This window comes from Nicotiana tomentosiformis, chromosome 10 (assembly GCF_000390325.3).
Source record: "Nicotiana tomentosiformis chromosome 10, ASM39032v3, whole genome shotgun sequence".
NCBI classification, from domain to species: Eukaryota; Viridiplantae; Streptophyta; class Magnoliopsida; order Solanales; family Solanaceae; genus Nicotiana; species Nicotiana tomentosiformis.
This window is the reverse complement of record NC_090821.1, coordinates 6,880,989-6,953,077: the sequence shown is the minus strand read 5'-3', so window position 1 is coordinate 6,953,077 and position 72,089 is coordinate 6,880,989. Positions and strand designations below refer to the sequence as shown.

The 72,089-nt window shown below is 39.8% G+C and overlaps 3 protein-coding genes across 7 annotated transcripts in view; all 3 read left to right on the top strand.

Annotated features, from left to right (window-relative positions):
• The first annotated feature begins 29,017 nt into the window (after positions 1-29,017).
• Positions 29,018-30,236, top strand: LOC104113436 (uncharacterized). The gene has a single exon (XM_070187490.1). It carries the CDS (start codon positions 29,155-29,157, stop codon positions 30,028-30,030), a length of 876 nt encoding a protein of 291 aa, XP_070043591.1. The 5' UTR covers positions 29,018-29,154; the 3' UTR covers positions 30,031-30,236.
• Positions 30,237-43,418: 13,182 nt separating this feature from the next.
• Positions 43,419-46,887, top strand: LOC104088076 (uncharacterized). 2 transcript variants are annotated; one of them, XM_009592696.4, is made up of 5 exons: positions 43,420-43,736; positions 44,226-44,263; positions 44,474-44,770; positions 46,229-46,336; positions 46,420-46,887. In XM_009592696.4, the coding sequence occupies exons 3-5, from the start codon at positions 44,474-44,476 to the stop codon at positions 46,726-46,728; spliced, it is 714 nt and encodes a 237-aa protein (XP_009590991.1). In that variant the 5' UTR covers positions 43,420-43,736; positions 44,226-44,263; the 3' UTR covers positions 46,729-46,887. The 2 variants fall into 2 exon arrangements, with proteins under 2 accessions (XP_009590990.1, XP_009590991.1); XM_009592695.4 differs by lacking the exon at positions 44,226-44,263 and having other exon boundaries at positions 43,419-43,736.
• Positions 46,888-69,682: 22,795 nt separating this feature from the next.
• LOC104091245 (pollen-specific leucine-rich repeat extensin-like protein 3) overlaps positions 69,683-72,089 on the top strand; it is a 2,609-nt gene continuing 202 nt past the window's right edge. The window contains exons 1-2 of one of the 4 annotated variants that reach the window (XM_070187775.1): positions 69,683-71,134; positions 71,375-72,089. The exon at positions 71,375-72,089 is cut by the window's right edge and continues 202 nt beyond it. In XM_070187775.1, coding sequence (XP_070043876.1) covers positions 69,735-71,134; positions 71,375-72,089 — 2,115 coding nt within the window. In that variant the 5' untranslated portion in view covers positions 69,683-69,734. The other 3 variants (XM_070187773.1, XM_070187774.1, XM_009596529.3) reach the window with 3 other exon arrangements.

The following is a 72,089-nucleotide window of genomic DNA, read 5'->3' as shown; positions in this document are numbered from 1 at the left end:
GCTTATGTGAACTAGTTGATACGTGGCGCAATAAGTGCATTGATCTCGTACCAAAAGTCCAATCCCAGTATGATGTCAAAGACGTCCATGGGAGCAACGGTGAAGTCCTGAACCTTACATTGGGGAGCAACGTATGGGGCGTCACGGGCCCAAATCCTTACATTGGGTAGCGGCACCTGCTCGCCCGTGCGGCGCCTGCAGTTCCCCTCGCTGCAGGCCAGCCTCTTTCCTTTCCCAGGATTCCCACGCACATCCTGTGCCTGTTGGTGGGGCTCGCCCCAACTTGTGCCGCCCGTAAGATGTCTAGGCCCTTGGTCATCGATATGTCGTGGCGCTTCATCTTAGTATCACAGTCCATGCGTGCCCTGGGGGTGATTGGCTTAGGACATGTTTTGTCCCTAGCCCAAGATTGAGCATCGCTCCCGCGTGCACAGCCCAATCCTCAAGCCTGACACTCGCCTAGTGCATCTGCGACTAGCTCGTGCCTCGCCCGAGTAAGGCAACCTTTAGCCCTTGGCCATTGTCATGCGCGTCTTTCGTTCCATGCCCATACATTGCCCTCGCGACACGCTTCCATCCCGAATAGTGCAGTGTCACCCCACAACTACACATTTAGGCCAACGGACCCTTGCTTGCATGGTTGAACCCAACCCATGCTCACAAGTCAACACATGATGCCCCTATGACAGGTGCATCAAGTATCCAATAGGTACGGAGGTCTCGTTCCAACATTCGGCAACCCGCGGGGCTGGCCGTCCCACACATCGAGCCTCCAGCACCACTTTGATGCCCAACGCTAGCCCGAAGGTGTTGCGCCATCCATAGAGTTCCCAAACTCGTATGGATACCTTTGACACTCCTTTGAGTCACCTAGGCAGGCCCTTGAGGTTGCCCTCAAGGTAGCTCGTTCGATACGGCTTGGTGGCAGCACGTATGGGGGAGGCAGGTCGGAGCTTTCATCACCTTTACCCCCCTTATATATACTTAAAATTAAAAAGCCCAAGTTGCCCGAGTAAACAGACCTACGTCAGACAATCAGAAGAGCCTTTTCTCACCAGTTCTTGGCCGAAATCACAACTCCAAAGTGCGAGTTGTGACATCCTCCCACACTCATAATGTCATCATCCCCGATGATACATCATGGCCTAAGACATCACGGATTCTGCCCCCTCAAGTATGCCCATTTCGGCTCCCTTTGTCCTGTGGGTTGGACTTCCTCGAAGTCCTTTATCAAAAGGAGTCGTGCCCCATGCACTTCTCCCCCAAGTATCTTCCAAGCGTGCCTCTGCACTTCACCTCCTTTCGGTATTCACTTGGAAAGTGCCTCCGCACTTGCACCCTCTGGTGTCTCACTTTGTAGTTGACCCACACTAGTCAACTACACCATGACCCTCACGGCCTTCATGTCCGTCTGAAGCTTTCCTTCACAGGTTAGCACATCAATGTGCTCTTTTGACGCCGCTCTCATAGCCTTTTGCTCCTGTAGTCTTAAGATGCCCTTGGCATAGCTCCAGTAGCCTTTCGCTCCCGTAGCATTAAGATGCCCTCTTGTCATAGCTCCCGTAGCGTTTAATTGCCCTCACTACCTTGAAAATGTGTTCGCTTCCAGACCCACGACTTCGCCCATATGCCTCTTGCATAGGAGGGATCCTCCCATACTCAATGTGGAGGATACATCTTAGCTCTGTCGTCCCACTCGGCATTTGGCCAGCTCTTGGGACGACCTTTGGTGAGTACTATATTCCCAAAGTTATAGCGTCGCCGCATTCCCGAACAAAGCTCTTTGTTTCCAACTGTCACTTCCTCTGCAAGTAGCCAATGCTCCCGGTAGTACTTTAATACTCTCCCTATAGACAGGTACCCTCTTGGTCCTGCTAGCACGGCTTCCCGGTTCGGTGTGCCTCGCACCTGGACTCTCAACGGTCCCCGATCATTCGACGTACTTCTTTCCAGAATGACACCTTCTAACTTCAAAATTCGCCTAACTCTGAAGCTTCGCTATACCCTCGAATCTATTTCCTCACCTTGTCAATGCCCTCAGGCAGCACACAAGTCTATCCCTAAGGAAAGACACTCAACGGATGCATCGCACGCATCCTTGGCAAGATCTCCGCTACGATCATGCCCAAGTTTATAGTCCATGGCTCCCACTCTTCGCAATATAGTTGCACGACCTGGCAAACATGGCCTTTTCTTGACCATCCGACTCACTGGCATATCACCTCATTCAGTAGCACCTTAGACTCTCGAAAGACAATGGAATCACCCATTTCTTTCTTCGACCATCAGTATCGGGTTCTCGATCTCTGGTGGCATCTGAACATCAATCTCTGCTTTAACGTGATCTCTGCACTAACATCCAAAATGCGCTCGCCATATCCACCCTTTGCCTTGACATTGTGCCATGGCATAGTATGGCCTTAATCAGCTCTGATACCAAGTGTCACGGGCCCAAATCCTTACATTGGATAGCGGCACCTGCTCGCCTGTGCGGTGCCTGTAGTTTCCTTCGCTGCAAGCCAGCCTGTTTCCTTTCCCAGGATTCTCAAGCACGATCCTGTGCCTGTTGGTGGGGCTTGCCCCAACTTGTGCCGCCCGTAAGATGTCTAGGCCCTTGGCCCTAGACATGTCGTGGCGCTTCATCTTAAGATCACAATCCATGCGCGCCCTGGGGGGATTGGCTTAGGACATGATGTGTCATCGGGGACGATGACATTATGAGTGTGGGAGGATGTCACAACTCGCACTTTGGAGTTGTGATTTCGGCCAAGAACTGGTGAGAAAAGGCTCTTCTGATTGTCTGACATAGGTCTGTCTACTCGGGCAACTTGGGCTTTTTAATTTTAAGCATATATAAGGGGAGTATAGGTGATGAAAGCTCCGACCTGCCTCCCCCATACGTGTTGCCACCAAGCCGTATCGAACGAGCTACCTTGGGGGCAACCTCAAGGGCCCGCCTAGATGACTCAAAGGAGTGTCAAAGGTATCCATACAAGTTTGGGAACTCTATGGACGACGCAATGCCTTCAGGCTAGCGTTGGGCATCAAAGTGGTGCTGGAGGCTCGATATGTGGGACGGCCAGCCCCGCGGGCTGCCGAATGTTGAAACGAGACCTCCGTGCCGATTGGATACTTGATGCACCTGTCATAGGGGCATCATGTGTCGACTTGTGAGCATGGGTTGGGTTCAACCATGCAAGCAAGGGTCAGTTAGCCTAAAGGTGCAGTTGTGGGGCGACACTGCACTATTCGGGATGGAAGCGTGTCGCGAGGGCAATGTATGGGCATGGCACGAAAGACGCGGATGACAATGGCAAATTTTTTAAGAAGTATTATCCTTGAAGTTGCAACGCTCCTTGATGCATGAGCTTAAACTGCACGTTCCTACACTCCTGGATGCACGAGCCTAAACTGTATGTCATGAAGCTCTTCAAATTTAAGCAAAATCTTCAGGTTTCAAAGCTCCTCCAAATACGAGCTTAAATTGCAAATCGCTATGCTCCTTGATGCACGAGCCTAAACTGCATGTTCCTACACTCCTGACCCGCATGAGTCTAAACCGTGTATGGACCACCATAAAAAAATTAATAAATAAAAAAAAGAGCCTGCTAGGTTGAAAACCTCCAAAGAGGCGACCTAGGCAAAAGTTAGGACACATATAAAAAAATAAAAATAAAATAATAAAAAAAGTCCGCTAGGTTGAAAACCTCGAAAGAGGCGACCTAGGCAAAAGTTAGGACATAAAAAATAAAAAATAAAAAATAAATTAAAATAAAAAAATAAAAAAATCACCCATTTTGAACTACGGTATGACTTGATCCTCTTTACCGAGGTACGTAGGCAACTTAGAGTTTCATTCTGAGTTCAATTGCATGATTTCAAAAGATACATAGTGCCCTAATCGTTGTTCGAATGAAATACGATGGAATGTAATTCATTCGACCAGCACTTGAAAATCGAGCTGAGATACCATTATTCTGTTAAACTTTGGATCCCATTTGATTTAAAGGGGCAAGCCGCTATGGTAAATTGGTATCTTCAATTAAACGATGACAGACTTTTAGGAGGCTACAAAGTACTTGCATTGAATTCTGGGGATTCGCTATATTGGTATACTTGCATTTTTTGGCCTTCATATCCGCTCATTACCCTAAAAAAAAGTAAGAGTGACAATCGTGATCTTGAAAGAGAGCATGGATAAGTAAAAATTTCGCCTTAGACGTAAAAAAAAAAAAAGGGGGGGGGGGGGGATGTCTGTGTCAGACTTTTTTTTAAAGGTTTTCGTTGCGAACTTTTAAAGGTGTTCGTCTCGAACTTATAAAGGAATTCGAATATGTAAAGGTTTTCGTTGTAAACTTTTAAAGATGTTCGTCTCGAACTTTTAAAGGTGCTTGTCTTGAACTTTTGAAGGTACTCGTGGCGAACTTTAAGAAGTCCTCACTGCCGACTTTTAAATATTTCTACCACGAACTTTTATGGATCTTCGCCGCAAATTTTAAAAGTCTTCACTGCGAACTTTTAAGGGTCTTCGCCACGAATTTTTAAAAGTCTTCATCGCGTGCTTTTAAAAGTCCTCACCGCGAACTTTTAAAGGTCTTCACTGTGAACTTTTAACGATAATGACTGCGAACTTTTAAGGGTCTTCGCCACAAATTTTTAAAAGTCTTCATCGCGGGCTTTTAAAAGTCTTTACTGCGAACTTTTAAAGGCCTTCACTATGAACTTTTAACGATAATGACTGCGAACTTTTAAGGGTATTCGCCATGAACTTTTAAAGGTCTTCATCGTGTGCTTTCAATGGTCTTCGCCACGAACTTTTAAAGGTCTTCATCGCATGCTTTCAATGGTCTTCGCCACGAACTTTTAAAGGTCTTCATCGCGTGCTTTTAAAGGTCTTCACCGCGAACTTTTAAAGGTCTTCACTGTGAACTTTTAAAGATCTTGACCACGAGTTTTTAAGGATCTTTGCGCGATCTGTTATGGGTCTTTCCCGCAAATTTTAAAGGTATTCGTCGCGAATTTTTTAAGGTTTTCACCGTGAACTTTTAAAGGTCTTCACTGTAAACTTTTAAAGATCTTGACCACGAGCTTTTAAGGATTTTCGCGCGAACTTTTATGGGTCTTTCTTGCAAATTTTAAAGGTATTCGTTGCGAACTTTTAAAGGTGTTCGTCTCAAACTTTTAAAGTACTTCATAGTTGGATGAAGTTACTTCTAAAAAGGAAAAAGAGATAATAAATAAAACAAAGAAGAAAGCACAAGAAAATAAAGAAGAAAAAAGAGACAACAAATAAAACAAAGAAGAAAGCACAAGAAAAAAAAGAAGAAATTATCTTCCCGTTAATGCTTCGAGTCCGCAAAACTAGACTCAATATGGCTTGTAAATGCTACGAATTGATGCTCAATAAATACGAGCACGAGGTTTATATAGATTGTGGAAATGAGGCGTTAATAATACGTGATTCGATGTGGGATCAACTGTGCAGTGATTTAACTCTTTTGTTCCCAAGTTGAAGCAGGAGACGTAAATCGATTCCTGAATGGATTCTAAGTACTAGTTGGAGACGGCGTAAATTTGTCGAAGTAGTACAGATATGTGGCTATTCATAAGGAATTATCTAACTAGATGTGATCAAGTTGCTATCAAAGTTCCATGTTTACTTAAGTAATATATATGTCAGCCACATGGAATTGGCACGATTCACGACAAAATTTTAAATACAAAGTAATGATTCCATAAAGAATATGACGTAAACTCACTACTAGAAACTCGGTAAAAATCGATCAAGGTCGACCGACCAACTTTGGTCGGTCAAAAAATCGACCAAAGTTGGTCGATTTTTTAAAATTATTTTTTAATTTTTTTTTTTTACGAAACCGACCAACTTTAGTCGATTTTCTTTGGTGCAAAAATGCGGAAAACTATTTTTGAGTCCCGCAAAATTTATTTTTCAAGAAACCGATCAACTTTGGTCGTTTTTTTAATTAAAATAAATAAAAATTAATATTAAAAAAACATACCAAAATTAGTCAGTTGATTCGGCCGGTCATTTAAAAAATCCGACTAACTTTGGTCTGTAATTTTACTTTTTAATAAAACCGACTAACTTTGGTCGGTTATTTTCGTGCGAAAATACAATTAAAGTATCCTGCCACAGTGCAGACCCCGGTTCGATTCCGAGGTGTTGAATCTTTTGATTACATAATTAAAATACCGACTAACTTTGGTCAGAAAAAACCGACCAACTTTGGTCGGTAACTTTTTGCAATTTTGTTTTTGAATTTAATTGACCGACCAAAGTTGGTCGGTAATTTCCGACCAACTTTGGTCGGTATGCCTTTCCGACCCTTAAAATACCGTCCACACGTAAATGATCGTGTTTTGGTCGGTTATTGGCCATTATCGACCAACGTTGGTCGATATTTTTGATCGTTTTTTATCGAATTTCTAGTAGTGACTTCAAAGTTATAAATGAGGTCGTTTGTTCTTTTAGAAATAAGTTTGTTCATGAAATAAAATGACATTTCAGAAACAATGTTCAACAAACTACATAATCATGAGTCCGTAATCTCCAAAATAGTTCGATTTTTCAACGATTAATGTCTCTTACGCTATCATTAGGAGAAAGTATGTCAAAATAAATTCATACTTCAAGCATAGTCTTCAAAAGTTTTAGAAATTTGATTAGTCTTGAAGTAGGGGCATTTGTAGGCATACAAAATTTATTGAATTTAAATTCAGTAAAATAATTTGGACTATATATTAAATATGTTAGTCCAGCTAAGTATCATGGACTAATATAATTATATTAATTATATAAGTCCAAATATATATGGATTAAATAAATAAGTCTTAATCCATTGGGCTAGCCCATTTAGTTGGGCTACAGATGATGAGCCCATTTCGTTAAGCCCAAGATGCCATCTTCCTAGAGGTCCAGCTTGGTGCCACGTGTCAAATGACGTAGCACGCCAAGTTAAACGGAAGAGCCAATAGGATCATGCCACGTATCAAAATGACAAGGCATGCCAAGTCAAATTTAAAGGCCAATGAAAATATGCCACATGTGCAAGTGACATGTTCAGGCCAATCAAATACGGCCTTGTCACTCTTCAATCTGATTGGTCGGAAAGAGTTTGTTCTCATCACAGCTCTTCCCTCCTACAACTATAAATAAGGGTCTTCATAACCGAGAAAAGAGACCAGAAGTGATAACAAGAAGCAAGAGGGAGCTCGTGGATCAAACGCTGCAGATTTCTCCAAAAATTTCAAGCATTCAAGTGTTCTAAGGATTAAAAGATCAAGACGAAGATTCAAGAACAAGTTGCAAGCCATTGGATTTAAAATACGTCAAGATTAAGATCAGGCCCCAAGCACTTGGATTAAAATAAAATAAAATTCAAGATTAAGCTCAAAGGCTCTTTTATTTACTGTTGAAAAGAAGAATCAGATGATTCATAGAGATTGTATACTCAAATATTTGAAATCAAATACTACGATTGTTGTAATATTTTTCGGTCTTGAATTTATTTTTTCGACGTAATTTATTATCTACAATGTAGGCATACAAAATTTATTTAATTTAAATTCAATAAAATTATTTGGGCTATATATTAAATATGTTAGTCCAGCTAAGTATCATGGACTAATATAATTATATTAATTATATAAGTCCAAATATATATAGATTAAATAAATAAGTCTTAATCCATTGGGCTAGCCCATTTAGTTGGGCTACAGATGATGAGCCCATTTCGTTAAGCCCAAGATGCCATCTTCCTAGAGGCCCAGCTTGGTGCCACGTGTCAAATGACGTGGCACGCCAAGTCAAACGGAAGAGCCAATAGGATCATGCCACGTATCAAAATGACAAGGCATGCCAAGTCAAGTTGAAAGGCCAATGAAAATGTGCCACATGTGCAAGTGACATGTTCAGGCCTATCAAATACGGCCTTGTCACTCTTTAATCTGATTGGTCGGAAAGAGTTTGTTCTCATCACAACTCTTCCCTCCTACAACTATAAATAAGGGTCTTCATAACCCAGAAAAGAGACCAGAAGTGATAGCAAGAAGCAAGAGGAAGCTCGTGGATCAAACGCTGTAGATTTCTCTAAAAGCTACAAGCATTCAAGTGTTCTAAGGATTAAAAGATCAAGACGAAGATTCAAGAACAAGCTGCAAGCCCTTGGATTTAAAATACGTCAAGATCAAGATCAGGCCCCAAGCACTTGGATTAAAATAAAATAAAATTCAAGATTAGGCTCAAAGGCTCTTTTATTTACTGTTGAAAAGAAGAATAAGAGGATTCATAGAGATTGTACACTCAAATATTTAAAATCAAATACTACGATTGTTGCAATATTGTTCGGTCTTGAATTTATTTTCTCGACGTAACTTATTGTCTACAGTGTGATCGACGTAATTTTCGGGAAATTGGAAGACATTTTTTGGTATTTAGTTGATAGAATTAAATGGGAAAAAATAATTTCCCTTATAATTATCTTCACTTTAAACTTTGTATTACTTACTTCAACTAATACTTTAGATATTATTATTTAATTTTGGTACTCAAAAAATTATGAAGACATGCTCCAATTAGCTTATTTTAGTATTAATTTTTAATAAATATTTTATTCGAAAAATATTTTTCATTCACCAATCGAACTATAGAAAATATTTTGGTGTGTGATCACGCCCAACTATGCCTCCTAAGAGGTCTAGTGGTCGTTGCAAATATAATCTGATTTACAAGTCCGGAGTCGAATCCAGAGGGAGTTAACCTATTAATCACAACCACTAGTTTCGCAAGAATTCAAGTAATCAACCTTCAGTAATACTAAATATCGATTTGAGTGTTTACTGACTAAGAGAAGAGTAATTAAAATATAGTAATTTATAACTAACAGAGCAAATGTTGTAGACAAGATTTGAAAAAGTCTAGAATTATGATTTTTCCTATTGTCGGATTCTCCCCCGCTACGTTTTTTATAAATTCGCCTAAGTATTCTCTACCGATCGTGAGCACTTTGAGTCTCGTAGCTCTCTCTCTAGCAACTACCACAATTTACTAGACATATTCTCTTGAACTACGCTAGCTGGCACTAATTCACCGCTTACTACGATCGCACCAAGGTTTCGTTATCTCTATTCCCGCCTTTAAACCCTCTGTATTGATCTCTCAAATACGTTAGGAGTGGTGTTGTTCAATAACTATCTAAATGTGTACTCTCTCTCGAGTAATACACACTAAATAGGCTCAGTTAATTGAGAGATCTTCAATTAACAACAACGAAAATATAGTTAAACAATTAGAGAAAAATCAACGACAAATTTATATTAAACGTAGTGAACAAATCATCCTCCAATATATTCCATCAAACCCTAGATGGGAAGGTTTAACTACTCATAACCATACTAACAATCATGATAATAATTGAAAGCATAAAAATACATATTAAGGAAGAATGGAAGAGAAAAACTCTCACGATTTGTTGCTTCTAAGTGTTCTCGTAGCCTTTTTCCTCTCCAATAATGTCTAACCCCCTAACAAATAGGTTTAGAACCCCTTTTATACATGTTGGGGATGTATAGGGTCGAAACTACCAAGTCCTAGCCGAATTAGGACGAAATCCATCCTTAGCCGTCTCACTTGACGCCTGGCACCAACCTGAACACTGAAATATTTCCACTTCTGTGCTATTCTGTCATTGGCGTTTTGGTTGGTGCCTGGCACGAACCTGGGCACCAAAATCATACTCCCTCCAAATTCTTCTGTTTTTACTTCACTTTGCATGCAAGCTTGCCAAATCACTTCAGATTGACTCTTACACATATAAACACCATTATTAAGCTCGAGTCACAAATATTTATACCAAATTTAACGAGTATTTTCCTTCATTTTGGCACTGCTGGTAGCTGCTGATTTCTGGTATTTTAAACCTTTTTCGCGATCACGTTGGCTTAGTTGAGGCAGTGTTAATTTTGTTCTTCGCGATCGCGTGAGGTCAACCACGATCGCATAGGTTTGGCAAGCTGTGCATCGCGATCGCATGGCATTGTTTGCGATCGCGTAAGGTTAATTGAGGGATGCTAAGTTTTGTGCTTCGCGATCGCATGAAGCGGGGTGCGATCGCGTAGCTTTGAGACCTTGTGACTCGCGAACGCGTGAAGAGGACTGCGATCGCGTAGAGCTAGGAATTCTGTGCACTGCGACTGCGTGAGGATAAACGCGATCGCGTAGATTTAATTTGGGCAGTGGTAATTTTTGCTTTGTGATCGCGTGTGGATGTTCGCGATCGCGTAAAAGCCTGGGCAGAATGTTTAAGTTCTCCCATTTTCCATTTTTAACGAATTGGAGCTCGGATTGAGGCGATTGTTGAGAGATTTTCAGAGAAAACGTTGGGGTAAGTGTTCTTAACTCAATATTTGTTAGATTACCCGAATCTATCACTGTTTTTAATATTTAATTGATGATTTAAGTTGGAAAAATTTGAAAACCCTCTTGGATAGATTTGAGGATTTGAGGGTCGAACTGTTATAGGAATTAAGTCATTTTGGTATGGTTAGACTCGTGATTGAATGGAGTTCATATTTCGTAACTTTCGCTAGATTGCGAGACGTGGGCCCCACGTGCCATTTTTGAGTTAATTTCGGATTTTTATTGAAAAATATAGTATTTTCGTACAGAATTAATTCTATAATTTTTGTTGACTGTATCAAATTAATTATGACTAGATATGAGTCGACCGGAATCAGAAAATCGAGAAAAAAACATATTACTTGGTTAAATTGGAGCAAGTCGAGATAAGTGACTTGTCTATCTTATGTGGGGGAAATTTTCCCTAGGATTGGTATTAATTGTAATGTGATGAAAGTCGTGTACACGAGGCGACGAGTTTGTACACGGACTAAATGTGAAGGATTATGTTTTTAAATTATGAAGATCATTGTTGCATATTAATTAATTTATTAAATCTTGTTATATTTTCCATCATTGATTTGATTTGTATACTTTAAATTTGCTTGACCTTTTCTTGCTAATTATTTTACTTGTTTAGTTGAAACTTGGTTCCTTTTATTCTGTGCATTATTTAAAATTGATTTTCTTAAATTTAAATATTATTAATATGAAATATTTGACATTTTAAATTTGACATTTTAAATTTGGTAAAATTTGAAATATTATTATTTATTCCTGAATATTTGTGTAAGATTTTTGTACTCATTGTGATGGAGTCGTGAGCTCTTTATTGTGGAAAAATATTATTGATGACTTATTTTGGCATGAGCCGTGAGCTTTTTATTTTGGAAAATATTGTTGTTGAATTATGTTGGCACGTCAAATTATTTGAGCACTTGAGGTGCAAATTGTGATATATTGTGATATTGATACGCGTGCAGTGGTATAAGGTTTGGGTATTAAAACTCATGCGGTGAGATAAGGGTGGCTTGATACGTGTGGCTAGTAGGGGGAACTACTAGAAGTCATGCGGTATGATAAGGATAGCTAAAACGCGGGATGCTATTTCGGGAAAAATATTTTCTTTAAAATAAATTGTGAAGGCTCCCGCGGTGAGATAAGAAAATGAGATATTGTGAATTTAATTATAATTTGGGACTACGAGGCGGTACCTCGGTAGTACCCTTGTTGATATTGATTTATGGTCGTAGTTGCCTTTGATTTTTATTGTGATTTTTCTTAAAGTTGAAAAGAAATTTCGTTTTGTTTCCACGAGGTATTTATTTGCCATTATTTAGTGTAATTAAATGTGACATACTACTTGATTCATTTTCATTATCATTTTATCTTATTAAATTGTTTAAACATTTTTTCATGTCATTATCTATTCTTCAGTAGGGCCTGACCTCGTCACTACTCTACCGAGGTTAGGCTTGGCACTTACTGGGTACCGCTGTGGTGTACTCATACTACGCTTATGCACATCCTTTTGTGTAGATCCAGGTACATCTTACCAATCTAGACGTCAGTGAGTTACCTGCACACGGAGACTTCGAGGTATATCTGCCAGCATCCTCAGACTCCGCAGTCCCCTTCTATCATTTTTATGTTGTTTCCTTATTTTTCTTTAGACCTTGATACATAGAGACATTGAGAATAAATTTTTAGAAGTTTGTGACTTATTTCTACCGGGTCTTGGGAGTTGTAATTATTTGAATTGTGGTTTATTTATTTCAGAAATTTATGATTATTCCGCATTAATAGACTTACCTAGTCTTAGAGATTAGGTGCCATCACGACCTCATACAGAGGGAATTTGGGGTTGTGACAAGTTGGTATCAGAGCACTAGGTTCATAGGTGTTATGAGTCACAAGCAGGTTTAGTAGAGTCTTGCGGATCGGTACGGAGACGTCTGTACTTATTTTCGAGAGGCTATGGAACTGTTAGGAAATATTCACTTCTTTGATTCCTTATCGTGCGCCTTTGTAGATTTCAAAGTTTTAAATAATTGCCTTTCTATTCTCTCACAAATGGTGAGGATACGCACAACTGGATCTGATGATCAGACACTTGCGCCCCCTGTTAGAGCCGTAAGAGCCCGGGGACGGGGCAGAGACCGAGGAAGACCACGTGGTGCAGCCAGAGCACCTACATGAGCTGCTGCACCAGAGCCACCAGTAGCTCCAGTTGGAGAGCAGGTAGCTGAGACGCATGTTACTACTCTTGCACTTTAGGAGACTCTTGCCCTGTTTTTGAGCATGTTTGGCACTTTAGCTCAAGCAGGATTAATTCCACTTGCTCCTGCCACATCTCAGGCTGGGGGAGGAGGGCAGACTCCCGTCGCCCGTACTCCAGAGCCACGGGCCCGAGTTGACCATGCCCCAGAGGTTATACCAGTGCAGCTAGTTGTCCCAGTTCGGCCTGAGATTAGGACAGCAGTTTCAGAGGGGGAGCAGCTCAGGCTCGAGAGGTATAAGAAGTACCACTCTCCCATTTTCAGCGGTTTAGCTTCAGAGAATGCTTAGGGTTTTCTAGAGGAATGTCAATGTATCCTTCGTACTATGGGTATTGTGGATTCCAGTGGGGTTTCTTTCACAACATTCCAGTTTAGAGGAGCAACCTACCAGTGATGGCGGGCATATGAGTTGGATAGTCCGGCTGAGGCAGCTTCACTTACTTAGACTCAATTTTCAGATATATTCGTAAGGGAGTATGTTACTCAGAGTCTTAGAGATGCATGGCGCGCAGAGTATGAGCAGCTGCGCCAGGGTTCTATGACCGTGTCAGAATATGTGGTCCGATTAAGTGATTTGGCTAGGCATACACCAGCCTTAGTGGCTACTGTTCAAGAGCGGGTTCGCAGATTTATTGAGGGTCTTCACCCTAGTATCAGATACAGTATGGCCCGAGAGCTAGAGATCGACATCATATACCAACATGTGGTGTCAATTTTTAGGAGATTGGAAGGTATGCGGACTCGGGAGAGGGAAGAGAGGGAAGCTAAGAGACCTCGAGATTCTGACACATATAATAATTCTCGTGCCCTAGTTGTAGCCCGTCATGGTAGATGTTATGTGAGCCGTCCTATTAATTCAGCACTTCCAGCTTCCAGTGGTATTCCAACTACTCCCAGACCTCAGGTTCCATATTATGCACCACCAGTGTCTTCTGTACCTCCTGTACAGTGTGCTTTCAGCAGGCAGTCTAGTCGATGCCCGAGCCAGTCCCAGCAGCCACGTCCTTCGAGGGCTTGTTTTGAGTGTGGTGACACTCGTCATATTATGAGATATTGCCCCAGATTTAGGAGGGGTGTACCTCCACAGATTTCTCAGGCCCCACCTATTCCACAGGGTCCTCAGGCTTTTCAGGCCATGATTACTGCACCAGTTGCCACTCCACCCGCACAACCAGCTAGAGGTGGAGGTTGGGCAGGTAGAGGTCACCCTAGAGAGGGAGGCCAGGCCAGATATTATGCCCTTCCTGCTAGGACAGATGCCGTTGCATCCGATTCTGTTATCACAGGTATTATTCCGGTCTGTCATAGAGATGCATTAGTCTTATTTGATCCAGGCTCCACTTACTCTTATGTGTCATCTTATTTTGCCCCGTATTTGGGCGTATCACGTGATTCCTTGAGTTCTTCTGTTTATGTATCTACACCCGAGGGTGAATCTATTATTATGGACCGTGTGTATCGGTCGTGTTTAATTGTTATCAGTGGTTTTGAGACTAGAGCTGATTTATTATTGCTCAGTATGGTGGATTTCGATATTATTTTGGGCATGGACTGGTTGTCGCCTTATCACGTTATTCTTGATTGTTACGCCAAGACGGTGACGTTGGCTATGCCAGGTCTTCCGCGGCTAGAGTGGAGAGGTACCTCGAATCATGTTCCTAGCAGGGTTGTTTCATTTCTTAAAGCTCGATGAATGGTTGAGAAGGGGTGTGATGTGTATCTGGCCTATGTAAGAGATGTTAATATTGATACTCCTACCGTGGAGTCAGTTCTTATAGTAAAGGATTTTCCCGATGTATTTCCAGCGGATCTTTCGGGTATGCCACCCGACAGGGATATTGATTTTGGCATTGATTTGTTACCGGACCTTCAGCCCATTTCTATTCCACCATACCGTATGGCCCCAACAGAGTTGAAAGAATTAAAAGAACAGTTACATGAATTGCTTGATAAGGGTTTCATTCGGCCTAGTGTATCGTCTTGGGGTGCTCCTGTCTTATTTGTGAAGAATACCGATGGTTCTATGCGGATGTGTATTGATTACCGCCAGCTGAACAAGGTTACCGTAAAGAACATGTATCCATTGCCACGTATTGATGGCCTATTTGATCAGCTTCAGGGTGCCAGAGTATTCTCTAAGATCGACTTACATTCAGGCTATCATCAATTGAAGATTCGGGAGCCAGATATCCCGAAGACTGCTTTCAGGACTCGGTATGGTCATTACGAGTTCCTTGTGATGTCTTTTGGGCTGACCAATGCCCCTGCAGCATTTATGCACTTAATGAATAGTGTATTTCAGCCCTATCTTGATTCTTTCACCATTGTGTTTATTGATGACATTCTGGTGTATTCCCGGAGTCGGGAAGATCATGAACAACACATGAGGATTGTGCTTCATATTTTGAGAGAAAAGAAGTTATATGCAAAATTCTCAAAGTGTGAATTCTGGCTTGATTCGGTGGGATTTTTGGGTCATATAGTTTCATGCGAGGGGATCAAGGTAGATCCGAAGAAGATTGAAGCGGTGCAGAATTGGTCCAGACCGTCCTCAGTTACGGAAATCTAGAGTTTTCTTGGTTTGGCAGGGTATTATTGCCGATTTGTAAAGGGTTTCTCTTCTATTGCTGCATCTATGACCAAATTAACCCAGAAGGGTGCCCCGTTCAAGTGGACCGAGCAATATGAGGTGAGCTTTCAAAAGCTCAAGACAACTTTGACTACATCCCGTATTACCTACAGGTACAGGGTCTTATACTGTGTATTGTGACGCATTACGTATTGGTCTCGACACAGTGTTGATGCAAGATAGTAGGGTGATTGCCTACGCGTCCAGGCAGTTAAAGGTGCATGAGAAGAATTATCCTGTACATGACCTGGAGTTAGCAACTATTATTCATGCCTTAAAAATTTGGCAGCATTATTTGTACGGTGTCCATTGTGAGGTCTACACCTATCACCGGAGTCTACAATATCTGTTTAAACAGAAGGATCTTAATTTGCGGTAGCGGAGATGGTTGGAGTTGCTTAAGGATTATGATATCACCATTCTCTATCATCTTGGGAAGGCCAATGTAATGGCCGATGCCTTGAGTCATAAGGCGGAGAGTTTGGACAGCTTAGCATATTTACCGGTAGCAGAAAGGTCTTTAGCCTTGGATGTTCAGGCCTTAGCCAACTAGTTTGTCAGGTTGGATATTTTCGAGCCGAGCCGAGTTTTGGCTTGTGTGGTTTCTTAGTCTTCTCTTTATGATCGTATCAGGGAGCGTCAATATGATGACCCTTATTTGCTTGTCCTTAAGGATATAGTTCAGCACGGTGATGCCAAGGAAGTCACTATTAGAGATGACGCTCTACTACGGGTGCAGGGCAGGCTATGTGTACCCAATGTAGATGGCTTGCATGAGTTGATTCTCTAGAAGGCTCACAGTTCGCGGTACTCCATTCATCCGGGTGCTGCAAAGATGTATCAGGACTTGAGACAACACTATTGGTGGAGGCAGATGAAGAAAGACACAATGAGGTATGTATCTTGGTGTCTAAATTGTCAACAAGTGAAATATGAGCATCAGCGACCGGGTGGATTACTTCAGAAGTTAGAGATTCCAGAATGGAAATGGGAGCGGATCACTATGGATTTCATTGTTGGGCTCCCACGGACTCAGCGGAAGTTTGATGCAGTTTGGGTAATTGTGGATAGGCTGACCAAATCAGCTCATTTCGTTCCTATGATTACTACTTACTCTTCAGAGCAGCTGGCTTAGGTATATATTCGCGAGATTGTAAGACTTCACGGTGTACCGGTATCTATCCTCTCTGACCAGGGTACACAGTTTACCTCACGATTTTGGAGGTTAGTACTGCGTGAGTTGGGTACTCGGGTAGAGTTGAGTACAAAATTTCACCCTCAGACGGACGGGCAGTCCGAACGCACTATTTAGATACTGGAGGATATGCTTCGTGCGTGTGCGATAGATTTTGGAGGTGCTTGGGATCAGTTCTTACCACTTGCGGAGTTTGCTTACAACAACAGTTACCAGTCAAGCATTCAGATGGCTCCGTATGAGGCCTTGTATGGTAGGCAGTGCCGGTCTCCAGTGGGTTGGTTCGAACCGGGCGAGGCTAGACTATTGGGTACAGACTTGGTTCAGGATGCCTTGGAAAAGGTTAAGTTGATTCAGGATCGACTTCGTACAGCCCAATCTAGACAGAAGAGTTATGCGGATTGGAAGGTTTGTGATGTTGCATTCATGGTTGGTGAGCGGGTATTGCTCCGGGTTTCGCCTATAAAGGGTGTGATGAGGTTCGGGAAGAAGGGCAAGTTGAGCCCTAGGTATATTGGGCCTTTTGAGATTCTTGAGAGAGTTGGAGAGGTGGCTTACAAACATGCACTACCACCTAGTCTCTCTGCAGTTCATCCGGTATTCCATGTTTCCATGCTTCGGAAATATCACGGCGATCCGTCTCATGTGTTAGACTTCAATTCGGTTCAGTTGGACAAGGATCTATCTTATGTTGAGGAACCAATAGTCATTTTGGATAGGCAGGTTCGAAAGCTGAGGTCAAAGAATATTACTTCTGTGAAGGTTCAGTGGAGGGGTTATCTAGTCGAAGAGGCAACTTGGGAGACCGAGCATGATATGCACTGTTGTTATCCACACTTATTCACTAGCTCAGGTACTTTTTCTAACTCTATTCGAGGACGAACGTTTGTTTTAGAGATGGAGAATGTGATGACCCAAAATATCATCTTTAAATTTAATAATTAATTCTATGTTCTAATACCTCGTAAAGCACTATTTATCATTCTTCGACTTGTGTGCGTAGTCCGTAAAATTTTCCGAAAAGTTTTTATGTGAAAAATGGAAACAAAATAAAATTGAGCTTTAAAACTCAACTGAGTTGACTTTGGTCAACGTTTTGAGCAAAAGGACTCGGATCAGTGTTTTGACAGTTCCGGTAGGTCCGTATTGTGATTTGGGACTTGGGCGTATGCCCGGAATCAAATTCCGAAGTCCTTATCCCGAGATATGGAATTTTGATGAAAAATAAAAAGTTTAAGTTCAAATAGTGATCGGATATTGAATTATGTGCAAACGACCCAGGAATAGAATTTTGATGATTCCAACAACTCCGTATGGTGATTTTGGACTTAGGAGCGTGATCAGAATTTTAATTGGAAGTCCGTAGTGAAATTAGGCTTGAAATGGCTAAAATAGGAATTTAAGTTTGGAAGTTTGACCGGGGAGTTGACTTTTTGATATCGGAGTCGGAATCCATTTCTGAAAATGTTCATAGCCTCGTTAAGTCATTTATAACTTGCGTACAAAATTTGAGGTCAATCGGACTTGATTTGATTGGTTCTGGTGTTGTTTGTAGAAATTGAAAGTTTCAAAGTTCATTAGGCTTGAATCTATGAGTGATTCGTGTTTTTAGTGTTGTTGGATGTGATTTTAAGACCCGACTAAGTCCTTATGGTGTTTTAGGACTTATTGGTATATTTGGTTGAGGTCCGGAGGGACTTGGGCGTGTTTCGGATGGTATTTAGAGTATTTTCCTTCATTTTGGCACTGCTAGTAGCTGCTGATTACTGGTATTTTAAACCTTCTTCACGATCCCGAAGATTAGGACGCGATCGCGTAGGCTTAGTTGAGGCAGTGTTAATTTTGTTCTTTGCAATCGCGTGAGATCAACCGCGATCGCATAGGTTTGGCAAGTTATGCATCGCGATCGCGTGGCATTGTTTGCGATCGCGTAAGGTTAATTGAGGGCTGCTAAGTTTTGTGCTTCGCGATCGCGTGAAGCGGGGTGCGATCGCGTAGCTTTGAGACCTTGTGACTCGCGAACGCGTGAAGAGGACTACGATCGCGTATAGCTGGGAATTCTGTGCTCTGCGACCGCGTGAGGATATACGCGATCGCGCAGAGTTAATTTGGGCAGTGGTAATGTTTGCTTCGCGATCGCGTGTGGATGTTTGCGATCGCAATGAGTAAAAGCCTGGGCAGAATGTTTAAGTTTTGTTCGTCCCATTTTTCATTTTTAACGAATTGGATCTCGGATTGAGGCGATGTTTGAGTGATTTTCAGAGAAAATATTGGGATAAGTGTTCTTAACTCAATCTTTGTTAGATTACCCGAATCTATCACTGTTTTTAACATTTAATTGATGATTTAAGTTGAAAAAATTTAAAAACTCTCTTGGATAGATTTGAGGATTTGAAGGTCGAACTATTATTGGAATTTAGTCATTTTGGTATGGTTAGACTCGTGGTTGAATGGGCATTCATATTTCGTAACTTTCGCCAGATTTCGAGATGATTTTTGAGTTAATTTCAGATTTTTATTAAAAAAATATAGTATTTTCTTACAGAATTAATTCTATTATTTTTGTTGACTATATCAAATTAATTATGACTAGATACGAGTCGATCGGAATCGGAAAATCGAGAAAAAAGCATACTACTTGGTTAAATTGGAGCAAGTCGAGGTAAGTGACTTGTCTAACCTTATGTGGGAGAAATTTTCCCTAGGATTGGTATTAATTATAATGTAATGAAAGTCGTGTACACGAGGTGACGAGTGTGTATACGGACTAAATGTGAAGGATTATGTTTTTAAATTATGAAGATCACTATTGCATAATAATTAATTTATTAAATCTTGTTATATTTTCCATCATTGATTTGATTTGTATAGTTTAAATTTGCTTGACCTTTTCGTGCTAATTATTATACCTGTTTAGTTAAAATTTGGTTCCTTTTATTCTGTGCATTATTTGAAATTGATTTTCTTAAATTTAAATATTATTAATATGAAATATTTGACATTTTCAATTTGGTATTGTAGCAACATATTAAAGATTTTGAAATATTATTTTACTGAATTATTTATTCCTGAATATTTGTGTAAGATTTTTGTACTCATTGTGATGGAGCCGTGAGCTCTTTATTGTGGAAAAATATTATTGATGACTTATTTTGTCATGAGCCATGAGCTCTTTATTTTGGAAAATATTGTTGTTGAATTATGTTGGCACGTTAAATTATTTGAGCACTTGAGGTGCAAATTATGACATAGATACGCATGTGGTGGTATAAGGTTTGGGTATTAAAATGCATGTGGTGAGATAAGGGTTGCTTAATACGCGTGGCTAGTAGGAGGAACTACTAGAAGTCATGCGGTGTGATAAGGATGGCTAAAACGCGGGATGCTATTTCGGGAAAACTGTTTTCTTTAAAATAAATTGTGAAGGCTCCCGCGGTGAGATAAGGAAATGAGATATTGTGAATTTAATTATGATTTGGGACTACGAGGCGATACCTCGGTAGTGCCCTTGTTGATATTGATTTATGGCCGTAGTTGCCTTTGATTTTTATTGTGATTTTTCTTAAAGTTGAAAAGAAATTCTGTTTTGTTTCCACGAGGTATTTATTTGCCATTATTTGGTGTAAATAAATGTGATATACTACTTGATTCATTTCCATTATTATTTTATCTTATTAAATTATTTAAATATTTTTCCATGTCATTATCTATTCTCCAGTTGGGCCTGACCAGACCTCATCACTACTCTACCGACGTTAGGCTTGGCACTTACTGGGTACCGATGTGGTGTACTCATACTACACTTCTGCACATATTTTTATGCAGATCCAGGTACATCTTACCAGTCTAGACATCAGTGAGTTACCTGTGCACGGAAACTTCGAGGTATATCTGCCAGCATCCGCAGACTCCGGAGTCCCATTCTATCATTTTTATATTGTTTCCTTATTTTTCTTTAGACCTTGATATATAGAGACATTGAGAATAAATTTTTAGAAGCTTGTGACTTATTTCTACCGGGTTTTCGGAGTTGTAATTATTTAAATTGTGGTTTGTTTTTTTCAGATATTTATGATTATTCCGCATTGATAGGCTTACCTAGTCTTAGAGACTAGGTGCCATCACGACCTCCTACGGAGGGAATTTGGGGTCGTGACACAAGACATCATACAATGGAGGAACCTTTGGTAATTCAACACACTACACTTATGACCATGGTTGATACCAACAATTAAGTCATTGCATACGCATTTATACCTTTCCCAACTTTCACATGACGGTATATTAGTGACCAATTAATAACACTCAAACAACCTTCCCATAACCACCCAACCTCAAAGATCGACTGTCGCTAATAAACACTCTCAACTCGTGCACTCACCCAACAAGAGATGTTTAATAACGTCACCTATCCATCATGGAATCATGTGCCTCACCAAAGAATAAAAGGGTATTTCGTCCACACATTCAAATATGCATTCAAATATAATTTAAGGACATCACATGTATGAACAAAGAACCACTCACTCTCACAAAGAAATTTATGTGCATTCTATGGTTGTACCATAGGCTTGCCCGTAGTGTATATCTCCACTAATCTAAGCTCGCAAAGTTTAATATCAATTAGGTCTTTACGGGTTGTAATGTAGGCTAAGGGACGGATAGGATATATTTTGGGTATAGTGACTAACCCTCATAAGCACTTTAATACACTACACTTAACTTTCAAATACACACTTTTCATGACCAATTCAAGCAATGCCACGAAACCATATACAACTTGGCCCTTCTTCTTTAAGCACAACTATGCATTCACTAGCCCGGATCACAGTGAATAGGAGGTGTATTTTCTATATACTTTTTTTTTCTCCTTTTTGTATTTTCTTTGCTTTTTTTTCTTTTTCTTTTTTTCTTTACTCTCCACAAACTTAGGTTGCCCCGTTAATGATCTTTCAAAACATACATGCACCTTTTGGTCTTTCTATGGTTCAACTCAAAAGCTACTCTAACTCCCACCTTACTCTTCTAGCGACTTAAGTTATTTCGGAGGTAAAGGTTCAAAAATTTTTAATTAAGAACAAAATGGGAATCGACTTATAATGTAGGTGCCAAAGAAAAAATTTATAGGCTCAAATGGGCTATCTAAGGATAATTTTATTTATGGTGGCATAATAGTTCAATGGACAATCAAAGGAACGCCTACATCATCTCCTAGACTCACAAAGCTTACTTATTTTGCTTCGACTAACACACAGGACAAGTTCTAAACAAACACAAGATAACACAGAATGTAATCAACATCTTAGATCAAACAATGCACATGACCCCAATCGGTATGGTTCCATTCCAACTCTCAAGTTTAGGCAAGTAATAAAAAAGTCAAAGAGTATTAAGCAATAAAGAACTACACGAACAATGAGCCAGGTAACTGAGAGAAAGCGTCACTGACATGCGATTCAATCTTTCACGACATCAATTTTCATTAAAACGGGTTAGGAAGGTAATTTGCATGATATGGCCTAAAAATGCTAGTATCAAACAGGTCAAAAGGCCTATAGGACACTCAATTTGTTTTTTGTGTTTCCTAAAAAATCAAAAATATATATAAAAAATAAAATTTACCTGGTTCAAGTTATATCCCTTGAAAAAGAACCGATGCCAAAAGAAAAACCAAGGGGGATTATTATCTACCTACGACTAACTAATATATAAAAATATTTTTGGAATTTTTTATTGGACCTTAATCCCTCAAAAAAGTTATCCAAGAGATCCATCATCGGGAAAAGTCCAAACTTAATTTTTTTCTGAACTAAACTACTATACTACATTACTAATTCTATTAACTAAGCAATTAAAATCAAGGATCTAGAATCTAAAAATAAGAAGTTACATTACTACTAGGTACTAACATACTACTACTACTACTATTACTACTACTACTCATCAAAGAAAATTCTCCACCCCACACTTAAAAAGTGCAGCGTCTCCAATGCACATACAATAATAATATAAAGCAGTAGGGTGGATAGAAGGAACTCCCTAGCTAAGCAGACCCATTCGGGTCGTAGTCGGAGCCCTCTCTGTCTGACTGCTAATCTACCAATCTATGCGCTTGCCCCAATCTACGAGACCTCGAAGCACTCACTGTGCCACCCTTCGCAGCGCTCACAATGGCTAAAGGCCCATCAACCTCCTCACCAGACTCGCCCCTATCAGGAGATGGTGGAATAGTGTTGCGATCCTCAGAAGAGTGGAGCGGGCTACCCGGTGACAATCCCAAAAGCTTCTTGGTTGACCCCAATAATGAACAATCTCGGTTCAGCTTCTGCTTCTCTACCTCTGTCACCCCCACCTTTTGCAAAAGCAGGCTCATCATACAATACATGTGACACTGCAGGTTGTCATCCCATTCTTGCCTGGTAGTAGTGCTCATCTTTGGACCATTCTCCGGCGGTATCGCCGAGATATCTAGAAACTCGGTCAGTGCTGGCACAATCTCATCAGCTCCCTCATAAACTGGCACTTCCCGCTGCAATAACAACTGTGTCAACAGGTTCCCGTAGAAGAACCTCATGGAGTCATTCAGAAATCTGGTGCGAGTCATCTCATCGAGCATTAACTGACCAATATTGACAGGTTTGCCCGTCATAATAAAATAGATCAAACAACGCTCTTGTGCAATCTGAAGAATGCTCACCTGGCATAATACGAGCAAGAACAAAGTTATGCCAGACCTTAGATGTTCTGTTAAAGTCAGTCCGGCACATGTCCCTGTGGGTGTCATTTCGTTGTGAACGAATCTACTTCGCCATCGAGTTCATCCCACATAATGTCTGACGGATGGCCGAGTAATCTGGACTGCGCATGAACTTTTGAAAAATTTGCGGATCATGGATTGGAGCCCCCAAAAACTCACAAAGCGCTTGAGCTTGCAAGTTGATCCACACACCTCGCACAACGGCTTCATTTTTTTGACAATGCCAATTAGCATATAATTCTTTCACCATGCTCAAATTAGCTGGCCTGGGGCATTATAACAAACAATGCAACTTTAACTCTTTTATCCGGTCCAGAACGGTAGGAAAATGCTGCTCCAAAGTTGTGGTGTTAATGCCTATCTCTGAGATATACCGCTCGTATGGTACAAAGGAGCGGTACCAACTTCTTGCATCCTCTCTATCTACCTGGAGGGTTGGACGAGGCATACGAGGCTGTCTTGCTGAAGGCTCTGCCACTTGCTTTTCTTTTCCCAATTTGCATGAAGCAACGTCACTTTGTTTTGCGCTTCTTTGTGGATGGGGCAGCCGTAGAAGGCTTTGCCGTTGCCATTACCATTGCCTTTTGCGAACCTTCACGAGCCATTAACACTGATACCTAGTGCTTGAGAGAAAGAATAAGCAGCGAGTGAGGGGGGGAGGGATTCAGAGAGAGAGAGAGAACTGGGCGGGGATTAGGGTGTGATGGGTCGGGTTTGTTAATGTTTTAGGTGGGGATGTTTTATTAATATTAGGTGGGGAGAGGGGGTTTGGGTCGGATTGAGGATAAACGGGTAGGGGACTTACCTAGTGTTTTTGTCCGCGCCTAGCGTTGAAGAGGGCATCTATGATTTTGTTGCTGCCCTTGGTGTTTTTGTCCGCCCCTGGCGCCCAACTGGGCACTGAACTATTTTTTTTAACTAAATGACAACTAGACGAAAACAAGAAAATTGGGTTGCCTCCTAACAAGCGTTTGATTTAACGTCGCGGCACGACATAATCAATCGAACTCAGTGTTCACTCAACAGTTGAGGCTCTTTCAATTGAATTACCGATACAACCTTTTCCTCATCCATGCCAAAGTAATGCTTCAACCTTTTCCCATTGACTCTAAACATGTTCGTTCCATCCTCAGATTCAATTTCTATAGCTCCATTTGAGGATACTTGCACAACTCTAAATGGTCCCGACTATCTAGACTTCATCTTGCTTGGAAATAATTTCAATCTTAAGTTGTACAACAACACGATATCTCCGGGTTTGAAAATTCTTTCTTGAATATGTTTATCGTGCATCATCTTCATCCTTTATTTGTATAGCCTAGTGCTTTCAAAATCATGGTAACAGAACTCATCATGTTCATGCAGCTCTGTGACTCTACTCGTACCAGCGGCCTCCAAGTCAAGATTTAATTGCCTTAACGCCCAAAAATCTCTATGCTCTAACTCCACCAGTAAGTGACACGCTTTTTCAAATACCAATTTGTACGGTGACATACCAATCAGAGTTTTGAATGAAGTACGGTAGGCCCATAGTGCATTATCCAATTTTTTCGCTCAATCAGTCAGAGTAGCATTTACAGTTTTGGTCAAAACACTCTTGATTTCTCTGTTTGACACCTCCACTTGCCCACTTGTTTGTGGGTGATACGGAGAGGCCACCTTATGGCGAACGCCATATTTCTCCAATAACTTTGCAAAGGATCGGTTGCAGAAGTGGGTGCCTCTATCACTAATGATCGCTCTTGGAGTGCTAAATCGGGTGAAGATATTTTTTCTTAGAAAACCAATAACTCCCTTTGCATCACTTATTGGGAGTTCCACGACTTCTACCAATTTTGAAACATAGCACACAGCTACCAGTATGTACTTGTTGCCATATGAGCTGATAAATGGTCCCATAAAATCGATTCCCCATACATCAAATACTTATACCTCTTGAATTGGTTTCATGGGCATCTCATGTCGACAAAAAATATTCCCCATTCGTTGGTACTCAACACAACTCTTTACCCAAAAGTGTGCATCTTTAAACAACATCGGCCAATCAAAGCCCGACTCCAACACTTTAGCAGTTGTCCCGACTTCTCCAAAATGGCCTCCATAAGGCGAAGCATGACATGCCTGCAAAACAAAAGCTTGGTCTATCTCGAGAATACATCTACAGATCATGTTATCAGTACAAATCCTAAACAAATATGGTTTATCCTAGAAATACATGCGACAATCATGAAAGAACTTTTTCTTCTGCACATAGGACAAGTCATAAGGAACAATACCGCTCGCCAGGTAGTTTGCAATATCTGCATACCATGGCGCTACCTCAAGGCTAGTGGCCGACAATTATTCATCCTGGAAAGTTTTCACGATCTTTTCTACCTCAACCTACTTCTCCACTCCTTCCAACCCGGACAAGTGATCCGCCACTTAGTTCTTCGTTCCCTTTCGGTCATAGATTTCCATGTCAAATTCTTGTAGTAGCAGCACCCATCGAATCAGGCGTGGCTTTGAATCCTTCTTTTCAATTAGGTACATGAGAGTAGCATGGTCAGTATAAATAATTATGTTCGATCCTATCAGGTATGACCTGAATTTGTCAAATGCGAACATCATTGCTAGCATCTCCTTCTCAGTCACTGTGTAGTTTAGTTGGGCACCACTCAGGGTTCTACCTGCATAGTAGATTGGGTGCATGGCTTTCTCATTTCACTGCCCCAGCACTGCTCCCACAACATAATCGATTGCATCACATATTAACTCAAATGGTTGCTCCCAATCGGGTGCAACTATGATAGGTACATACACCGATCTCTTCTTCAATTCCTCGAAAGCTACCCTGCAGTCATCAGAAAATACAAAGGGGTGATCCATTTCAAGCAATTTACACAAAGGGTTAGCAATCTTGGAAAAATCTTTTATAAACCGCATGTAGAAACCGGCGTGGCCAAAGAAACTTCTTATTGCCTTGACGGAAGTGGGTGGTGGCAGCTTCTCTATTACATCAACCTTAGCACGACCCACCTCAATGCCCTTATTTGACACTAGGTGTCCCAAGACTATACCTTCTTGTACCATGAAATGGCACTTTTCCCAGTTTAGCACCAGATTAGTCTCCATACATCTCTTCAAATACAAATTTATATTAAACGTAGTGAACAAATCATCCTCCAATAGGTCCATCAAACCCTAGATGGAAAGCTTTAGCTACTCATAACCATACTAACAATCATGATAATAATTAAAAGTATTAAAATACAGATTAAGGAAGAATGGAAGAGAAAAACTCTTGCGATTCGTTGCTTCTAAGTGTTCCCGTAGCCTTTTTCCTCTCCGATAATGTCTAGCCCCTAAGAAATAGGTTTAGAACCCTTTTTATACATGTTTGGGGCGTGTAGGGTTGAAACTACTAAGTCCTAGCCGAATTAGGACGAAATGCGTCCTTAGCCGTATCGCTTGGCGCCTGGCACCAACCTGGACACCGAAATTTTTTCACTTCTGTGCTATTCTGCCATTGGCATTTTGGTTGGTGCCTGGCACAGACCTGTGCACCAAAATCATACTCCCTCCAAATTTTTCTGTTTTTACTTCACTTTGCATGCAAGCTTGCCAAATCACTTCAAATTGACTCCTACACATATAAAGACCATTATTAAGCTCGAGTTACAAATATTTACATTAAAAATAATAAGATTAAGATATAATACAAGACAAATTACATGCAAAAACATAAATATTTAGCGTAACATCAGTGTGCCTTTGTACGGGAGAAATTGTATAAATCAGGGTGGATTGAGCTATGAATATTGGAAAACTGCTTTACATGAGTGATGAGTCGATATCCAAAATTGTCTACTCGAAATTAGGTTACCCCTACGCATCTGCTAGATATGGTGGATGATGATTCATTTGTTTTTTCATCTTTTTATCTTTTTCTTTTGATTGTATCAATTGACTAAAAAAAGATGGCACACGTGGAGTCCATTGGAACCTCCTTCCAAGGAAAGAGCAAATCTAGTGTTGCTCGAATACGTTCTTATTATATTATTGATTTAAATATGCGGTCCTGTGACTTATAATAGTACGTAAAGTGTATTGCATCTATACTTTAAATTAAAATAGTGGATACCTTAACCAATGAATCAACCCAAAGAAAGAAACGATTCTTTATTTACCTCTTTTAATTGTGCCATTACTTATTGTCCAACTAATATTACATATTAGTAATGGAGATGACGGCTAAAATGGATAGATCTTTTTTATCCGAGTTGTCTAATTGGATTATTTGGAGAAACGTCTTTTTATTTAGAATTAGAACAACATAATCAAAAGGAGCATATCAAATAAAATCTACTTTGGGGTAAACCGTAAATTCACTCGCTTAAAGTTAAACACTAATTGTTCTCTAGATCATGAGTTTTACTTATTTAAAGCTTTTACTTCCTCTCAAAAATGGAACTTTTTCTCTATCCAAAGCTAGCTTTTTCTCAACCAAGGGAACAACTTTGGACCCGTTTGTCCAAAAAAATATTTTTTTTCTTCAAAAATGTGTTTGTCTATGAAATGTTGCAAAATTTTGGAAATTTTTCGAAAATGAGTTTTTCAAATATCAAAAGGTGATTTTGGCCACTTTTTCAAAATTTTCAAATTTTTTTTTTCCCCACTCACAAAATTATAATATTTTTTCAAGTAAAATGTATGTCCAAACATAATTTTAAATTCTAACTACCATTTTTAACTTAATTCCAATTTCTACATTTTTTCAAAAAAATTCAATTTTTATGTCCAAACGTCTACTTAGTATCTTAGGAACATGGTAGTCTAGATTATAACTTTCACAACGTCTGATACTATTCGTCGGACTATCTTAAATTTACTTTACTTTCAATGTTTAATAATGTTAAGATTTTACTGATCAACAACAAAAAGTAAAAGGGTAAAATCAGTAGTTTTGGAGTAAGTACTTTATGTAACATACAACATATACACACTCGGAGGCTAATCTCAATCTGCCTTTGAATGTTGGACGAGGATTTTATGTTTTTGCGACAAGTGGGATCAGCTTATTTGCCAACTTAAATAATGAAGATATATCGTTGTCCACTATATGATAGTGGGATATATCAATTCCATATTTAATCTCATTTAGACGTGTTCTTGCTTTCATGTAACTAAAGGCTTACTTCCATGCATAGAACACTGAGATTAATGTTACTCACTAAGAAATAGTTCTTGTCCTTTTCTATCTAACAGTTAGGAGTAACCATGGCGTAACGATAATAGTTTTACCATATGATTAGGATGCAACGGATTCAAATAATAAAAACAATGTCCAGCGAAAATGTAAGCAAGGCCGGAGCTAGTAGCTCGGCTATGGTTCAGCGAACGCAACAATTTTTGTTCAAACGAGGTATTTGTGTTAAAAAATTCATTAAATATGTATAAATATTAAATTTAGACTCAGTTAATAACACCTGAATGTAAGTAATGTTGAAATTCTAGCTCCGCCTCGGGAATGTAAGTAAAGATGTGTAATAGACCAAATGTAATATGATCCTTTCCCGACCTTGTGCTTAGTGGAAACTCAGTGCACCATGCTTGCTTTTTTTTTTTTTTTGTGTGTGTGTGTTAATAGTTGCTGTCATGTCATTTCTACCTTGAATATTTCCCGTCCTTTAACTCCTAATCATTCAAAAAGATTGTTCAGTAATGGAATTCACTTTTGATCCTGAGTATTGATGGTGGAAACACATGCATAATGCACAAGATCATTGAAAACCAGTATAATTATTTCCTCCTGTGAGCACATATCAGTATAAACTATTTAACCCTTACTCTAGAGTAGCACTGAATACCAGACCTGATTCTGAAATTAAAAAATCCATGGGTACATTTCTTGGACATCTAGTACCTGGTTTGGCCTTAGCCCTTCTTGGTTTTTGGCATGCTATTAACACAATTAGAGCCAACTATCAAAATGGAACTACAAAATTCAGATCCAAGTTTTGGTACCCTTTTAACAGTCCTCTTCCCAGACTACAATACCTTGATCTCATTCTTGTTTTGTCCTTCTCTATCTTTTGCATAATTATCCAATTCTTGGAATTCCCTTCTCTGCACTTTTCATTCAAGCTTCATAATATTGAACATGCAACCATGTTCCTAAACTTGACCGTTTTCACGGTTTTTGCTCTTTTTGCTGAGTTAAGTAACTTATCTGAGATCCTGCATGGGATTTTAGGCATACTTGCTACATCTATTTTTGGTCAGGAGCTTTTCTTACTTCATTATCATTCAACTGATCATGTAGGATTAGAAGGTCATTACCACTGGCTTTTGCAAATCGTCGTGTTTATTTCCCTTATGTCAGCTCTTGTTGTTACTTGCTTCCCTTGTTGTTTTCCTGCAGCACTTGTTCTTTCAATTTCGGTTATTTTCCAAGGTTGTTGGTTCATGAACATGGGATTTAACCTGTGGTATCCACAGTTTGTTCCACTTGGATGTGTTATGCAATCAAGTGAAGGTCATGAAAACTTAGTGCATGGCGCGGTCATGTGTCAAACAGATGAAGCTGATTTACGGGCTAGAGCTATGGCGAACTTGCAATTTAGTTGGGTACTTGCAGCTATCTTGATCATTGTGGCTGGTATTTCTCTTGTTTTCGCGAGAAATCGAGCAAATAGGACTCTGTTGTCCAAGTATGAGCAGCTTCAGAGTAGAGACAGAGACATCCCTGTAACAATTAATTGCTTGAAGTAAACTCATAAATAAGAAATGTACATAGGCATCCGAAATGCCAAGTTAAATAAATGGATGTGTCGGGGGACAAATTCTGGGCTATCTTCTTGCCTAGAAATGCTCATCCCCATTGCTTGTGGTACTACTCTACTATTTAAGTGTATTGCAGTCACTAGACTGCCTAACCATAGTTGTCAGTTGAACTAAATTGTATCTCTTTTCTATTAGGTGTGCATCTTCTTTTGTGGGACTTTATATAATTTGGTATATCTTCTCACTGACAGAAGAACAAAACAAGTTCAATATCAAGTTGTTTAATTGTCCACTGGAAAATGATGCCAAGAAAGTCATAACGCATTAAAAGTGAGGTAAGGATGCAGTGGAAGCCCCTTTAAGTCATAATCCTTTTTTAACTGATACGTTCAAGTTTCACTCAGTTTGACGGTGTACCAAATACTGAAACTTAAAACAGAAAATGGCAGCCCCGATGCACAAAGCATGATGCGTTCACGGTGGGTCTGGTAAAGGGCCGCATCCCAAAGGGTGTAATGTAGGTAGTCTGCCCTGATACAAGTATCGGTGGTTGATTCCACATCTCGAACCCGTGACCTATAGGTAACACGGACATAACCTAACCTTTGCTCCAAGGCTCCCCTTCAAACTTAAAACAGAAACAAAACGGAAAAGAAAACAAAAAACTCATAAATTGACTAAGTTGAACTCAGTCAGGAAATGCTTAGACAGGGCGAGCACGGAGCAGAAACAAAAGAATCTTGAACTTCAAGTTAGTATATGTTATGTTACGCGGCGCCTTCCTGAAGTTCCTTGGAAGGGCGACGTAAGACTAGGCAACCGATGTCAGTACGGTTGCTGTCCGCCAACTGAGGTCCCCTCCGTACGCTAGACTAGATTGTCAGTGCCGTACGGGAAAACCAATGTCATGAGCAATTGAAAGAGAGCAGAAAAGAGAATTGAGAATGAAAGAAAGCTTGATTGCATTGAATGAAAGCTATTACAGAAAACAAGACGGTGTCGGGGGGGAGAGACACCAGTACAGAGAATTGTTTGCTTGCTTGAAAGTTTTGGATTGCTTGGTCCCCCTTAATAATGCTTAAAAAAATAAACCAAAGTTACATGACTAGACCTATGAAAGCTGAAAAATCACACTTAAAGAAAATGCAGCAAAACTACTCTATATTTACAATGAAAAGGACTTAGTCTTCTACAAAGCAGCAGCAAGTCCGTTGGCAGCAACTTTGTCTTTAGCATCAGGGTCTGCGCGCGCGGCATTGTCTGCGCGCGCGGCGCTGTTGGCTTTTTCCTGTGGCTGGGCGCTGGCGATGGCTATCGGTGGGGCGACAGAGGCACATGCGCGCTTGTCACTTGGAGCTGCCGAGACCACGGGGCCGACCGTGGCGACGGGCGTTGGGAGGCTGGCCAGGACGCCACGGGGCGCGTCCAAGGGATCATGGGGCATGGCTGGAAAGCCGCCCATGACATTCTCCCCCACCTGAGTTGGCGACGTCCTCGGCGCCTTCCTTGCAAGGTAATCATCAATCAGGCTCTTGTAGGCTTTGAGGTTTGTTCCCCTCTCCCAAGTATTCTCCTCTGCATCACATCCCTGCCATTTCACCAAGAACTCCTGGTGATCTTTTCTTGAGGCGTGAATCACTCGATCATCAAGAATAGCTTCAGCACGCCTTTTTCCGGTTGAATTGGGGCCTCGAATACTTGGTATTGTGAGTTGGCTTCGTGAAGGATCCTCCATATCTTCCCGAAAAGGTTTCAGGAGACTGACATGGAAAACAGGATGGATTTTCCACCAAGCTGGGGTATCCACCCGGTATGCAACTTTCCCAATGCGCCTTTCAATGGACAAGGGTCCAATATATTTTTGCAATAGGCGAGGGTCATGGACCCCTGCAAACAAGTACCGCTTTGGGATTTTGACCATCACTTTGTCTCCCACCTGGTATTCCACAAAGCGGCGATTCTGATCAGCATGCCTCTTCATCCGCTTTTGGGCTTTGACAAGATAGCTCCGCACTATCTCCAAATTTTGCTTCCATTCTTTTGAGAAGCTGGCAGCCCGAGGAGATTTTGACATGTTTGGTGCGTTCACTGTGTGTGGGAGTAGCGGTTGCTGTCCGGTAACAATTTCAAAAGCGCTTTTGTTGGTACTTGAGCTCTTTTGTGAATTGAAACACAGTTGAGCAGCATCCAGAAGCTTCACCCAATTCTTCTGCGATCCGGTCACAAAGTGCCGGAGATATTCCTCTAGCATGCCATTGAATCGCTCCGTCTGGCCATCAGATTGCGGATGAAAACTTGAGCTATGACTCAATTTTGACCCGAGGCACTTAAAGAGTTGGGTCCAAAAATTGCTAGTGAAGCGTGAGTCGCGATCACTAACAATGTCTTTAGGTAAGCCCCAATACTTGACGACATGAGAGAAGAATAGTCGAGTTGTATCTTCTGCTGATATATATTGTGGGGCTGCTATAAAGGTAGCATACTTGGAAAACCGATCCACCACAACCAAGATAGTTGTGAGATCTCCGACCTTGGGCAATCCGGTGATGAAGTCCAGGGAAACGCTTTCCCAAGGTCTTTTTGGTACAGCTAGTGGTTCCAAGAGCCCTGCCTGCGTCAAGCGGTCTGACTTATCTTTCTGGCATACTAGACAAGTCTTCACATACTGAGCGACGTCATCGACCATTTGAGGCCAATAATATGCACGGCGAGGCAATGCCATGGTGCGTTCCTCGCCGGGATGACCGGCCCACAAAGTATCGTGGCATTCTGCAAGAAGAGTCCGTCGCAGATCTCCTCCTTTAGGAACATAAAGTCGGTTCCCTTTCACCTTCAGGAACCCATCTTCGGTGTAGAACTGGCGAGTCTTGCCCTGTCCTACCAAATCAACCAAATACTGTGCAGCAGGATCCTTGATGAGTAGATCCTGTATCTGGTCTTTTATGGTGGTGGTTACTTCGCTTCCCTTTAGGGCGGCGAGTACACACATCGATGCTAGATCAGCTCTCCGACTGAGTGCATCAGCAACATGATTGGTCTTTCCACTTCGGTACTCCAGGTTGAAGTGAAATTCCGCTAGGAGTTCCTGCCACCTAGCCTGTCGTCCATTCAGCTTTGGCTGGGTCATGAAATGGCTAACGGCTGTGTTGTCTGTCTTGACCACGAATGGGGCTCCCAGTAGATAATGCCTCCAAAGGCGTAAGCAATGAACGACAGCCAATAATTCTTTCTCATGGGCGGCATAGCGTCGCTCTGCATCCTTCAGTTTCCGGCTCTCGTACGCTACGGGATGCCCTTCTTGTAGCAATACTCCACCAAGTGCATAGTCGGAGGCATCCGTTTGCACTTCGAATGGCTTGGCCAAGTCAGGGAGGGCCAAGACTGGGCTACTGGACATAGCCATCTTCAATGCGTCGAAGGCCTTTGCCCGCTTGGGGCCCCAATCCCACGGGGTGGCCTTCTTGAGAAGTTCTGTCAGCGGCACTGCAATGAGGGAGTAACTTTTCACAAACCGCCGATAGAAGTTGCATAGGCCAAGGAACGACCTCAAGGCATGTATATCCTTAGGAGGCGGCCATTCTGTAATGGCCTGAATCTTCTGCTGGTCCATCTTGATCCTCCCTTCCTCGATGACATGTCCGAGGAAGTCAATTTGTTTCTGAGCAAAGGAGCACTTGGATAGCTTCGCATATAGTTCGTGCTCCCGCAATCGGGCTAGGACCTTCCGCAAATGCTCCAGGTGTTCTTCTAGTGTCTGGCTATATACCACAATGTCATCCAAATAAACCACGACAAATTCATCAATGTATTCTCGGAAGACTTGGTTCATCAAGGTGCAAAATGTGGCTGGCGCGTTAGTCAAGCCAAAGGGCATAACCAGGAAGTCGTACGACCCATATCTTGTCACACAGGTCGTCTTGTGCTCATCACCATCGGCAATCCGAACTTGCCAATAACCTGTCCTCAGGTCTATTTTGGTGAATACCGTCGCACCACCCAGTCTATCAAACAAGTCTGCCATTAGCGGAATAGGGTACTTGTTTTTCACGGTGATTTTGTTTAGAGCCCGGTAATCCACGCAGAGTCGCAAACTACCATCATGTTTCTTTTGGAATAGCACAGGGGACCCGTATGGGGACTTAGAGGGCACAATGATCCCTGTGTCTAGCATTTCCGTCAATTGTCTCCGAAGCTCGGCGAGTTCGGGTTGTGACATTCTGTATGGCGCCCGGGCAGGTGGCTTCGCACCCGGCACCAACTCAATCTCATGGTCCACAGTTCGCCTAGGCGGAAGACGCTTTGGCATGTCTTGTGGCATGATGTCTTCAAATTCCAGAAGTAACTCCTTCACGGGTGCAGGAATGGGACCCGAGGAGCGTTCTATATCTTCCATGCAGAGGGTAGCCAGGAACGTGGGTTCATGTCTTTTTACCCCCTTCTTCAACTGCAAGGCCGAGATGTTCTCGGCTGCCATCTTCATGGGAATGCACGGAATAATGCAGGGCTTGGCCCCATTTGCCCCCATCATCAGTAGCATGTCTGCATACGGTGCGGGCATGGTATTGGTCTGTCTCAGGAATTCCAACCCCACGATTAACTCAAAGTCATCTATGATCACTACGCGCAGGTTGAACTTTCCTTCATAAGGGCCAAGCTTCACTGGTACTTCTTTGGCTATTCCACCCACTGGTTGAGGTGGTGAGTTGATAGCCTTCACACGACCTTTGCCCTTTCCTACGACTAGTCCAAGACGCTCCACCTGAGTCGAGGCTAAGTAGTTGTGGGTGGCACCTGTGTCTATCATTGCCCGAATGGGCTTGCCATTTACCTTCATGTCAACGAACATTAGGGTCCTCTCTTGATGAGGAGGAGTCCTCAAATTCGCCTTCTTATTTCCTTTCCTGGCAATTGGACAGGGGTCCTTCTTCTTGCGGATACCGGCACTGGTACCCGCTAAGGGCTCAGAAATGGAGCCAACAATTGCATTGAATGCACCTACTGGCTCGGTCTGGTCCGCATCATCGGCGTCGTCATCCGTCCCATCCTCAAAAGCTTGATGGGCATTCATCTGTGCATGTGGACATTCATTATTCCAATGTGGTCCGCCGCAATGGCGACATCCTGAGGGGGGCTTCCTCCCCCGATCATTGTTGTTAGATGCAGCACTAGTACTGCCGGAAGAGGGAGTCTTGGATTTGGGTGCACTCCGGTCTCCTCCACTTCTGCTAGGGCCACTAGTGTTTGGTTGGCCCCCTTTGTATCCTCCTCGGACAGGCTGTTGAGGCCTATCCTTCCGGGCTTCCACTTGGTAATCCCCAAGGCACTCTGCTGCTTGGATTGCCTTAGGCAACGTGTCTACCCTTTGTCTCTGCAACTCCATCCGGGCATAAGGTTTCAACCCTTCCAGGAAGGTGAAGAGTTTGTCTTTGTCCCCCATGTCACGGATGTTCAGCATGAGCGCGGAGAATTCCCGCACGTAATCTCGCACTGATTTGGTCTGGCGGAGCTCCCGCAACTTTCTCCTGGCATTGTACTCAACATTTTCGGGGAAGAACTGTAGGCGTATGGCTGCCTTCAGTTCCGCCCATGTGTCGAGGGCATCTTCACCTGCCTTGATGGCTTCGTACTTCACCCGCCACCAGAGTTTGGCATCACCCTGAAGATACATGGCAGCAGTTGCTACCTTCTTAGCTTCTTCCAGGCTTCCCACGGCATCGAAGTATTGCTCGATGTCGAAAATGAAATTTTCCACTTCTTTGGCATTCCGAGCTCCACTGTATGGCTTTGGCTCAGGAATTTTCAGCTTTTGTGCCATGGGGGCGAGGTTCACACCACCCCCAAATTGGTTTCCGCCTCCTCGAAGTAGGCCTTGTAAAGCAGCATTGACAACATTGAGCTGGCCTGTCAAGTTGTCAATGGTTTGTTGCATGGCAGTCACCCTGTCTGCCTCTTGTTCCCTGTTGGCTAAATCCTCGGCACGCTCCTGCTGGAGGACCTCAAATTTACCAAAAATTTCAGCTGCCTCTGTGGCTGCTGTTTGCCGGTCTCCTTCAGAGTCGCGGCTGATGTTTTCTATGTCAACTTCGGCCTGGATGAGTCTGCGGTCCAGGTCGTCCAACCTTTGCACTAGGCTGGTTTTTAGATCGGGCACCATTTCCACGATGGGCCGTAATGCGTCAACCGTTCCCTCAAGGGTCGCGATGCGATCCCCATAATTCACCATGGTCAGAAATGGTGGTAATTGCAATGTGATCCCTCGTCCGATGTCGAGCCTAGGCTCTGATACCAACTGTTACGCGGCGCCTTCCTGAAGTTCCTTGGAAGGGCGACGTAAGGCTAGGCAACCGATGTCAGTACGGTTGCTGTCCGCCAACTGAGGTCCCCTCCGTACGCTAGACTAGATTGTCAGTGCCGTACGGGAAAACCAATGTCATGAGCAATTGAAAGAGAGCAGAAAAGAGAATTGAGAATGAAAGAAAGCTTGATTGCATTGAATGAAAGCTATTACAGAAAACAAGACGGTGTCGGGGGGGAGAGACACCAGTACAGAGAATTGTTTGCTTGCTTGAAAGTTTTGATTGCTTGGTCCCCCTTAATAATGCTTAAAAAAAATAAACCAAAGTTACATGACTAGACCTATGAAAGCTGGAAAATCACACTTAAAGAAAATGCAGCAAAACTACTCTATATTTACAATGAAAAGGACTTAGTCTTCTACAAAGCAGCAGCAAGTCCGTTGGCAGCAACTTTGTCTTTAGCATCAGGGTCTGCGCGCGCGGCATTGTCTGCGCGCGCGGCGCTGTTGGCTTTTGCCTGTGGCTGGGCGCTGGCGATGGCTATCGGTGGGGCGACAGAGGCACATGCGCGCTTGTCACTTGGAGCTGCCGAGACCACGGGGCCGACCGTGGCGACGGGCGTTGGGAGGCTGGCCAGGACGCCACGGGGCGCGTCCAAGGGATCATGGGGCATGGCTGGAAAGCCGCCCATGACAGTTATCATGACCAGGAATAGATATAAAAGAGTTTAGCTCTTTTAATGCCATCTTTACCCCAAGAAAAGAAAGTCTAGGTTTTGTGGCCTGAAATGAGCTAAATAAAAGACTCATATTCTAGAATTTCGGACAGTTATGAGCAGCAGCTGAAAGCCCTTAAAGCAGAAGTTTACTCAACTCATGACTACAACAACAACAACAATATACCAAGTGAAATCCCATAAGTGGGATCTGGGGAGGGTAGTGTGTATGTCAATTTTAAACTTTACCCCTACCTCGTGCAAGTAGAGAGGTTGTTTCCGATTGACGCTCGGTTTAAGGCAAGCATAGTCACAACAGTTTAGAGAAAGAAATACAGTATTGAAAAAAAAGAAGCAGTAACAACAACAAGGTAACCGTAAAACCGAACAAAAGTTTCTGCAACTTTCTTTTCCTCCCTCTAAAGTCTAAAGTATGATTTCATCCCAATAATAAGAAATCGCAATAAGTAGTTACATACACTAAGTTTCTGGCCATGGTCCAGAGGCTCCATGAATATAATGTAGTCAGACAGGTGACAGAGTTAGTGCCAAAGTTTATTAGTTCAATATACATATCCAAGAGAAATCAACTCTACATTAATGGAGAGAGACTAAATATTGGTGGAAAGAAACAAAAACATGAGCAGAGCAATGTTTCAATTAATCAGCTTCCTCAACAGTAGTAGCTTCAATTCGAAGGAGGACAAAACCAACAGCAACTCTAAGCAATCCTGAAAATCTCAACAGCAGCATTACAAGTAGAAGACAAAGCTCCTCCACCTTAATTTGCCTTGTGATGTTGTTTTCAATCTTGGCAAAAGACTGTTGAGTGCAAACAGGAAGGCCTAATGGTTATATGCCTTTAGACCTCCAAATGAATTCAAACCACTAATGTAGTTTACTTTGGTTCTTTTCTGGAAAGACTTATTTGTGCCAACAGTACTGCCTATCAGAGTACTCAACTGTTGCTTGAGAAATAGTGTTGCCATTGCTTTCTCATGGATTTAAGTTATATACTGGCAGTCAGTATAATTTAACTTGTTATAGCAGGTTACTTAATTATCATCTAGTCTGGGTTACCACTTAATAATAATAAGATGAAACATACAAAAGCTAAGTTTAAACTGGAATTTGAATAAGAAGCAAGATAAACGATTGATTTACCTGCTTGTGAGTGCACTAAGTAGAAGAGTGAACATGGGACATTTGTTTGAGGTGAATATTCAAGAAATTGGATAAGGGGGTGGATTGGCTGAAAAAGGAGCTGGATTAGCCTAACTTATAGAATGTTGATACCTCCTAAAATTTGTAATACTGGCTACAAAATGGGTTTTCTCCACATTCGAATAATACACTAATCAGTTTAATTCATTCAAAAGTCAAAAATCTTATTAAAATCTTTCTTAATTGAACCAACAATAATTGGATGAAATGACCTTCTATGTCCTAACACATTTAATTTTAAACAATCTTATGTAAGATGGAAACTCCATTAAATGAGATCCCTTTTTAATATAAAACCGTTATGATCAAATTCTTTATCACTTGTGTAAGAGTCAAAATAATTTAATAACGTCTTGTATTACTTCACCTATAGTATTAACATTTGCATTAGAGGCTCAAATTCTTTCCTGGATTACTCCCAATCCGTTCTCAGCATATGCAGCTCTAATTGGTCTCCCTCTCTCTTTCTTTTTATGGTCCGTTGGAAAACTAATTCAAAGTTACAGTAGGAAACCTTAACCGTTTAGGATTTGATATTTGCTAGTTTATTTATTTCATGACTAAATAAGATTTGTAGTTAGAATTAATATAAGAATAGGCTTTCATGTTTTTAGTTAAAATAAGTTTCGTATTATTATAAATAAAGGTATTAACTTATTTTATGTGTGAAGATTTGCGAGAACTGTAGAGAGCTTTCAGAAATTTATAATAAAATATTTTTCCTTCATAGTCTCTCTATCAATGCATCAAAACTCCCCAAACTTTGTCTGAGATAGTTTTGCTAACGTATTAAATGATTATAATAGGTTAGCATTGTGTGTCCTTAAAAAAAATTCTGTAAACATACAACAGACCGACACCATCTCAAAACACAATGTAAAATATTGTAATAGGGAGTAAAAACTTTAGAACTTCAACATCCCATGCCCAAATCATCTGCAAACCAAACCCTATTGTACAATAGGTCAATACCATTTGCACAAAATTCTGAGAATAACCTTAGACCCATCTAAATCTAACGAATAACAGCTGGACTCTAGAATTAATGTGTATACGGATCATGGGAGCTAACAATCGTCGGTATCCTTATATTGGTGACGTTAATTTTGTTGCGCAAACATATGTAGGTAAATATTGTAAAATGATATTGTATTACTGTTCTCAAAATAATAGCTATATATATATATATATATTGTATGTGTATATATATATCTATATCTATACTATCTATATTTATTATAAAAGCACGAATATTTTATGCTAAATGTTGAACGACTAAATTATCCCTGAAATATTGATTGACTTTTATACCCTTAAATATTTATATAATTTAAGGATATAATTGTAAATTACCCCAAGAATGGAAATCATTTCCAATTTAAACTAAAAATACGATTAAATTATCCCTGAAATATTGATTGACTTTTATACTCTTAAATATTTATATAATTTAAGGATATAATTGTAAATTTTCCAGGAATAAAAATCCTTTCCAATTTAAACTAAAAATACGCCATCCCTACAAAGTTGATATTGGGTACAATTCTATTCGGACTTAATGGACTGCTACTCTCCGCCACTATACTTGGATAGAGGATAGTAGCTCTTTTTTTTCTTTCAACAATATGTATGGTTCATATATTTCGTTCCCCAATTTGTATGAGATTTAGAATTTTTTTTTTTTGTTGTAAATATATGAGATTTTGATTTATTCCATATAAACTAATATTAGCATATAACCAAAAAAAAAAAAAAAGACAGTGAATCATTCTCCTCCGGTATGTTACAACTAAGCCGATCTAGAATTAATAATTTAAAATATCACATATTTCATTAAATCTTTATATGCAGGTCATTAAGTTATTTTTTCTTATAACTACATCAAACAGAGAACAGAAATGCACAACGTGTAATGTACAAGATTTACGGACATACGTTTTTTTCTTTAAGAAAGACAACGAAAATATCATGAAATAATTTTTTTTTTTTACATAAAGTAATAATTTGATAATCGAAGGGGTAAATTGGACTTATCTTTCTAAAACACTGTTTAATTGACATATATTGAGACAATATATAAGAAATGTCCATAATCTAGATTTGGATGTGAAGTATTTTATTTTCATTAATGTAATTCTCACAAATAAACCATATGAATATGATGTGCAATACGTTCTAAGAAGATTAGACGATAGTGGAAAACTAAACCTCTAGATGAAGCTGAAATTTGTAGGAAAATTTTTACATTGTTGTATTAAGAAATTTGGTCGCAAAGTTGAGGAAAATAAAGAAATCATACTTTAAGGACCAAGGAAAAAATAAAATGATGGAAAAGAATATATAAGAATAAAGCGCCAAATTAGCAAATTATTTTTAGGATTTAACTATTCATGTAGGATAAAATTATAATCACCGTTAGTATTTGAATTCTACTATGAATAAGCTAGTGAGAGTTGCCGATTTTACTTCTAGACTAAAACCTTTCTAGATTAAGCTTAACACTCAAATATTGATTCACTCTAAACATGTACATACAAAGATGACAAGGAACAAAGACATATAACTACGCGACGTACAAATTAAAAACTTACATCATGGAATAAAAAAAAGTCATGGAAGAATAACTTGACAATCAAAAGGGCACAATGATATTGTCTTAATTTCTAAAATTGTAACTTGATTGACATTGACAATGTCTTTCTCAAATCATAGGTTAAATGATATATTTTGAGAAATAACATGAAAAAATATCTAATGTTTAGAGTTAGATAAAACTTTGATTTTCAATATAAGGAAGAAAATGATTTTCATCTTTCTTTTAATGATTAGCGAGATACGTGCAACACACGTACATAAAGACTAGTACTATATTAAAAATACGAAAACCGTCAGCGAAATATCGTTCACCTTTTTTACCTTTTAAAAATAGCTTTCACGTTAGATAAAATTATAACTTAAGTCATTTTCCTAATATTTAAGATCTTGGGATCACCTAAATTTTTGCCTATAATATTTTTTCTTATTAAATTAGGTAGGAAGTCCTACTATTTAAGAGTTTAAAATCTATCAATTTTTTACCTTATATAAAGTATACTAATTGAAAATAAATCCATATATGTAACATCTCGGATGCTTAACGTTATCAGCAAATAATTTATATGAGATCATGTTCATCACGAAGCACCACAGAGAAGATATAAATTCATTCAAGACACTAAGCACGTAAAATTGTCTTAACGATAAACAATTAAATACGCATTTTAAAGACTTCTATTTTTATCATACAAAATAAATAGTTCATGTACAATTAAAGTCATATGTAATAACATAAAACTGCACAAGCCTAAATGTATCTATATAGTCATTTTAACATAAAGTTCACACTGGACAAAATAGTCATTTAATTATTTTTCTAGTATTTAGGTTTTTTAATTTAATTTAAATTTTGACTATTAAATCTTTTCTTATTTGAGTTAGGTAAAAAAACCCTAATACTTAGAAATTTAATATCGAGTGAAATTTTACTTATATATAAATATAAATTATTTTCTTATTTGAATTATTTTTTCTTATAAGAATTATTACTTAACTTTTCCGAATCTTCCAAAACAATAGTCATTAAATGAATCTAGAAGTCTTTTGCCTCAGAATATGAATTGTTTTCCAAGTTTTGAGAAAATAATTTTCGAAGAAAAATAAAGAGTGTGTGTGCCTGTAAAAAAACTAAAAACATATACTGTAATAACTGTTCTATTTACTTAAACAACGTAGCAGGTGGATTTAAGCATCTCAAAAATGTTATGGATTTTTGAAAACAATTGTAACTCCGTTATTTTGGCTACAGCTTTTTAATTAAGCAAGAAAACAATAAAGTTCTAGCCAATTTTTTTATTGACTTGACCTGAAAATAAAAATACACAGTTAAAATAATAGTCTTTTGTATCTAAAGAAAAATAACAAATAATACGCAATTAGTAGTTTATTATTATTTTAGCTAAAACTATTTTTATTTATGGTGAAGTTCTAGCTAAGTTTTTCACAAATTTAGCCCCAAGAAAATGAAATATGTAGTTGAATCAAATAGCCATTGTATCTATAAAAAAATACAAAGTTGGATAAAGTATGTATTTTATATTAAGATGAAATAAGAAGAAATGCACAATTATATTCTAACTAATAAACAATTATATTAACCATGGAAAAATATTACTTCTAAAAGTTGATTTTTTAAATTTTTCTTCACTTTCACGCGCCTAAAGTAGAGTGTATATATCCATCCTCTTTACCACGTCAATGTCCACGAATAACAACTATCAAATAACCAGCTTCGAGGGTAACTAAGACTATAATTTGTTTAGGGGTGTAACTAATTTCATGCAAAGTATATGGGATTTTTTTAACACAAGCTCCATATTTTTCGCTCATAGATTAACATATTCCTTTTAGAATCCATTAACTGTAAGTAATTCCATTATAATCTTAGACTCTTATTTCCATAAAGAAAATATTCGGATGCATGGTTATGCACTTGAACAGAGAAAGAAAGTTCACTCCAAAACGAAGAAAAAATAGATTGATCAAAATATAGCGGTTGAATAATATCTTTTGCAATAATAATTTCATCTTTTCTAATATATTGTAAATAAGTCATATGACATTTCTTACTGATCATAGAAATAGAGCAATTGTATTTTTGTCCTGGGACTTTCTTCTTTCATTGAAAGTTAGCTAATTAGAATCAATAATTTTTAGAAACTTACACTTTTATTAATTTTAATTTTATAACTCAAACACAAGTTTTAATATATTATCTATATAATTTTTAAAAATTTATATTCATTGAAATATGGTACACACGTAACGCACGTATCATAAGATTAATATATATATATGCGTACATACTTTTACGGTTATAAAATATAAATAGTTTTGGGCTGCGGGCTATAAGTGATAGCGGTGTATTAGCCCAAGAGCCCAATGTCGCGAAAACGGACACAAAGCCCATTAATATAGTAGCGCACGGAGACAAAGTATGACATTGAATTTTGTAGTCAACAACGTAACATCACTTATTGTCGTGTTTCAAACGCCAACTTCCATAACCGTTTCTAGGACAAAAAAATAAGATCCACTTCCCCCTCCCAATTGCCGGCTTTCTCGTGTACTTTACCTTAAGAAACTTTTCTTTGCAAGTACGAATCCCAAAAACCCATCACACGTCGAAATTACCAAAACAAATATTTTCAACAACCAATTTCTAAAACCTTTAATTCCTTATTATTTTGATCCCTTCAGTTTTTTTCTTCTTCTTTTTCTTCTAGTAATATATCTATTACTAGGCGTAATAATTAGTTTTCCACATAAGGAAACGGTTTTCTTAAAACTTTGATCAATATCAAGAAAAGGTTCTAAGGGATTGAACAACATCAGATTTTTTTCTCAGGGGTAACTTTGTTTTTGTAAGTTTGCTTCCTATTGATTCCTTGTTTTGACTTTTGGAATTAGCATAAATTCATAAATTTTTGTGTTTATAAACAAACATCTTATTGGTTTGCTTGTCATTGCCCCCTCTTTTTATTTTTCGTGAGCCGAGGGTACCGAAAATAACTTTTCTGTCTTTTCGAAGGTAGGGTAAGGTCTGCATATATGCTCCCCAAACCCTAAAACTGGATTTTTTGTTGTTGTTGTTGTTGTTGTTGTTATTTTCCTTGGAGGAGGTTTGGGGTTCTTAAATAATACCATGAATCCTCTAAAATTTCAATTCAGGTTCTAAAAATTAATTAATTGAGTAATTGAATAACTAAACATAAGTTGTTGATGAATTGATGGTAGCTAAATTAGAATATTTGATGTCCTGTTAAACCAGGTTGCCTCCCACCCTTGTTGTTATGATTTTCATTTGTGTTGTGTTTCTTTGTTATGAGTTTAATCATTGTTCGTTTTTTTAGCCGAGGATCTTCCGGAAACAATCTCTCTACTCGTCCGGGTAAGGGTAATATTTGCGTACAGTCTACCCTCTCCATACCCCGCTTGTGGTATTTTACTTGTTGTGTTGTTGAGTTTAATCATTGTTCTAATTGCTTACCACAACTTGGAAAAATTGCAAAGTCTTACCTTTGGAACATTTCCTCTGTAAACTAATTTTTTGCTTTTTCTTTCTTTCTTTCTTTCTTTTGTTGTTAATGATTTGGTGAAGATGGGAATCATGGTGGCGTTGATATTGGTATTGACGATGATGGTGATGAGCAACGTGCACGGTGGAGATACAAATCCTGTTTTTGATCCATGTTCAGACACAAAAATTCAGAGATGGGATGGTTTCACTTTTGGGCTTGCGTTTTCTTCTAAGGAATCGTTCTTTTCCAATGGAACACAGCTCTCTCCTTGTGACCAACGACTCTCCCTTTCTGCCAATTCTGCTCAACTGGCTGTTTTTAGGCCCAAAGTGGATGAGATTTCACTCCTCACAATCACTAGCAGCGACTTCAATCCTGTACGTCCTCATACATACTAAATTTATCTCTTATAAATGTCCGACTAGCTAATTGTTAGGAAAAAAAGTGAATAGTATCTCAAAAGGAAGTGTCTCTCGTGGATTACAAAGAGCTCTCTTTTTTCACTTTATAAGGAATTCTATTTTAGTGATCTAGTAAAGAGCTAGTGAAGAGGTTGGGCTCGCGCACACGAGAAATCGGCCTGAAGGCTAAAGTGGTGGATTTGTCCCCACACTCCTCTCACCCTACTGCACGCGAGATATACGTGAAATTCTGGTCACTGTGTCAGGACGAGAGCAAATATGTGCCTGTTTTGCAAACTAAAATGGTTGATCTTTTGCCTTAAGGACTAACTATTATTTGAGTGCATTTTACTTGAATGTTCAATCTCCATCTATGATGTAGATTCATCTTTCATTTGGGAAGAAACGACAAGGTAATTCAATAGGAATTTGTCACCTTCCACCTAACTTTCTAACATGTTTGCTAGTATTTCTAGGTTCCAACAAAGATACAGCAGACAAAAGTATCTCAAGCTTTTGTTTTCTCCTGTTCATTACCAACCTGTTTCATCTAACTTCTGTTCGTCCATTCAAAAATTGAACCAACTAGATGCTTAGACCAATCATATGGCAACCATGAATTTTTTTCCCAAGATTAGTTTACAATAATTTCTTTTCCACTTGAAAGATGATGACCATTGTCAACTTTCACTTCAACTATTACAGATTATTGAGCTACCAATAACAGACCCAGTCTAATCCCACAAATGGGGTTTGGGAAGGATAGTGTGTACGCAGACCTTACCCCCTACCTGGTAAGGTAGAGAGGCTGTTTACGGTAAATCAGTCTTTGGAATTCTCTTTTGCGGGTTCTCTACTCCTTGTGAGTTTTATCTTGAGTAGGAAAATAATCGGCATTCATACTTCCCATAGAAATATTCGTTCTCTGAATTAAGTGCCGGTGGGGATAATATCTGTCTATCAGATGTAGCATATACAAATAGGTGGACACAGTTGAGGAAAAATGATGAAGCTTTAGGAAGAAATAGATGCTCTTCAGAAGCCCATTCTTATATCTAAGCCACTCTAGTTGATCAAAGTATAAAACATAAATATAAGACTTCTGGAGAATCGGCCACGTTCTAAGATTATGGAATGTTTATCATGAAATATAGTCAATATAACCAAATCTTAAGCTACAAAATTGGGTGTGATCCCATCTGTTCATCCTTAGCTAGCAGGATTACCTCAGTAACCTGTGCTTGTGGACTAGACGTGCTGCTCGCTGGCCCGCACAAGCGATATTCAAACAAAATTTGCGAGCATTTTGACTAAATAACTATCAACATGTTCTTCAATCACTGTTCAGTATGCTGGTCTTTATAATGTTTTTTAGTAGTAATAGTTACTATTCAAAATGCACAATTGTCTTTAATGATTGTTCAAAATTCTCAGAGCAAAGCTGGTAGTTATATGGTTGCCTTTGCTGGACGCAAATATGCTGCCAGATCACTGCCCGCTTTCGTAGCAGACAATACTCACACCATTACAAGCTTCACTCTGGTAAGTTTTGGGTAGTTTCGTAAACAAATGGTAAAACATAAGCTGTGTTGCATCATTGACTTCTATCTTCTGTTTTAATTTAGGTACTTGAATTTCAAAAAGGAGCTCTTCAGAACTTGTTTTGGAAGAAATTTGGCTGCGGTTCATGTACCGGAGGTTCTTTTGTTTGCCTTAATAAGACTGATTGTGCAGTCCCAAATAATAAGTGCAATGGCAATGGTGGATCCGTTGACTGCAACGTGGGAATACAATTGGCATTCTCAGGCACAGATAAGAATGACGACGTGCTAAACTCGTGGTATGAGGTTAAAAACCTTCGACAATACTCCCTCTACGGCCTGTTTCAAGATGTCAGTGATTCACTCACAAGTCCTTTTAAGAACCTGTTTTAGGACCACATAATGAGTTCTTGTTTGTATAATGATCATCAGATTTCTGTTGTGTTTCTCCACTTAACCAGAATATTTATGTCCTATGCTCATTAATCAGCTTTACTTTCGGGAGAATAACTTGGAGATTACTACACAGAATCCAGCCTGTTTTTGCTTGTACAGATGTTTTCATGGTCCAAGAATTATCCTTAGGTGCAGAAAGGACGTTTTGTAGTTTAAAATTTCTCATTGTTTATCTTTTTGTTCTCATATACCTTCTCTTTCAGGTCCATCACAAGGAAAATTAAAACTAAGATTTACTTTATATATATCCGCTATATCAAACAGGATAGAACACCTTTCAGTATATCAATATCATCACATTGAAAAGGGTTCTGCCACTGTTTTTGAGAATGCCGTAAAGCATTCATGGTATCATTAGGATTACACAAATCAAAACTGTGGAAGTTATATATGTATACTGTCAATACTGTAAAGAATTTTTACACTAGCAGCGTAATTTATCTATTCCGTTATAGCAGAATTATTCAATTTTTTATGTTATCTTAACAGACTTGTGATGAAGAGGTACCTATTATTATAGATTAATTTAACCTTATAGTATAAAAAACTACTCCCTCCGTCTCATATTAACAGACGTGATTACTAAAAATAGTTGTCTCAAATTATTTGTCATTTTAGAAGTTCAAGACAAAATTTATTATTATTTTTTCCTTTTTTACCCTTAGTAATAATTGTTCTTGGAGATGGAGATAACTCATAAATAGAATAAATATTCAATGAAGAGAGATTATATCTTAAGATATAAATAAGGATAGAATAGTCCAATCCCTTTTTAAATTAATCTTTCTTAAGGGACGTGTAAAAGAGAAACACGACACATAATATGAGACAGAGGGAGTACATACGTCAGTGCATATATAAAACTTGTACTCATAAGTTTTAACTTGAAATAGATGCACTATTATTCTAGTTCTAGTAGAATATATAAAGAGTAAAATCAGGCTTGTGCTAGTAAATATAGCAGGAAGCAACTTTTATGTTTGTTTACCCGAAAAATGGATAGAGTTAAATTTGTACGTAGTTCTAAGGGTATGTTATGTAACTTGACACAAATCGTAAGGATGAATAGAAATATCGACTGTTTGACCGTAGAGAATGAAAAATAAGCAAAGTTGAAAAAATAATAATTTATGGATTAACCAAGATAAATCAATCTATGAAGCTAAAAAAAAAGAAGATAACTCTTCTATATAGGAGTGTATGATATTTCAGTTATAATGTATGCCAAAACTTGGTCCTTACATAAATAATAATCATCTTCTTTATAGTGGAGGGATCCCACTTTAGATATAATTAAAAATATATAGTGTAAGACCCATGATAAATAAAGCTTTTTCATAATTCCTGCCAGGATTCTCTCCTCTAATGGGATTGCAACGGCTCTTGTCTATGAGCTCGATATTGACTCGAGCTTGATATCGACTCGAGCTCTCGATCTTGACTCGAGCTCGATTCTGACTCGGATCCTTGTATTGATTCGGGGTCAGTGTTGGTTGGTCTCTGTCTCATAAGCTCGATAACATCACTTTGTATCATAGTTCGATTTGGATTCGAGCTCGATAATGATATCGAGCTCGACATTGATCGGTCCCTAGGGCTCGAAGCTTGGTGACCTGAATTCGGACCTCAACCTGATATTATGAAGATGTTTCTCCGATCCAATGCATTACCATTTCGGCCAGTTCGTACGAAGGACTAACCGGTTTTGACCGTATACAGATAATCCCCTCGTTTCTTGGGAAGAATGTAGCGAGAAACGACATGATTTTTTAACGGTACGATTAGATATATATTGACGTTTACATCGGGCTCGATCATGACGCATGTGATAGCTGTCCCGTCAGTTTAGTTTTTCAAGATATTTAATGCGTGTCAGACGGTGGTCGGCCATTATCGAAATTGAACCGCCATTGTTATACCTATAAATAACCCTTTTTTTTCACTTTTAATCACTTTTACATCTTCAAACTCTAAATTTTCTAACTTCTTTCTCATACTTTCTGAATTCACTCGCAAATATGTGATTCTTCTCTGCAAAATCTTTCTTCAAAAATACCAAATCTTTGTTACCTCCTTCTATTTTCGATCTTTAAATCCAAAAATGGCGAAAACATCAAAACCCATTCTTCAGAAAGAAAAAGCTTCTTCTTCACAGCCTGTCGCCGACAAAACACCGGTGGAGTCACGGCCTGAGGAATGCGTTCCTGGGGCGTGTGTTCTTACGTCTGATTTTAAGGTCGACAAAGGCTCGTCGATTCCCGGCCGATGTGAGCCAGTATCGAGGTATATGTGTTCGATAACCGAGAGACACCTCGATCAGCTAAAGAAAGATTGCAATTGGGAGAACAAAGAAATAGTAATCCCGTCTTCTGAAGAAGATATCACCACTTACGTGAAAGAGTTTTTAAGTATGTATACTTACCCTTTCACGTTAGGTCCCCTCGACCCTGTTATTATTGATTTATGCCGTCAATACCAAATAACCCTAGGCCAGATCCATCCTTCTTTTTGGCGGATCGTTATTTTGATCCGTTACTTCGTGAACAAAATCGAGGGGATGCCTTTCACCCTCGACCATCTCATCCGATTATACTGCCCTCGCCTCTTTCGAGGCGGGTTAATAAAACTTCAGCAACGGGCTACCAAGGTTCTGTTATCGAGTATAGATGAGGACAGGGATCGAGGCTGGATGGGCAGGTTCGTTCGAGTAAAGACTTCGGACCTGATTCTGATTGAAAAGATGCCTTTTCCCGAGGAGTGGAACATGCAGCGTAAGTGTAATTCTATTGTTATCTCCTACAATTTTGCCCCTTCATTCCTTTTCTCACCGATATCCCCCTTTTGTGATGCAGCGGTTCCTTGGATGCCCGGTGCAGTCCCCGATCTCAAGAACTGGGTACGGGATCTAGCTTCAACCTCCACATATGCCGAGCGCTTGTGGCGTGATTTGTCAAAGGGCCGATGGGAGGCCAAAAAACATGGTGAGCCTCTTTCTCGTATCTTTGGTAGTTCGAACGAGATGCTTTCCATATACTTAAATCAATTTTCCTGTATGTAGGTATGGGCAGAGATGCGGTTTTGAGGCCCTCATCCGTCGAGGAAGAGGCTTCGGCCTCTGATCCAAAGCCGGTGAAGGATAATAAGAGAAAAAGGTCCTCCGCCTCCGAAGATCCAAAATTAAAGACGAGGATGGCTCGTAAGCCGAGGAAGAATACCATTCCTTTGACTGTAGAATCAGTTCTGCGTCTAAGGGATGAAGATGAAGAAGAAGAAAACGACGGGTCCGTGCTGGTGGCCCGAATGAAGAAAACCATCGATGCCCCAAAGGCAGCTGAATCAATGGTGATTTATAAAGCTCCGCCTCAGACTGAGGAGATATCGGAGGAAGGTTCGGGCAGAGTCCCCAAATTATTAGAGATCGAGGATGCTTCCCACCGAAGTCAACAAACGGTGGGTATATCGGAAGGGGCTGGTCCCGAAGTTCTCCGAACTACGGAGAACGCCCCGAGCGAGTCGCTTGGGGAAATAGAAATCGGAGACTCGCCCACTCTCCCTGCCATTTTTGAAGGGGCGATTCGTGAAGCCCAAGTTTTGGGGTCCCTCGAGATGAGCCGGTCTCATGAAGGGGAGGACCCCTTCTGTAATTTTTTTACTTGAGTCGAGGACGCTGCTGGCCCTAGTGATGTGTCGGGCCTTTTCTGCAAAGTGCAATAATCTCTGAATCGGGTAAGCTTTAACTCTCTTCGTTGATATTACTTTTATGTTTGCTATTCTTTTCTAACTTCTTTTCTACTTTCTTCGCAGGCCGTGGCGGTTCATCGAGAATCATGTTCTCGGTCTCGCGCTGAACTGCATCGGTTCGAGGCCGACCTCCGACGGGTTATGGAGGAGAGGAACGCCCTCAGACTGCTTTCCGGGCAAAGAGAAGAAGAAATCAAAGGCCTTCGAGCTGAGTTGTCCAAGGCTCATCAAGACCAGACCGACCTGACCGAGCAGGTAATGATAATATTAAGAACTCATGGGCTTGATTCAGGATCAGAGGCTAATATTTTGATCTCACAACTGCAGCAGAAACTCGAGACGATCAGGCAGTTTCGTGAGGAAGTTGATATAATAAGGGCAGAGACCATGGGATGAAAATATGACATGAACTGTCTTGCTGCAGAAAAGGAGACTGTTCGGGCCCAATTGTCATCGACTGCAAGCCAACTTCAAGGCATGAAGGAGAAGAACTCGGTTCAAGCGAGAAGAATAGAGGAACTCGAGGCTTGATTGGCCTCCGAACTTGCCAAGGCCAAATCTGATGCCGAAAAAACAAAGTCCTATGCGGATGCATTAGTGGCCATGTATCGGGCGGATGCTACAGCTGCTCAGGTACAAGCAAGAGAGGCAACCGAGACCGCTAATACTCGAGCACATTGGGTTGCTGAACTTGCTAAATACTGATCTCGGAGGGAGACCCTCAAAGAGATCCATGCTCGAGGTTTCGATCTCACCGAAGAGATAAAAAGAGCAAAAGAGCTTAAAGCCGATGCTGAAGCCTTGGCTTCCGATGATGATGATGATGATGATGGCAATGATGGGAGCAAGAGTGGGTCCGAGAGCGTGGAGGAGCCCTATGGAGAAGAGACTGCCCTCGTAGATAACCAAGAAACTTAGCCCTTAGTTTCCATTTTGGTTTTTTGTGCAGCGTCCTGTTCGGACATTGTAAATATTCTTGTATATATAAAGATCTTTTCATTTCCTGACTCGCCTCCGTTTTATTCTCTGCCTTGAGAAGATTTTGTTTCATTCATGCCTTATGAAGGTTTTCATAATGCTTTAGGCAATTTGATTGAATTTGGATCTTGTAGCCTTTATAACCAAGTGAGTGCTTGCTCAAACTCGAAATAAGGTAGTCCATAGGCTTAGTAGTCGAGTTGAGTGATTGTTTGAACCTGAAGTAATGTGGCCCGTATATTTAATGGTCGAGTGAGTGTTTGTTCGAACTCGAAATAAGAGTAGCCCGTAGGCTTAGTAGTCGAGTGAGTGATTCAAACTCGAGGTAATGTAGCCCGTAGGCTTAATGGTCGAGTGAGTGATTGCTCAAACTCGAGATGATGTAGCCCGTAGGCTTATTAGTCGAGTGAGTGATTCGAACTCGAAGTAATGTAGCCCGTAGTCTTAATGTCGAGTAAGTGTTTGCTCGAACTCAAAATAAGAGTAGCCCGTAGGCTTAGTAGTCGAGTGAGTGATTCGAACTCGAGGTAATGTAGCCCGTAGGCTTAATGGTCGAGCGAGTGTTTGCTCGAACTCAAAATAATAGTAGCCCGTAGGCTTAGGAGTCGAGTGAGTGATTCGAACTCGAAGTAATGTAGCCCGTAGGCTTAATGGTCGAGTGAGTGTTTGCACGAACTTGAAATAAGAATAGCCCATAGGCTTAGTTGTCGAGTGAGTGATTCGAACTCGAGGTAATGTAGCCCGTAGGCTTAATGGTCGAGTGAGTGTTTGCTCGAACTCGAAATAATAGTAGCCCGTAGGCTTAGTAGTCGAGTGAGTGATTCGAACTCGAAGTAATGTAGCCCGTAGGCTTAATGGTCGAGTGAATGATTCGAACTCGAAGTAATGTAGCCCGTAGGCTTAATGGTCGAGTGGGTGATTGCTCAAACTCGAGATGATGTATCCCGTAGGCTTATTAGTCAAGTGAGTAATTCGAACTCGAAGTAATTAGCCCGTAGGCTTAATGGTCGAGTGAGTGTTTGCTCGAACTCGAAATAAGAGTAGCATGTAGGCTTAGTAGTCGAGTGAGTGATTCGAACTCGAGGTAATGTAGCCCGTAGGATTATTAGTCGAGCAAGTGATTCAAACTCGAGGTAATGTAGCCCGTAGGCTTATTAGTCGAGCGAGTGATTCGAACTCGAGGTAATGTAGCCCTTAGGCTTATTAGTCGAGTGAGTGATTCGAACTCGAAATAATGTAGCCCGTAGGCTTAATGGTAGAGTGAGTATTTGCTTGAACTCAAAATAAGATTAGCCCGTAGGCTTAGTAGTTGAATGAGTGATTCGAACTCGAAGTAATGTAGCACGTAGGCTTAATGGTTGAGTGGCAATCCCCGATTTGTGGGGTAATCATCGGCCCTTGAGCCTGTTTGCATGATAGATCATGAAATAGAGGACGACACGAGATATGGGCAAATAAGTTTCTTTTCATGTTGTTATACATGTGTTTATATTTTATACCAGGGATCGAGCAATCTACATGAGCATGGTTCGTTTTGACCATTTGGCTCTTACAATTTTTCCTATCGGAACCCTGTTGTTATGAAATAACTTTCTTGCATCGAACTTGATATATTTGAGGGTAATGCCCCACCAGTATTCGAGGTTGATTGTAAAGAGGCCTCGAATACTGTTAAATCGTTCTAAGTTAGCACGATCAATGGCTACCTCATTAAAAACCTTGCCGAAAAACCCATTTGGGATAAAACTGGTCTAAGGAAAAAAGAGTGTAACGCGTGCTTTCAGACCTAAGGCTTCGTGTTGAATGATCCATCCTTGTTCTTTGATTGAACTCCTGCAAGGGTTAGTTTCGAAATATAAATGAACATGGGAGGATCGTACCTTAGCAGTAGTATCGTTTTAGGTGTGACAACGTTCCAATTGCTTGGTAGTTATTCGCCGTTTATAATACCGAGTTTGTAGGATCCTTTACCGATGTTTTCGAGTACTTGATACGGTCCTTCCCAGTTCGGACCCAGTTTTCCTTCGTTTGGATTTTGGGTGCTGAGGGTAACTTTCCTTAGCACTAAGTCCCCAATTTTAAAATGGCGAAGATTGGTTCTTCGATTATAATATCTTTCGATCCGCTGCTTTTGGGCGGCCAATTGGACGAGAGCGGTTTCTCGTTTTTCATCCAATAATTCAAGGCTAGAATTCATAGCCTTGTGATTTGATTCTTCTGTTGTATATCGATACCTGTCACTGGGTTCCCCGACTTCGACTGGAATCAAGGCTTCAGAGCCATATACTAAGGAGAACGGGGTTGTCCCCGTACTGGATTTTGATATTGTTCGATATGCCCAAAGAACTTCGGGTAGGATTTCTCTCCATTTTCCCTTAGCATCGTTCAACCTTTTCTTTAGGTTTTAAATGATAGTCTTGCTCGTTGATTCGGCCTGTCCGTTCCCACTTGGGTGATACGATGTCGATAATATCCTTTTTATTTTATGGTTTTCGAGGAATTTCGTCACTTTACTGCCGATAAATTGTTTCCCATTGTCACACACTATTTCGGCGGGTATCCTAAATCGACATACGATATGATCCCAGATGATGTCTATAACCTCTTTCTCTCTCACTTTCTTGAACGCCTGTGGTTCAACCCATTTAGAGAAATAGTCAGTCATAAATAAAATGAATTTAGCTTTACTTGGGGCCGATGGAAGAGGACCAACGATATCCATTCCCCATTTCATGAATGGCCATGGGGATAGGACTGAGTGAAGTTGCTCTCCGGGCTGATGGATCATCGGTGCAAACCTTTGACATTTGTCACATTTTTCGAACAAACTCCTTTGAATCTTTGTCCATATCGATCCAATAATATCCCGCTCTGATTATTTTTCGGACTAATGAATCGGCACCGGAATAATTTCCACAAGTACCCTCGTGAACCTCACGTAGGATGTAGTCGGTGTCTTCTGGACCTAAACATACTGCCAATGGTCCATCAAATGTCCTTCGGTATAATATTCCATCTACAATCAATGTGAATCGAGCAGGTTTGGTTCGTAGGGCCCTCGAATTTTTAGGGTCCGATGGGAGTTTTCCGTTCTCCAAGTATTCAATATACTTATTCCTCCAATCCCATGTTAAGCTTGTAGAATTTATCTCGGCAAGACCTTCCTCAATCACGGACCTCGAGAGTTGAACGACAGTCCCCGAGCTGATCTCATCTTCCTCGACTGATGATCCCAAAATTGCAAGTGCACCGGCTTTACTATTTTGTTCTCGAGGTATATGCTGTAAATTCCATTCTTTGAAACGGTGCAAAGTTACCTGTAGTTTGTCCAAATACCTTTGCATTCTATCCTCTCGAACTTCGAAGGTTTTGTTTACTTGATATACCACCAGTAAAGAGTCACACTTGGCTTCAATGACCTCTTCTCCCAATCTTTTAGCTAGCTTGAGACCTACAATCATGGCCTCATACTCGGCCTCGTTGTTAGTCAACCTAGTAGTTTTGATAGATTGCCTAATAGTGCTACCCGTAGGCGGCTTTAAGATGATGCCTAGCCCGGACCCCTTTACGTTCGAAGCCCCGTCTGTGAAAAGGGTCCATACCCCCGATGATGTACCCGATTTCAACGAGAGTTCCTTTTCGACTTCTGGTACGAGGGTTGGCGTGAAATCGGCCATGAAGTTTGCTAAAATCTGAAACTTGATGGTCGTCCGGGGTTGATATTCGATATCATACCCACTGAGTTCGACGGCCCATTTGGCCAATCGGCCTGATAGTTCGAGCTTGTGTAAAATATTTCGAAGTGGGTAAGTGGTTAATATGCATATAGGGTGACATTGAAAGTATGGTCTTAACTTTGTAGAGGCGCTTATCAGCGCTAGTACCAATTTCTCTAAGTGTGAGTATCTAGTTTCTGCCTCCCTTAAGGTTCAACTTACATAATAAACGGGAAATTGCGTACCTTGCTCTTCTCGAACTAGGACGCCGCTTACTGCGATTTTTGATACTGCCAAGTACAAGCAAAGTTTCTTGTCTGCCTTTGGAGTGTGCAGCAGTGGTGGGCTCGATAGGTATCTTTTCAATTCCTCTAATGCATGTTGTCATTCCGGGGTCCAGGTGAAATCGTTCTTCTTTCTGAGCAGATAGAAAAATTTGTGACTTCGATCCGACGACCTTGAAATGAACCGGCCTAAGGCATCAATTTGTGTCGTTAGCCTCTACATGGCTTTTACACTATCCACGACGGTGATGTCTTCGATGGCCTTGATTTTATCGGGGTTGATCTCGATCCCTCGATTCGATACCATGAAGCTAAGAAACTTGCCTGATCTAACCCCGAAAGCACATTTCTCGGGGTTGAGTTTCATGTTGTATTTCTTTAAAATCTCGAATGTTTCCTGCAAATGAGCCAAATGGTCCTCTGCGCGCAAGGACTTAACTAGCATGTCATCAATATAAACTTCCATTGATTTACCTATTTGTTCCTCAAATATTTTATTTACTAGGCGTTAGTAAGTAGCTCCTGCATTTTTTAGCAGGGCATTACATTATAACAATAAGTTCCATACTTAGTGATAAATAAGGTCTTTTCTCGGTCCTCCGGGTTCATTTGGATTTGATTGTACCCGGAATAGGCATCGAGAAAAGTAAGGATCTTGTGGTCGGTCGTGGCATCGATCATGCGATCGATGTTAGGCAGTAGAAAAGAATCTTTGGGGCATGCCTTGTTTAAATTCTTGTAATCTACACACATTCTAAGTTTGTTCTCTTTTTAGGGACTACAACCACATTGGCTAACCATTCGGGATATTTTACATCCCGAATGGACCCTATTTTGAGAAGTTTAGTTACCTCATTCTTTATGAATGCGTGTTTTACCTCGGACTGGGGTCTTTTCTTTTGCTTCACCGGTTTGAACCTAGAGTCCAGGTTTAGCCGATGCATCGTTATATCCGGTGGGATCCCTGTTATGTCTAAATGGGACCAAGCAAAACAATTTATATTATCAATAAGAAATCGAATAAACTTTTTCCTGAGTTCGGGGGTTAATCCTGTTCCCATGTATACCTTTCGTTTGGGCAGATATTAGATTAGTACGACTTTCTCCAGTTCTTCGACCGTTGATTGGGTAGCGTCGGTATCATTGGGGACCATGAAGGATCTTGGGATCCCTTGCTCATCATCTTCGTCAATCTTCTGATCTTCTAGTTGGTTCGAAGCTGACGTCTGTGATTGCTATTTGGCATCACGTTCCCCCTTCGAGCCCGACCCCTTTGTCGATGAAGGCGAGGATATCAGAATTGCTTCTTTGACGGCAAATATTTCCCTTGCGGCCGGTTGTTCCCCATATACTGTTTTGATTCCCTCCAATGTTGAGAATTTAAGAACCTAATGGAAGGTCAAAGGTACATCTCTCATATTATGGATCCACGGCCTTCCAAAAAGGCGTTGTTTCATATATCGCCTTCTATTACGTGGAACTTCGTTTCCTGGATAGTCCCTGCCATGTTTATCAGCAGAATTATCTCGCCTTTGGTAGTTTCACATGCCATATTGAATCCTTTTAAGAACCAGGGTTGCGGGTACAACCTGGTCCTGTAGACCGAGCTGTTCTACAACCTTCGATCTAATAATGTTGGTCGAGCTACCTGGATCAATTAACACACGCTTAACTTTAGTTTTATTCATAAGTACGGATATTACTAGTGCATCGTTGTGAGGTTGCATGACTCCTTCTACATCTTCATGATTAAAGGACAAGGTTCCTATGGGTGCGTAATCCCAAGTTCGAGATCGCTTTTCTCTCATAACCGATATCGTAGTGTGTTTAAGTACCGGCCCCTGAAGGGTATCGACGCCACCGATGATCATGTGTATGACATGTTGTGGTTCTTCCTGTTCGTTTTGTTTACCGAAATCCCTGTTTTTGAAATGGTTTTTGGCTCTGTCGCTTGAAAATTCTCGAAGGTACCCTTTAATGAATAACCGGGCTACCTCCTCTCTTAGTTGCCTGCAATCTTCCGTTCTGTGTCCATGGGTGCCATGTTATTCACACATTTGATTGGGGTTCCTCTGGGCAGGATCGGTCTATATGGGTCGAGGCCATTTAGTGTCCTTGATGCATTCGATAGGCGACACAATGGCGGATGTATCGATGCTGAAGTTATACTCCCATAACCGTGGTGCTTCCTTAGGTTCGGTATGCCTATCGAACCCATTTCTTTTCATCAGTCCCCGAGACCCTTGGCTTTGATCAATTCTCTTTTCTCCTCGTACGGGGTTACATGAAAGTTCGCTAACCCGACTATCTCCATTGTACGGCCGATATTGATCCTTGCTTGACCTTGGTTCTCGATCGGTATCCCTTTTAAAACCGGACCCGGAACCCAACTGGTTATCTTCGACCCTTATTTTAGATTGATACCGATTGTGCACATCGGCCCAAGTAATAGCTGGGTATTCGATTAGGTTATGCTTCAGCCGCCGTGAAGCCATCGAGCTTCGTTCGTTCAGACCTTGAGTGAAAGCTTGAACAGCCCAATCGTCTGTGACTGGTGGTAGATCCATTCATTCCATTTGGAAATGAGATACAAATTCTCATAGCATCTCGTTATCCTTTTGTCTTACCTTGAGTAGGTCCGACTTCCGGGTCTCAACTTTTATGGCCCCGACATGTACTTTTACGAAAAAATCTGCAAGCATAGCAAAAGAATCAATAGAGTTAGATGGTAAATTATGATACCATATCATTGCCCCCTTCGATAGGGTTTCACCGAATTTTTTCAATAATACAGATTCAATCTCATCATCTTCTAGATCGTTTCCTTTAATAGCACATGTGTAAGAGGTGACATGTTTGTTGGGGTCAGTCGTCCCATTATACTTATGATTTTTGGGCATGCGAAACTTCTTTGGGATTGGTTTAGGGGCCGCGCTCGGGGGGAAAGGCTTATGTATGAATTTTTTGGAATCTAAGCCTTTCAATATCGGGGGTGCCCCCGGGATATGATCAACCCTGGAGTTGTACGTTTCCACATTTTTGTTGTTTTCTTCGATCCTCTTTTCTCCTGATTCTATTCGTTTTGTCAGTTCTTCGAATATCTTAACAATTTTGGGATTAGTCCCCGATTCTTGCTCATTTGACCTCACTACAGCTGGTTTCGTTATGTGAGTGACTTCCCGGGGCGGATTGGGCTCCGGCCTGCTCGGTATCTGGGTTTGACTCTGCAACTGAGCTATTGCTACCTGATTGTAATATTTCGAAAATCATACGCAAGCTGACTCCGTTTTCTTCAACGTTATGGGTATCTCTAGCTGCAAATCGAGTACCACCATGAATGTTATTTTCAGGTTAAGAACATTGGTCCTCCTCGATGAACACATGTGAGTTAACGTCTAATGGTACTTTGACTCGAGCTCTAACGGTGTTGACGAGTGACCTTTCGCCATCGGGCCCGAAGTTATTGTTCTCATCTTGAAGGCCAGCTTCGTTGTCGATAGGCAAGGCCATTGATCGAGAGTTCGCTGTTGCTAATATAAAATCAGAGATGCTTCAAAATAAGCGTGAAACGGCCAGTTTTTCAGAGATTCGTGTCAAATAGCCACTGTTATCCTTAGCCCCACAGTGGGCACCAAACTATTTACCCGAAAAATAGATAGAGTTAAATTTGTACGTGGTTCTAAGGGTATGTGATGTAACTTGATACTAGGGGTGGGCATTCGGTATTTCGGTTCGGTATTTAAAAATTTTGGTTCGATATTCGGTTTATCAATTGTGTATACCAAATACCATACCAAAGTATTTCGGTATGGTTCGGTATTTTTTATTTTGATTCGGTACGGTTTCGATTTAATACATATTCATGTGCCGTACTGCCAAGTGCTAAGAGGCTAAACATTAAGCAAAAGGCAGCAACACTAAATAATCAAATCCGCCATTCTGCCTAACACAAAGTGTGTAAATAAGGCAGCACCACAACACTAAATAATCTGCCAACTGCCATTCTGCCTAATAAAAGGCAGCAAGGCAGCAACACTAAATAATAAAATAAGCAAGCTAGAAACACTAAATAACAAAAGGCGTGTAAGAGCACATGATTATCACATTCACAGCAAGTACACACCTGATTATCACATTCCCAACAAGTACTTGAAAGGGAAAAAAAGTAAATAAATATCACAACAAGCTAAGATAGTAACAACTACTAACGAGTAGCAGCAACCAGCAGAATTAAACACAGTGCAACAAAAACATAGAGGGCATCCCTCTATTCAAGTTTACACTAATAGTCTCAAATCAACTTAGTCTTAATTTTTAAATACAGATTTCAGGAAGACGCTCGAGACAATACCTAATATGCTTCCTTAAACAATATGTGCCATCCCTCTTTGGATGAACATTAGAAGCACGGGCCATGATTGCACTTGAACCTAAAAAAAAAGATAAATCATAAGTTAGAATATTATTTTTTTGATGATAATAAAACAAAACTACAAAAGTATATCACTAAACAAATAGAGTATTAAACTTACCACTTAAGTTGCAAGTTGCAACTATACATCAAACAATGCTAGTAGTGCTTCCATTATTTTTCATATCTAAAGATAATTCGACCAAATATATCATACAAATAAACAAGTATGATATATTATTTTGAACTAAAATACACACAAAATATTAAAGCTTACCAAACTCGAGTTCCTCAAGATACTCCCAGTCTTCTTCAACACTAATAGGACTCTTCTCTTCTCTAAGCTAATCTTGAATACAAACAAGAGCTTGCACACATTTAGGAGTCAATGAACTCCTAAATGAATCAAGAATACGGCCACCGGTGCTAAACGCACATTCCGACGCCATACTAGAAATTGGAATGGCCAACACATCACGAGCCAACTCCGAAAGAATAGAAAATCTAGGAGCATGTATTTTTCACCAACTTAAAATATCAAATTCTTCACTAAAAGGCTCTTGTTCTTCACTAATGTATTTATCCATCTCCGATTTAGCACCCCCACTTCCATTGTCTTCCTTTCGTTTCTTCAAGTGAAGCTTCATCCTTATTAATGATGCAGTTAAAACACTCCCACTAGATATATTAGATATGTTATTAGATGAAGTAGAACTAGATGGAGATTGAGGACAAGATCCAGTTGAATACCTTTTCAGATACTCTTCAAACAAAGATTCATATAAGCATATACCTCATCATTTATTTTCTTCCCTTTTTTCTCCCCAAAAAGTTCTTCAAGTGCAAGGCTAACATATTCAAATTTGTTATGTGGATCCAAGATGGAAGCAATAAAAATCATTTTATTCATCTTTCCAGGCTCACCCCAATACTTCTTGAACTTTTCTTGCATTTGCTCAGCCATTTTTCTCAAATGCTCATCCTCACTAATTAAACACATTTTCAAATGATAATAAAGTTCAGATACATCCTCAAAATGAGAATTATAAGTGACATAACGTGAACCTGAAATTTTTTTGGTGAGCTCGTGAAATCTTGCAAGAAACGCTATCACATTCCTCACATTCACCCAATCATCAAATTCAAGAGGATCTGCACTACTACCATCTTTACAAAGATGAGAACATAGATAAGCAGAAAATCCATCATCAAAAGGATGAAACTTGTCAAAGGCCTTTTCAAAGTTTTGTGCCGTATCCAACATAAAACAGGTGGAATTCCACCTAGTAGGAACATCTAAACATAATATTTTGGTACATTCTACCTTTACATGTGCACAACATTGTTTAAACTTTAAGGTCCTTGCAGACGAAGATCTCACATACCTCACAATATTTCTAAGACGTGTGACAGAAGCATCAATTTCTTTCAAACCATCTTGCACAATTAGATTTAGTATATGAGCCATGCATCTCACATGAAGATGTTTACCACTCATCATATTAGTTTTTCACATATCTAATTTTTTAGACAATTCTTTGACTGTGACATCATTTGAAGAAGCATTGTCCACGGTAATAGTGAACACCTTGTCTAATTTCCATTCAAGCAAACAATTAGAAATAGCTTTAGCCATCTCTTCACCCTTATGACTAGTGATAGGGCAAAAATTTAGTATTCTTTTATGCAACTTCCAATCCCTATCAATGAAGTGGGCTGTCAAATACATATAATGTATTCTTTGCAATGAAGTCCATGCGTCTGTTGTGAGGCAAATTTTTGGTTGTGCTTCTTTAAAAGACCTTCTTAGATTTTGCTTCAATTCACCGTAAACTTCATAACAATCCCTTATTATTGTTCTACGAGAAGGAAGACGAAATAATGGTTGAGTTATTCTCATAAATTTCATAAAACCTTCCTTTTCTACAAAGCTAAATGGTAGTTCATCAATAACTATCATCTCAATTAAGGCCCTCCTAACCACTTCTTGATCAAATTTCCAAAGCGATCCTCCATCATTTTGGCAAAATTAAAAGTTTATCTTTGTTTGACTATTATCTTTATCAATGTTAGGTGGGTATTCTTTGCATCTAGCCAAATGATTTTTCAATCATGTTGTTCCATTCCTAGACGTATTAGCAGCATAAGTTTGCTTATAATATCTACACCTTGCTTTACCGACCCCATTTACCTCAAATTTATCAAAATGTTGCCAAACTTCGGATCGAGGTTGCATGGCTTTTCTTTTCTTAGAATCTTGAGTATCAATTGTGTTGGTGTTGCTATCTTCAGTAATAGGTAAACTTTCAGTTGAACCGGCATCACTTACTCTACTTTCATCTGCCATCTATATAAAATTAAAATAAATATAAACACAAATTGAGACTAGAGTTGAGTTTAGATAATCAAAGTCTAAAATGGAGGTTGACAAGTATTTGATAAAGATGTCTACGAGTTTCTGGGCTACTGTTTCCCTAACATAATTTTGTAATCTCACTAGAGATATATTTATGTGATTATCTTTCACTAGAAATACTAGAAATTGAGAGCAAGAAAAAAGAATACTATGCAAAGAGTGAAATCTGGAAGTGAGACTTCATGTCAAAGTTAGTAACCTTCTATAAGACAATTAATGTAGACGTTCAGTTTCCTTTTTTCTTTTACAAATATAGAATTTTTTTACTGATTTTATTATTACATCAAATGAAGATAATCAAAATAAAGTACACCACCTAACAAGAAAATGCCTCTTTACACGCCACCTAGTGAAAGATAATCATATAAATTCTTTTTGCTTGCCCACCCCTAGTTACCACTCATTCAAATCTTGTAGTTTAATAACTCTACTAAAAAATTAATCCCACTCTTTACATGTCACTGGAATCTTTAGGTTCAAAGTGGAATTTTTCAGAACTTGTTTATGAAAAGATTAGCCATTAAAAAAACAAGTGGCAAAACAAAGAGTTGTCCTTATTCCAAGAACTACCAATTAATCTACCATAAATTATTATAAAAAACTAAAGATTGAAGAATGAAAAGTTATGAACATTTTGAAGAGTTGAAGATTGAAGAATGAAGGTAAAATATAAGGAAACCGACAGTCACACTTGAGAGTCGTCGGCACCGAGGTCGTGAAGTCGCCGTGACGTCGTCTGACTCGTCTCTATCGTGCCGAGATTATCACTTTTCTGAGTTCTCTCTCACAGTCACAGCTCTTTGGTTAGGTTTCTGTTTCTCCCTTTCTAATTTCCTGTAGTGAAGTAAAACTAGAGAAAGACTAAAGAGGGTAAGAGTTGGGCCTTATTGGGTTGGGCTGGGCACTAGGGCAGTGTAGAGAATTAGAGATACAACATATTGGGTTGGGCTGGGCAGTATAGGTCCAACATAAAATTCGGTATTTCGGTATACCGAAATTTCAAGATCCTAATACCGAGGACCGAACCGTTATACCGAAATACCGAAAATGTAATACCGAATTATACCAAAATACCGAAAAAACCGAAACCGAAATACCGAATTAATTCGGTCCGGTCCGGAATTCTATTTTTCGGATTTTATGCCCACCCTTACTTGACACAAATCGTAAGGATGAATAGAAATATCGAGTGTTTGACTGTAGAGAATGAAAAATAAGCAAAGTTGAGAAGAAAATGACTTATGGATTAAGCAAGATGAATCAATCTATGAAACTAAAAAAAGGATAACTCTTTTATATATGAGTGTATGATATTTCAGTTATAATGTATGCCAAAACTTGGTCCTTACAGAAATAATAATCATCCTCTTTATAGTGGAGGGATCCTTCTTTAGATATAATTAAAAATACATAGTGGGAGACCCATGATAAATAAAGTTTTTTCATAATTCCTGCCAGGATTCTCTCCTCTAGTGGGATTGCAACGACTCTTGTCTATGAGCTCGATATTGACTCGAGCTCTCGATATTGACTCGAGCTCTCGATCTTGACTCGAGCTCGATTCTGACTCGGATCCTTGTATTGATTCGGGATCAGTGTTGATCGGTCTCTGTCTCATAAGCTCGATAACTTCACTTTACATTATAGTTCGATTTGGATTCGAGCTCGATAATGATATCGAGCTCGACATTGATCGGTCCCTAGAACTCGAAGCTTGGTGACCTGACTTCGGACCTCAACCTGATATTATGAAGACACTTCTGCGATCCAATGCATTACCATTTCGACCAGTTCGTACGAAGAACTAACCAGTTTTGACCATATACAATGTTAAAAAATGGATTTCAAGACTGCTTCAAATAGACTTTAGAGTAAACCAGAAATTATCTGCAATAACTTCTCTTGCTAACCAAAACCATGTTTGCCTGGAGTGTATATATTGGTAGACAAATTAAGACTTTATGATATGAAAGTTACAAATAAGGACAGGACATGGGATCTATTCTAGTCCCCTGGCTTAATTTGGATAAGTTTGGAGGTTCAAGATAACACTAAGATTTCAACCACATCTTCATGGTCCCGCACTATATGCGCAGCAACCTCTGTTGTTGGAGTTATTTTATCAGTCTTTTCATATTATAAATTGCACGACCTTTCCTACTATAAGTATCAGAGGGCAGAGCTGGTATTTGAACCTTATGGGTTCAAGATTATAATTGGTTTAAGTTACTGAGTTCTAAATTAATAATTTGTACATATTTATTAGATTTCTTAATACAAATACGAAGGTTTGAACAAAAGGTACTGGATTCGGTCGAACCCGCACCTAACATTGTGGTTCCGCCCCCGTAAGTGACGTTAATTGATGGCTATAATTTTCTAACTATTGAGAACAATATTAAGAGAGATTTACTTACTGAATACTTATGATAGAACTTTGGACTCAATAACATGGGAATGCGAAGTTAACCAGAATATGCACTTTTTACTAAAGAAGTGACTTCACTGGTATAAATATACAGGAAAATTCCCAAGAATCAAGAATGATGTGCGAAACTTTGGAATTTTTGCTTGGAAAGAATGACCATGGCTTGTTTTAAGACGAATTTAAGTTCTACGCGCACGTAATGAAAAAAATATTTATCTAATCAAGTCATTTATTAAATAATTATTAGTAAATCTCTTGATAAATATTAATCTATAATTCGGTACATACGATAACTAACTTGTTATTACAGATTAAAATTAGTGTATGAACTTTTATACTATCTGTGAATGTAATTTAAATACTTTCTGGATAAGGTCATTAAACTTCCTACCAAATATGGTGATGCTTGAGCTACGGGTGTCGTGGTTCTAATTTTTTATATAAATATATTATGTATTGAATCCTCTTAACTTATTCGTGTATTTATTTTTTAAAATTTTGATACCCCTTAATGAAAATTCAAGCTACTGACGGTTATAGTTGCCATGTCTTTTTCTCCATAGAGAAGACAACTTGATGCAATTAATAATACAAAAAGGAGGAGGCATATAAGTACAAAGCGGACCTTTAATGTTAAGTGAACTACGTATTGAACAGGTTACACTAGTCTTACCCTATAAATTCATCGCACTTTATGTTTACTTCTCTGCAACAGCTCCTCATATTTCTGTTTCCTCAATTACTTCTTCACTTTCTCCTTCCTCCTTACTTAAGATATTACTTCTAATACAATGGCCAAGTTTGCAACAGTCTTAAGATTACTTGCAAAAGAAGTTGCTCCACCAAAATTTGTAAAAGTGGTAAAGCGCCCAATTCCTAAGGTGTTGGCTACCATTAATGAAGAAGAGGCTTATGCTTGAGGCCTAGTTTTTGCCATTAATCATCGAAAGAGAAAAGAATATAACATCTTACACCTTTTGATATGTTAATCGAGTTTTATATCAAACACCTTCCGACTATATATATGCATGTATATATTTTGTATGGGATGGTAGAGGTGACATCTACTTGTTAATTTTATGATAGATGAATGATTTACCAGTACTATAATATGAACTGATCATGTGTTATACACAAGAATTAATTACGAGTAATTGTTATGCAGTCTGTAAATACTTTCGATCGAAAAAATGCATGTAGTCTATCAAAAGTTCACCTTCTTTTGAATGTGGTGTTATAATGTACTGTCTCTTCTTTATTTTTCTGTTTCTTTTCTCCTTCCCCCCCCCCCCCCCCCCCCTTTTATTGGGGTTTCTTTGATACGATATCAGATACTCTTCCCATTTTCATAGTTATTGAAGTATCTGTTTCAAGGACTAATTTTTTATATATACCAGGGGTCTAAAATAGTCCATGAGATATGCATTTGAACAGTTTTACTCCTTTATATTCTTATCAAAACTGAGCACTTTTGGTCTCTGGTATATTTATAACACAAACGGTAGTTGAAATTGGTTCGTGAAAAGCACGTGCTCCGTTTAAACTGAAAGAACACTGCTAAGCTTCTTCCGATTTATTTTCCCCTTTGGTACTTTAAAGAATGTTAAATTGTGTGATTATATATCTAAAAGTTTAAATTGTTAATTAGAGAAAATACACTTAAAGTTATTTCTTTAATTTTGTCTTTTGCACCTCCTCACGTGCCACTAGGGGTGACAACGGGCGGGTTGAGTCGGATTAGATATGGGCGGGTGAAAAGCAGATAATACAAAACACGGATAAAATATTAGACTCGATTCATATTTAATACTGATAAAAAATAAATTAACCGACAGATAATATGAATATTTATGTTATCCATATGTTTGGCCACCACCAAAGAAGATCGAATTGCAACAAAAGTAATTAATTTATAAATGTGGTGAAGCGCCTACTTCCTAAAGTGATGGCCACCATCAATGAAGAAGAGGCATATGATTGAAGACTGGTTTGGCCAAATCATTGAAAGAAAAGAGAACATAACGTACATCTTACAGTTTATGATATGCTAATTAATTCATAAGTTCCATAGCTCTTTCAGCCCTTTATTCGACAATATGGTATGGGGGTCATACACTCATACTCATATATTGTGTCGTGTTCATGGCTAACTCCAATCTTGCAATGTTTGCTTCTTAACTCTACTCGTCTCGTCTCCATTTATTGCAGCGGTGAATGAGTAATAAATGTCTACCCTATGTTCCTCAGCCATGTACAATATAATGTGCAAAACAAATACAAGATGCTTTATGTGAATTCTGATACATAAGGCGTAAACTTAATACACCTAACTAATTCTCTTATGTCTATGTAACATTTATTATTAAATTTAAAATTAGTTCGTCAAAATTTTATGATTAACATGTTTCAAAGTTATATTTTCTTGATATAAACCTTCTCTGCGTTTGATGACTTCGCAAAATTGTTGGATGCTTAAAAACAGGCAAATGTCAGTTTTGAATTCGCTTACTGCAAGAAACTTTGTGTGAACACCTAATTTTTTATCGTGCTTGAATATTTCCCGCTCCCATCTTCCCAGGCGTGTCCCCACTCCACTTTTATTTGTCCCCTATGCTTGTCCCCCCTCCCCCCCCCTCCCACACTCTCCATTGTTCCTCACTCCTTGTCCCCTATGCTTGTCTCCTATCACAAACCTCATACCCCATTTTCAGCTATAAAACACACATATAACACACAAAAAAGAGGGAGCTCAATCCTTTTCTTCCTCTAACAACAAGCATGAAAAATTCCACCAATTGAACCAACAAAAACACCTCCTAACCAGCTCTTAAAATCAGTCCAAATCCACCCAAAAAACGCAGCTGAAACGCACTACTTTCTCACTCAAAATCCAATCCAAAACAGTCCATAAACCAGATCTGTTTCCACATCAAAACCCTCAGCAAAAATCAGTTCAAAACAGAAGCTAAAAAGCCACAAAATCTGCTCAAAAAGCATCAAAAACAGCCCCCAAAAACGAGCTGAAAACCTCCACCAAACAGCTCCGAAAACAGTCTCGAAACACCCTAGAAATAGCCTTGTCTCCGTCGTAATTATACCATCTCCAACCAGCTCCTTTTCCTCTAACAAACAGCTGCAAAACTGTCTTGAAACCAGTCCCAAACCCAGTCAAAAACGACTCTCATTACTGTTTCCAAAACGACACCACAGGTTCCTAAAACCCGACACAAAGACGTACATGTCGCAACTGAGGTTCCTTCGGCTTCCGTCGCTCGTGGTTTGCTTTTAAGGTACAATGAAAGCATTGTTGTTGTGCTCATTTTCAACTGCTGTAGATCTCATTTAGCGAATAAATATTAGAGGTCTACTTTTTATTTTTGTTTTGTGTTGGAGATATAAAAATTTATGTTTCTTTCATTTTTTTTAGACAAACTATGAATGCATCTTGATTTTTCTTGAGTGCATTGACTGTTGGATACATTGTTATTCTTCATTTCATTGCCTACTGTGTTAGCATTGAACTTGCTTCAGTTGTTTCCTTTTTTGCTTAAGAGCTTTATCAGTAGTTTAGACCTGGGTCTAATGGGATGGATTACAAAATGGACTATTAGCTAAGATATTTGGGCCATGGGGTGGTAAGAACTTGGTTATTTAGAGTTTAAATGGGGCATAGATATATGTAAGAACTGTATGGTATAAGACTTGAGTCATGTGAAAATAAAATGAAGAGAATGCCAATTTTGTTAGATCAAACGACTTAGTAATAGCTGTAAAAAATTATTTCGATAACTCCACATCCATAAACTATTGTCCTTGTAATAATCGCTAGTTTAGAAAATAATTCTTATAAACACTCGTAGTTTGCTTCTAGACACGTTAATAATAAAATATCGTGACTATGGATACAATTTTCGTGGCATAGTCATGATACATAATCCTCAATTCGATTGCGCGTTTCATGCGACTTGACCATAACTTCAAATAATAATTAAAAAAAAATACAGTTTATCCAAAATAATTTTATATTTTAATAAATAAAATCGGACATAGGTAAAACATGAAAATCAATAAAACACAGTTTATCCAAAATTTATTCAAGCCAAATTCTAGTCAATAAAGCGACCGTGCTAAAACCACGAGACTCGGGGAATGCCTTATACCTTCTCCCCGGTCAACAGAATTCCTTATCTGGACTTTGTTTTCGCAGACCAATAATAAAGGAGTCAAACCTTCCTTTGACTAGGGATTCAAATAAAAGGTGACTTGGAACACCGGCAAAAAATAAATTCCAAGTGGCGACTCTGTAAATAAAATAATCTCTATTTCAAAAATTAACACTTTAATTGGAAAAACTATTTAACCTACAACCCAAACACATTATCGTTTTGGGGCACAAGAGGGGTGTGACACTTTGCTATAAAGTGATCGACTTCATCCCTTTTGTTACTTATAAATTATGTAAGAGTATTGAATGAAATTCAATTTTTTATTTTAGTAAATAGTACATAATGATGATTATAGTTTTAAGTCCAACTAGCTAGTCAATGCGAGGGGGAAAAAAGAGAACGAAATGTAGGGGAAAAAAAGGTACTGCATTGTCTAACGTTTATGTATTTCTCCATGATTTATTATGCTATCAATATTTCTAAGTTCTGATAAGAGTGAAAATATTACGATACACAAAAATTAAATCAAATATTAATGTCCACTAGTTTTAGACGGTAAATAGCTAGTAAAAGCATAATTGGTGATTTTCCGTGTCAATAGGTTCAACAATTCTTTCTCCTAAAAAATTGTCTATCAAATTCTTTACAACCCTCCAAATTCTGTGGGGCTAATTGAAAAAACATCAACTAACTCTCAACCTTGAACCATCCTCCTTCTACCTCCATATAACACCATCCATTTTCCTTCCCAACATGATTCCTATAAGCAGCCTTGGGTCTGACTTAGGGGATCTTAACAAAAAATGGCTAATCCTCCAAGCATAAAGGCCTTAGGTTGCTTTCTTCTCCTCAATCTTGTTTCTTTTTCATCCTTTTCTTTTGCATTTACTGATAATGAAGCCGCTCTCATCGCTCGTCGCCAGCTTACCGCTGGTACTGGTGATCTTCCAAATCCAGTTGAATATGAAAAGAACATTAAGTTGACATTTGCAAATGCTAGGTTAAAGAAAGCTTACATTGCTCTTCAAGCTTGGAAAAAAGCTATTTACTCTGATCCATCAAATTTCACTAGTAATTGGGAAGGTCCTGATGTTTGTGCATATAATGGTGTTTTTTGTGATAATGCATTAGATGATCCCAACATCTCTGTTGTTGCTGGTATTGATCTTAATCATGCAGACATCGCGGGGCACCTCCCTGTAGAGCTCGGGTTCCTATCCGATGTTAGTCTTATTCATATTAATTCTAATCGATTCTGTGGAATCGTCCCTAAGAGTGTTTCAAATCTTAAACTTTTAGATGAGATTGATTTCAGCAACAACCGTTTCGTGGGGCCATTCCCTAAGGTTGTGCTGGAGTTGCCAAACCTTAAATACCTTGATCTTAGGTACAATGATTTTGAAGGATCAGTGCCTTCTGAACTATTTGATAAGAGTCTTGATGCTATTTTCCTAAACAATAATCGTTTCCATTCCACCATTCCTCCAAATATTGGCAATTCCAATGCCTCAGTGGTGGTTTTGGCTAACAATAAATTCCATGGTTGCATCCCTCATAGTATTGGCAAAATGGAAAACACATTAGATGAGCTTGTTTTCACCAACAACAATCTCTCTGGTTGTGTTACAGACGAAATCACTAAGCTCAAGAGCTTAACGGTTTTTGACATTAGCAGAAATAAGTTTGTTGGATCCTTGCCTCAGGGTTTGAAATTCATGCAGAAAGTGCAAGTACTTGATATTGCATCAAACATGTTTATAGGAGAAGTTCCAGAGGCTATTTGCACCTTACCAAATTTGGCCAATTTCACATTCTCTTACAATTATTTTGATGCCTTGGACAAAGCTTGTGCACCACCACTTAAGAAAAATCTTGTGGTAGAAGATAAGGAAAATTGTTTAGGAGGAAGACCAGACCAGAGAAAAGAGAGAGATTGTCAATCTGTTTTGAGCAAACCTGTGGATTGCAGTAAAGATAAATGTAGAGCTAACAAAGAAGGACCAGCACCAAAGGAACCAAATCCCCCTATGCCACCCAAAAGAACTCCTTCAACCCCAAAACCACCTAAGTCTAATCCACCCAAGATTTCACCTTTACCACCACCAGTTCACTCTCCACCACCACCAGTACCAAGTCCAAAACCAAAGCCACCTCCGGTTCACTCTCCACCACCACCCGTGGCATCACCGCCCCCACCAGTACCAAGTCCAAAACCAAAATCACCTCCGGTTCACTCTCCACCACCATCGGTGGCATCACCGCCCCCATCAGTACCAAGTCCAAAACCAAAACAACCTCCGGTTCACTCTCCACCACCACCAGTGGCATCACCGCCCCCACCAGTACCAAGTCCAAAACCAAAGCCCCCTCCGGTTCACTCTTCACCCCCACCCGTGGCATCACCTCCACCACCAGTACCAAGTCCAAAACCAAAGCCACCTCCGGTTCACTCTCCACCACCACCCGTAGCATCACCTCCACCACCAGTACCAAGTCCAAAACCAAAGCCACCTCCCGTCCATTCCCCACCACCACCAGTGGCATCACCTCCACCACCAGTGCCAAGTCCAAAACCAAACCCACCTCCGGTTCACTCTCCTCCTCCACCAGTGGCATCGCCTCCACCACCAGTGCCAAGTCCAAAACCACAGCCGCCTCCAGTCCACTCTCCTCCACCACCAGTGGCATCACCTCCACCACCAGTGCCAAGTCCAAAACCACAGCCGCCTCCAGTCCACTCTCCTCCACCACTAGTGGCATCACCTCCGCCTCCAGTTCACTCCCCACCACCACCAGTCCAGTCTTCTCCACCACCAGTGGCATCACCTCCGCCTCCAGTTCACTCCCCACCACCACCAGTCCATTCTTCTCCACCACCAGTGGCATCACCTCCGCCTCCAGTTCACTCCCCACCACCACCAGTCCATTCTCCTCCACCACCAGTGGCATCCCTTCCGCCTCCAGTTCATTCGCCACCTCCTCCAGTTCACTCTCCACCACCACCACCAGTTCATTCCCCACCTCTTCCAGTTCATTCTCCACCGCCACCAGTTCACTCACCACCACCTCCAGTCTTTTCTCCTCCTCCACCGGTCTACTCCCCACCTCCACCTAAACCTATTCAATCACCACCTCCTGCTCCATTGGCATCTCCCCCT

Coding starts and splice junctions, on each gene's coding strand:
- LOC104088076 (XM_009592695.4), top strand. CDS start 44,474: ATGGGAATCATGGTGGCGTTGATATTGGTATTGACGATGATGGTGATG. Junction 44,771..46,228: donor CTAGCAGCGACTTCAATCCT/GTACGTCCTCAT, acceptor CAAAATTCTCAG/AGCAAAGCTGGTAGTTATAT. Junction 46,337..46,419: donor CCATTACAAGCTTCACTCTG/GTAAGTTTTGGG, acceptor GTTTTAATTTAG/GTACTTGAATTTCAAAAAGG.
- LOC104113436 (XM_070187490.1), top strand. CDS start 29,155: ATGGGTACATTTCTTGGACATCTAGTACCTGGTTTGGCCTTAGCCCTT.